Here is a 65,082-nt window from a genome sequence, read left to right as displayed (position 1 = left end):
TGCACTGAAGGATCTGGGAATTATAGTGGATCACAAATTGAATGAGTCAACAATGTGATGCAGCTGTGAAAAAGGCAAATATTCTTGGGTATATTAACAGGAGTGTTCTGTGTAAGACATGAGACATAATTGTCCTGCTCTTCTCGGCACTGATGAGGCCTGAGCTGGAGTACTTTATCCTGTTCCGGCAACAGACTTACAGAAAGATGTGGACAAACTGGAGAGAGTCCAGAACAACAAAAAATGATAAAAAGTTTAGAAAACCTGACTTCTGAGGAAAGGTCAAAAAAACTGGGCATGTTTAGTCATGAGAAAAGAAGATTCCGGGGAACCTGATAAGTCTTCATATATGTTAAAAGCTGTTTATAAAGAGGACAGTGAGCAACTGTACTTCATGTTCCATGAAGGTAAGATACAAAGTAATGGGCTTAACCTGCAGCAAGGGAGAGTTAAATTAGATATTAGGAAAACCTTCAGAGGGTTTGCTTACAGCGCTGCACTGGGTGCAGCTGACTACTGTAGTGCTTAGTGAAGATGCTACATATGCTGAGGGGAGAGTTTCTCCCCTGGGCATAGGTACTCCAACCTAGCTACTGCCTCTTGGGGAGATGATGGGAGAAGCCCTCGTGTCAACATCATGCTGTCTACACTGGGGGTTAGGTCGGGATAACTATGTCGCTCAGGGGTGTGGGTTTTCCACATGCCTGAGTGACATACTTATATTGATATAAGTTTGTAGTATAGATCAGGACTAATGCTAAGGATAATTAGGAACTGAAACAGGCTTCCAAAGGAGGTTTTGTAATCCCCATTGTTCGAGGTTTTTAATACCTGTCAGGGATGGTCTAGGCTGATTTGGTTCTGCCTCAGCATGACAAGGAGTTGGGGGAGGACTGGACTAGATGACTTCTCGAGGTCCCTTCCAGTGCTACCTGTCTATGTTTCTGTGAGTACCTATAGATCAAAGACATGCTTGATGGCAGCCATTAACATCTAATAGTATAACAATATACCCCCCTCCCAACCTAGAGTATTGGTATATGCAGCCCCTTTCTGAGGCGAAGTGAGACAGTATGTGAAAGCAAACTGTCATAATCAGTAACTGTTATAACATTATAATTTGTTTGCATTATGGTACTGCCTAGAGACCCCAATTAAGTTTGGGGGCCCCCCTCCTGCTAGTAAAACTCAGAGTAAGAAACAGCCATAGTAGTACAAGTATATTCTAAAATGATTATGTATTATATTGAATAGTTTTCTAAATACTACTGGCCCCAGTGATGGGGGCAGGAAAGTGTTTAAGGCGCTGCTAGGGGCTCAAGATCCCTGCCCCACCACACCTGCAAGCCAGGTCAGGCCTGCAGGAGGGACCTTAAGAAGGAGAAACTCTGCTTAGTTGGCAGCAGCCTTGCTTTCAGCCTTGTGGAATACAGTGTGGCTGGGAATAGGGACTGTGTGCACAACCATTGCCTGTCTTAGTCCCCTGGGGGAAAGAAGGCCAGACACTGAACTAATACTCTAGAACTCTTACCAGTAACTTGCCAGTGGGTGCTGAAATGTGCTGCGCCCTGCTGAGGGCCCACTGAGGGAAGGGAGTTCCACAAAGGGCTTGCGGTGGTTATTTTTGTTTGATCTTTGATAACCTCAGAAGGGTTAGAGTCCCATGGGGCCCAGCTGGAAGACTGAGTCTCCCACATCTGGAACTGTGCTGTTGGCCATTAGATGCTGAAGAGAGGGTGAGTACAGGGACTTGTTGCACCCCACAGGTAGGGTTGCCAACTCTGACTGAAGCTATTCCAGGAGATTTTCCCCCTTAACATGATGTAATGTCATTTTCTTAAAATATCCTATTAAAATCTCTCGGATTGCTTCCAACAGTCACTGGGAGGTCGATGCCAATTCCGGGAGACTCTAGGCCAATCCTGGAGAGTTGGCAACTCTACCACAGGGGCACTGTGGGAGCCCAAATCCATTACCCTCACAAAGTCAATACCAAAATCCGTGGCCACTATAATGTACTAAGGGCCCAACTCTCAGTTACTGTCTCTTATCTGCTTCACATTCCACTTCTGCAGCATTTGAGAACAGATATAACTCTGAGGAAAAAGTGACCAATTTCTTCTCTCCTCCACCATTTTCTCTTCTCCCCTCTATCAGGTCAGGTACGCTGAGGTCATTTTACTGTCCCAGCCAGTCAGACATGCCCCTGAGAAACAGCATTGCCTGGAGACGATGCTGTTGTTTAGCAGTGATGTTTAGAAAATATTGCTGGCTGGGATCCCAGCTGAACCTGAGCACCAGAAACAGAGTGCAGATCTGCAAAGAATGAGTACTCCTTTGAAAATCCTCCAGTTTGTTTGAGTGCCAAAATCAGGTGCTCTGCAGGGGATTTCAGCACCCTCCAGGAGGCTTTTTACAAATCCCTCTGTAAGGATATTACCCAGACCAATTAAAGCCTAGACTGTTAGTCAGCATTTTTGGTCATGAAACAAACATTTTCCTTTTATCTTTTTAGAATATTGTTTCCAGATGGCAGTTCCAATCAATTTCTTTAGAAATACAGCATAAACCTTCAGAAGTAAAATGTTTCATATTTCAAAGTACAAATCTACATCATCCTTAGTAATGACATACAGCATTTTCAGCTAATAGGTCCTCAGAACCATTCATAACTGTAAGGCATAGATAGGAGGTGGTAAATCAGTCAATTTCACCACAGTGTATGTGTGTGACACTTACGGAGATGAAGTGGATGATGTCTCTATGGAAACAATTTAGCTGCAGTGTATCCAAGAGGAACAAAAGGCCACACTATAATGTTCAAATACTGTGCTGTGTGAAGGAGATGGATCTGTTTTCCAGATGCAGTGTTCCTTTTTCATGATTTTAATAATTATATACTAATGCAAAATGGTAAAAATCTTTAACATTGAACTACTCAGATATAATGCCAATCCTCACATACTGAGAACCCCAATACAAAGCCAATATGTTGCACTCTAGCCCACATCCTCTCCAGATGTCCAAGATAAAAGATAGTGTCTTCCCACCTACCGTCACTACTGGAACTCGTCCAAAAATGGGGAATTTTGCAATTGTTGCAAAAAATTTGTCACTAGTTTTTGTCTGAAAAATTCTGACCAGCTCTAATTCCTCTAATTCCTGTAATTCCTAATACCTCTTCCTTGTTTAGCTTGATCCTCAGCCAGCCCCTGCTCCCCGCACCTCACTCGGTTATTTGTTCCCTGCAGCTACCATGACAGAAATGATGAAGTTGTAGAGCTGTGTCATCTGTGTATTGAATACATTATAGCCCATGTCTTCTCTCTAACCCTCCCAATGGCTTTCTATACACATTGAACAAAAGGGGTAACAGAATGGATCCCTCTGGACCCTTTATTGCTCTGTATAGAAAGGAGTTTGGGGTCCTGTAATGATGTGGGTTAATTAACACATGGCAGACGCTAAGGCAGATTCCCCACAAGGATATATTATTGGTCACAGTATATCCTAAGGCCTAGCTTACCCTCAAACCAGGGACCTGGAGGGAGGGAAGGGTTTCCAAAAGATGTAAATGGGAATTAAAAGTTATATCTGAATTTTCTGTCTGTCTCATCCATGTCCAGCAAGCAGGTTAAAATGTGTGGAGGAGGGGAGAGGGGGGAGCCAATAACAACATGACGCCAAATGAACAAAAAGAAAGTTGAAACCTTAGCTCATGTCACTATTTTTTGGGAATAATCAAACTGAATGTTTTGGGCTCCCTCTGCTGGTTCTGCAGCAGCACTTCCCTAAACAGCATTCCCAGGGATGTGCGGACATCACAGAGGAAGCTGTTCCACAACCTAAAGTGTTAAATATGAAAAGATATTATGTATATTAACCATGTAGTTTAACAAAAACAGCCATGTGTAGTTCAGCTTCATTGCTTCTCCCAGCATCCCAGGGTTTCTATGTGAGGAGAAGGGAATCAATATATGTAGCATTTACTAAAATGGAAAATGACAAAACTGGGAGGGAGTTTCCAAATTTTGAATGTTACAAGCAGTTCCATTTATAGAGCACCTTTTATTGCAAAGTGCTTTACAAACTCGTCAGGGATTATTTCATTCACTCTTAGGCAGACAACATTGGCATGCACTGTGCACTTCTGGGATGAAATATGACAGCTGTTAAGCAGGCTGTCATGATAATAGTAACATTATCACTAAGTAATTATAAATGGTTTCCCTTGTGCTGTTCATATGCATTTTGTTTTACAGAGTAAGAAACGTGCTCTGTCATAAAGAGTTTACATTGTAAAGTGGAATAGACAAACAAAGAGAAGATATAGGAAGGAAAGGGCCACAAGGAGGGATTTAGGTGAGAAGAAAGAGGAAGAAATCCTGAATGTTAAGAGGGACACGGAGTACAGAGTATGGCTTGTCAGTATGTGGGAGGCTGTTCCAACCATAGGCCACATGCACTGGAGGTTTAGCATGCATTCTCATGAATTAATTATAACAACGTCCCTGTAAAATAGGTAACTATTTATCATCCCAATTTTAGAGATGTGGAATCTAAGTCAGAGAGATTAAGTAACTTGCCTAAGACAACAAAACGGGTCTGGGTCAGAGCTTTGGTTTGAATGCAGATATCTTAACATTCAGTCCCATGTCTAATCCACTAGCCTGCTGGAGAAGGCTGCTGCTCATGCTATTTGAACTGCCCACAGTTTGGCCAAAGGCCACATTGACTGCCTAGTAGAAGAGTTGGCATAGATGCAGGCTTCCAGCTGGTCAGGAGCTTGAAGCAGTCTTAGCACAAGCAATAGCAGCTTGGGTGGCACTGTCTCCTAGAGCCATAAATCGGGCTGGGTTTCTTCCAAATACTCAGGTACAGATGGTGGTGGATTTCACAAGTCAATAAACAAACTGACATTCCTAGCTAGTGAACAGTGACCGGAGGAGCTAGCGAACAGGAGTGGCTAACAGGGGAGTTTTGCGAGGGAGTTCTCCAGGTGGAGGAGGAGCGATTACATGACCCTTGGGGCAAGTTTGTTGTCTGAATTCTTTGAGGGGGTCAACAAGCATGTGGACCAAGGGGATCCAGTGGATATAATGTACTTAGATTTTCAGAAAGCCTTTGACAGAAAGCTTCACCAAAGGCACTTACGCAAAGTAAGCTACCACTGGATAAGAGGGAAGGTGCTCTCATGGACTGGTAACTGGTTAAAAGATAGGAAACAAAGGGTAGATATAAATGGTCAGTTTTCAGAATGGAGAGAGGTAAATAGTGGTGTCCCCTAGGGGTCTGTTCTGGGACCAGTCCTATTCAACATATTCATAAATGATCTGGAAAAAGGGGTAAACAGTGAGGTGGCAAAATTTGCATATGATACAAAATTACTAAAGATAGTTAAGATCCAGGCAGACTGCGAAGAGCTACAAAAGGATCTCTCAAAACTGGGTGACTGGGCAACAAAATGGCAGATGAAATTTAATGTTGATAAATGCAAAGTAATGCACATTGAAAAGCATAATCCCAACTATACATATAAAATGATGGGGTCTAAATTAGCTGTTACCACTCAAGAAAGAGATCTTGGAGTCATTGTGGATAGTTCTCTCAAAACATCCACTCAATGTGCAGCAGCAGTCAAAAAAGTGAACAGCATGCTGGGAATAATTAAGAAAGGGATAGATAATGGGACAGAAAATATCATGTTGCCTCTATATAAATCCCTGGTACGCCCACATCTTGAATACTGTGTGCAGATGTGGTTGCCCATCTCAAAAAAGATATATTGGAATTGGAAAAGGTTCAGAAAAAGAAATGATTAGGGGTATGGAATGGCTTCCATATGAGGAGTGATTAATAAGACTGGGATTTTTCAGCATGGAAAAGAGACAGCTAAGGGGAGATATGATTCAAGTTTATAAAATTATGACTGGAGTAGAGAAAGTAGATAAGGAAGTGTTGTTTACTACTTCTCATAACACAAGAACTAGGGGTCACCAAATGAAATTAATAGGCAGCAGGTTTAAAACAAATAAAGGAAGTATTTCTTCACACAACACCCAGTCAAACTGTGGAACTCCTTGCCAGAGGATGTTGTGAAGGCCAAGACCTTAACAGGGTTAAAAAAAGAACTAGATAAATTCATGGAGGATAGGCCCATCAATTGCTATTAGCCAGGATGGGCAGGAATGGTGTCCCTAGCCTCTATTTGCCAGAAACTGGGAATGAGCAACAGGGTATGGATCACTTGATGATTACCGGTTTCAGAGTAGCAGCCGTGTTAGTCTGTATTCACAAAAAGAAAAGGAGTACTTGTGGCACCTTAGAGACTAACCAATTTATTTGAGCATAAGCTTTCGTGAGCTACAGCTCACTTCATCGGATGCATAAAGTGGAAAATGCAGTGAGGATGTTTTATACACACAGACCATGAAAAAATGGGTGTTTATCACTTCAAATGACTTTCTCTCCACCCACCCCACTCTCCTGCTGGTAATAGCTTATCTAAAGTGATCACTCTCCTTACAATGTGTATGATAATCAAGGTGGGCCATTTCCAGCACAGGGTTTAACAAGAACGTCTGAGGAACAGTGGGGGGAGGGAGGGGGAGGAAAAAACAAGGGGAAATAGGTTACCTTGCATAATGACTTAGCCACTCCTGGTCTCTATTCAAGCCTAAGTTAATTGTATCCAATTTGCAAATGAATTCCAATTCAGCAGTCTCTCGCTGGAGTCTGGTTTTGAAATTTTTCTGTTGTAATATCGCAACTTTCATGTCTGTAATCGCGTGATCAGAGAGATTGAAGTGTTCTCCGACTGGTTTATGAATGTTATAATTCTGGACATCTGATTTGTGTCCATTTATTCTTTTACGTAGAGACTGTCCAGTTTGCCCAATGTACATGGCCGAGGAGCATTGCTGGCACATGATGGCATATATCACATTGGTAGATGTGCAGGTGAACGAGCCTCTGATAGTGTGGCTGATGTTATTAGGCCCTGTGATGGTGTCCCCTGAATAGATATGTGGGCACAGTTGGCAACGGGCTTTGTTGCAAGGATAGGTTCCTGGGTTAGTGGTTCTGTTGTGTGCTATGTGGTTGCTGGTGAGTATTTGCTTCAGGTTGGGGGGCTGTCTGTGGGCAAGGACTGGCCTGTCTCCCAAGATTTGTGAGAGTGATGGGTCATCCTTCAGGATCCTTGATAATGTGTTGGAGAGGTTTTAGTTGGGGGCTGAAGGTGATGGCTAGTGGCGTTCTGTTATTTTCTTTGTTATTTTCTGTCCTGTAGTAGGTGACTTCTGGGTACTCTTCTGGCTTTGTCAGTCCGCTTCTTCACTTCAGCAGGTGGGTATTGTAGTTGTAAGAATGCTTGATAGAGATCTTGTAGGTGTTTGTCTCTGTCTGAGAGGTTGGAGCAAATGCGGTTGTATCGTAGAGCTTGGCTGTAAACAATGGACCGTGTGTGTGGTCTGGGTGAAAGCTGGAGGCATGTTGGTAGGAATAGCGGTCAGTAGGTTTCCGGTATAGGGTGGTGTTTATGTGACCATCGCTTATTAGCACCGTAGTGTCCAGGAAGTGTTCCTCAGACGTTCTTGTTAAACCCTGTGCTGGAAATGGCCCACCTTGATTATCATACACATTGTAAGGAGAGTGATCACTTTAGATAAGCTATTACCAGCAGGAGAGTGGGGTGGGTGGAGAGAAAACCTTTTGAAGTGATAAACACCCATTTTTTCATGGTCTGTGTGTATAAAACATCCTCACTGCATTTTCCACTTTATGCATCTGATGAAGTGAGCTGTAGCTCACGAAAGCTTATGCTCAAATAAATTGGTTAGTCTCTAAGGTGCCACAAGTACTCCTTTTCTTTTTGAAGATTACCTGTTCTGTTCATTCCCTCTGGGGCACCTGGCACTGGCCACTGTAGGAAGACAGACTATTGGGCTAGATGGATTTTTGGTCTGACCCAGTAGGGCCGTTCTTATGTTCTAGCCACTGGTTTACATTTTGAAGGCTGTCTGTAATGAAAAGGGCAAGACACTACTTTTTATATTAGCCTTGATATTTCTGCATCTCTGAAACTGGCAATGGCCATTAGCTTCTCAGCTCCGAAGGCTGCTTGGCATCAGAAGGTACAAGCTGAGAGTGGGGATTCATAAATGGAGAGGATTAAGAGAAGGCAACAAGTGTAATGAATAAGAGGAGAGGAGATCAGGAGTGAGGGCAAAATTATGCAGGGCCATGAAGCTCTGGATAAGTTACTTGAATTTGATGCAGTAAATGAAAGGAAGCCAAGGAAGAGATTTGTGGAGGTGATAACTTAATTAGTGACATGGGAAGAAGATGAATTGGCAGTGGCATACAGCAATTCTACAAAATAGTTTAGGACAGGAAGTGAAGATGAATTCAGAATCTCATTGAAATTGCAGAAGAAATTTAGGGAGGCAAAGTGCAATTAGCCGAGTTGGAATTTGACCAGAACACCAGTGTTAATAATCTACCCTTTCAAATAACACTCAGGAAATATCTATGATCACCGGCGTTTGGGACCTTGGCTTTTGCACCCCATCTATAAGAAGGCACCTCCAGTGGAACAGTTCCTCTTTAGCACTATGCAGGGGCTTTGGTTCAGTATTGATTCAGAGATGAGAGCCATCTCTGGAAACACAAATAACACTTGCTACAGGACCGTCCTTTGTGTTCTTTGATAGATTTCTAAACAAGTCCATATCCAGTTCAATACTGATTAGCACTGGGAGATCTAATAGGATCCCAGCACAAGGCAGAATGGCTGCATGTCATGGGAGTCGAAAATCTACGAACATTTCTTAAGGGCGTCCCTTAAAGTTCAGGCCAAAGTATACATTTTTGGAAAAAGATCTCACCCAGGTTAGAAGACATTAGTCAAGTTCTTGGCATCTTTCCATTCCAAAGAAATTATTGGTGCTGCATTTCAAGAAAGAACAATATTGCCAGAGCACAAGAATAATGGAAGCATTTCTGCTATAATTGTATTAAGGGAGCATCAGAAAAACAACAATCCCAAACTGTTTCAGAGTAACAGCCGTGTTAGTCTGTATTAGCAAAAAAAAAAAGGAGTCCTTGTGGCACATTAGAGACTAACCAATTTATTTGAGCATGAGCTTTCGTGAGCTACAGCTCACTTCATCAGATGCATACCGTGGAAACTGCAGCAGACTTTATATATACACAGAGAATATGAAACAATACCTCCTCCCACCCCACTGTCCTGCTGGTAATAGCTTATCTAAAGTGAGCATCAGGTTAGGCCATTTCCAGCACAAATCCAGGATTTCTCACCCTCCACCCCCCCACACAAATTCACTCTCCTGCTGGTGATAGCCCATCCAAAGTGACAACTCTTTACACAATGTGCATGATAATGAAGCTAGGCCATTTCCTGCACAAATCCATGTTCTCTCACTCCCTCACCCCCCTCCAAAAACCCACCCCCATACACACACAGACTCACTCTCCTGCTGGTAATAGCTCATCCAAACTGACCACTCTCCAAGTTTAAAACCAAGTTAAACCAGAACATCTGGGGGGGGGGGTAGGAAAAAACAAGAGGAAATAGGCTACCTTGCATAATGACTTAGCCACTCCCAGTCTCTATTTAAGCCTAAATTAATAGTATCCAATTTGCAAATGAATTCCAATTCAGCAGTTTCTCGCTGGAGTCTGGATTTGAAGTTTCTTTGTTTTAAGATAGCGACCTTCATGTCTGTGATTGCGTGACCAGAGAGATTGAAGTGTTCTCCGACTGGTTTATGAATGTTATAATTCTTGACATCTGATTTGTGTCCATTTATTCTTTTACGTAGAGACTGTCCAGTTTGACCAATGTACATGGCAGAGGGGCATTGCTGTGTTCTCTGTCCAAACAGTTCCAAACTGTGTTCTCTGTCGGATCATCACCACTTTAACTACATGGGCTCCTCCTACAAAGCAAAGTGGGAGTGAAACTGTGCTCCAAATCATCAATACTCTTTTATAAAGAGCTGTAGGATTAGGTTTGTGTGGGTTATAATGTTTAAAGAGGATGAACTAAAGGAAAACATAAGTAACCAAGACTATCCAAGTCTTTAGAGCAGGGTGGTATAGCCAAAAGTACTAACAAGATTAGTGCAAAGTTGTTAATGCACCTCGTTAGCTTGTTTGAATTAATCCTGCTAGTTTGAAAAATGTCAGTTCAAGTTCTCAGTAAAAACCTGAAATAGAATAAGAGAGAGGGAACCATAAGTAGAAGGAGAAAACTCTTTTCTTCTGTCTACAGATCACTTGTTCCCTTCCAAGGTACAAAGAGAAATCAGGTTTAGAGGAAACAATTCACAGGAGCATTGTCCTCACAGAAAATTTATAGGTATAGGGGGTACCTAGCTTGATGCACAACTTAGAAAATATCCACATATAAAGACTACAAAGGCCAACTTAGTTTAAAATAAAACCACTTCAAATCATACAATATTGTAAGTAATCTTGGAATTTATCTTAAATATATGTTCACATTTGAGTGCTTCTCCCATTATTATTAGTAATGGAAAAGAGATTCTCTCCATTATTATGAGTCATAAGGAAAGTGGAATGAAGAAGTTTTTATTATTTTTACAGATAGCATTAATTTTATAGGAACCTGTATGGTCTAGTTGGATAGGGCACCAGAGGAGGCATCAGAGGTCCTGGGTTCTATGCTTGGCTCTGCCACTATCTTGTTGTCCGACCTTGGGCGAGTCACTTAACTTCTCTGTGCCACAGGTTTCCCATCTGTAAAATTAGGCCAATGATATGTCCCCTTTTAGAACTACAGATGAATGGCACTATGTAACTGCTATATATTATTATTCTTATATTTTTAAAGCCAGTTACCTTTTTCGATATAAGGATGTATGATTTCTGATATGTTAAAGGATCTAGTTTTCCCTATTACTGTGGAAGACTGTCATTTCTTAAACACATTTGCATGCAATGCACTAGAGGGCCCTCAGGAGTTAGAAACGGCTGGAATGTACTTTTAGAAGGCATACTGTTCACAGGACTTTTCATTGCAGAATTTAAAATAGAAGGGTTTTTTATAACAAGGTTCATGTAAGTTTGTAGCAGTTCATATGCAAACAGCCTTCCTGTACAGCTAGTCCATTTGCAAAGAGCATTAAGCCTGCAATCAAATATCTAAAATGTGGAGCACACTTAAATCTGGGATGTGAGTTAGAGTACGTTAAGAAACGCTGCTTTTACTAAATTCTTGGTATTAGCATAAGAGATTTACCACGGCCAAGGATGAAGCTGAATAGGTAAGACTATTTCTATATCTTTGTAGTGCAATAAACTCTGCATTTATGTTTTTTCTTCCTTAAGAGGAGATGACAGTGCTTTTTATTTTATTTGAAGATTATAGTCAGTCAGATTATAGGAAATGCTATTTTATAGCTTCACAAGAGTATAGAATTAACAATATTTTATCTTTAATGTAGGATTATGAAGCATGTGAACTGTTACTGGGCCAGGGTGTAATCATTGTTTGATAGTGGAAATGTTCATATTTGAATTGGTACAGTTACTGGGCTGGCTAATGCACTATATTTTAAAACTAACATGAGGCAACAAAAGATGTGGTTTTACTTTGAGGACCTGCCTGTCATAAACACAAGGAGAGGAAAGTCTGGCTTTTCCAAGCTTTCCTCCTAGTGCTGGAGTTCAGTTACTCGGGACTGTAAATTGTAACTTGTGTTCCATGATGTTGGGGTTTTATTTATCTTTTCATTTTAATCTGAAATCTCTAATATGGCAAGTCTCTAGATCACTAACTTATCTTTAGAGCTACACAGTGAGAAAGAGAGATGCCACATTCTATATCCATGTGGATAATTGAATATTATTTGCAATTTTTTTCCTTTCACAGCTCACAGAGGAAACTCAGACATTTTGGATTGTGATTCCTTTAACTTTGTTTACACAGTTGACTCCATTCATTCTCTGAAACAAGTCACTTCCCCTGAGCTGGCTGATAAGAGTTTAGCAGCTTGCTGAGGTGGAGTGTCAGAGTCATTAGTATTAAACACATTCCTAGCCACACCACTGGCCCCTGTGCACCGCTCGCACTGGAAGCTATTTGGAAAAGAAGAAATAGAGATCTGTGAAGGGAAATCATGCATCATCCTCCTTGCTGGAAACCACTGAAGACTATAAGCTGCTTTCATCATGTGGATTCACCAGAGAAATGACCTTCTTAGATCAGCCAGGCCAAATCATAAACTGGTTTGTTTGCTTGCTGTGCACCCCACGGGTGCTGAGGCTCTGGAGTGGCAGGCGTCCCAGGACCAGGAGGAATCTGCTGCTGGGCATAGCCTGTGTGATATACCTGGGGTTTCTGGTCAGTCAAGTGGGTCACATTTTACCGCAGCACAGAGGGGGACGCCAGAAGGTCAGTTCCAGGAGTCTTCAAGATGCTGGTCAGACACCTTTTCTGGGGATCCCACTGGATGGCACTTTCTCCCCACCTGATCTCCAAGGGCCCCAGATGGGTGGCAATGGGACCTCAGTGCCACCCAACGTGGTGTACATCACACTGCGGTCCAAGCGCAGTAAACCCACCAACATCCGAGGCAGTGTGAAACCCAAGCTGAGGAAGAAGCATGCATTCCCTTTGCCCTATGGGCAGCGCTTTCCAGTAGGTGTCACTGGGCAGGAGGAGGCCTTGTCCCAGCAGCAGGGGCGGACTAGATACTCCATGGGACTAATGAGGGAAGTAGTAGTTCCAGAGACACCAAGGCACCAACTGAAGAAGCACTGGGATGGAGAGAGGGAAGCAGTGGGCAGGGGACACCGGAGACATGTTGGGGTTTCAGGAGGTATAAATGTGCAGCCCAAGGCTCGGGAGAGTAATATCAGGATATACAGTGAGAGGTCCCCCTCTTGGCTGAGCAAAGATGATATCCTAAGCATGTGTTTGCTGGCGGATTCCCGGATAGACAGTGTCCAAGAAGCACCCTCTCAGCATGGAGTCCTACTGGTGTTTGAGAGGAATCCCAGTGCCACAGGAGCAGCCTGCAGTCAAGGGTACTGTGGCCTCATCAAGAGACCCCTTGATATGAGTGAGGTGTTTGCCTTCCATTTAGACAGAATCCTGGGGCTGAACAAGACCTTGCCTTCTGTAAGCAGGAAATCGGAGTTCATCCAAGGTAACAAATTCACTTGATTTTTAGTTTCCATCTGGGGGACTCCAGTGTGTAGTATTTGAGCAACAGCAGGCTTTAATTTCAGATAGTCTGAGAACTAACTCTACAGAGCAAAGTTATAAGGAACTTAACCTGGAATATGTGTTTATGTAATTTCAGGGCTCCTCTGCAGTGTAATAGTTCTGTTCTGAAGTATGTAATACACCCAGAGTTTATCAATGCTTCTGGCTGCCTCATAGAATAATAGAGTTATTGAGAGCATACAGACAACTTCCTTTCCATAGAAGACTAATTTGAGTGAGGGGAGAAAAGGGGTGATCCTTTTTTACATATCATTTGTAGTGAATATGAAATTCTATAGACTGATCAAAATGAAACTGAAGAAGGGCACAGTCTGGAAGTCTCTCAGCACAGTGCTTTGTGCTTCAGAGGTTAGTTTTTACTCTTTCACCTCCCCTAGATTTCACTTTCACAAGATATTGCGGAAAACCAGCACTGGAATTCATTTGCCACGAGTAGCAGATAGGGGACACATTTCTGTTAGCCCAAGCACCTATTGTGGGAGGTCTTAGAGCTCCTTCTTGAACTCCTTTGGCAAAATCCCAAAAGCACAAATGCCTCTGGAAATTAAAACCGAAATTGTGCAGTCACTGAAGTCTGAGTGGTTTCTTCTGTTTGACAACTTAAAGCTCATGACACGCCTGTGTCTAGCTAAATAAATACACCTGCTATAGATGCTTCATTGTGGTTGTAGAATGTACAATGCAAATTGCTTTTAACAGAATAGGATATTTTTCTTCTCCTAAAATGAAATTAAAATTATATTTAATAGTTTCAGTGTAAGTTGATAAGTCTATCTGAAACATTACTGTCTCGTTAAATGTGTCTTCAGCCTAAATGCTATTTTTATATACACACTGATCATAAGCTGAAAGGGCTGTGTTATATTTTACTGAATCATTGCTATTTGTTTTTGCTGTTCATTTCTTAGTACTGAAGAAGATTATTTTATACAAAATATTTTATAAATCAGCCTGTATTTTATCAAAGAAAGGGTAAAGCGAAAATGTCCTTGCAAAAGTTGATGGCAGGAAAAGAACGTACTGATCTGTGATTTATCAACACTGTATAAACCTTCCCTTTGGCAGCCTTTACGACAATATGAATGAATCTCTAGGAATAACAGTTTGGTGGCTTTTGAATATTATTCATAGCAGCAGAGCATGGAAGATGCATTATGCATACTCTATTTTTAGGAACAGGATTTATTGCTATAGAGCTGTCATAAGGCATTAAGGCAGTTCAGCTTCAGGAATTCTGTATAATATGGCTGCACAGATGACAGACTGTAGCCCCTTTGGAAACTGCTATTAGGTTAAGTGTAGACTGAATTGCTTAATGTCTTCAGCCTGCAACATCTTTTGGATTGGCTGGGAGAGAGATTCTATTTTCTTCAGCCTCCTTTTCCCTGTAATTGGTTATGTTCCTAGAGCACGAAAAGTGTTGCTAAGTAATGAGGAGAAAAAAAGTCATTTTTCCTTTTGGGTCTTTTTTCATGTTTTCCAGCTAAAGGGCGAGTTCAGCTTCTGGAACAGCCACAGCACCTTACCTCTCTCCATTTCATTAATCTTGAAACTTGCTGGATTTCAAATGCCTGCCCTGGTTGCCATAGTTACTTGCTTGAGTGTATTTGACTTGGATTGTTAATTAACTACACAAATGTCAGCGGAGAACACCTCATTTGTTGTTCTCTTCTTGTTTAGGAAAGGAATGAAAAATTATTTTAGAAAACAGGATGAACAATTCATGAGCCTGCTCCTGTAGCCTCTACTCATTTGAGTAATCTGTATGTGGGCTGCCCAAATGATTTCAGTGGGACTGCTTGTGTGAGTCATGACTACTCATGAGAAAGAAAGCAATGTAGGACTGGACTCCTCAACAAGTTCTAAGCTGACATATCCTTTTAGCTTGCCTCAGTCATGATGTAATCAACGTAACAAGACATGCCTGATGTAGCATTAAAATCTTTTTAAAAATAGGCTCCACAAAACCGCCATTCATTTTGTCAAAAGCCTTTTCAAAGAGGTGCTTTGTAAACCCCCAAACAACTTTGGGTTTATTTTTTGTTTCCACAGCTCCTCCCCTGACAGGTGACGGAGAGGCTAGCAAAATACTGTACCAAAGCTCTCTGCTTGCCACTCCCCTAATCAAAAGTGAACCATTTGCCACAGGTTTAAATTATCCTGTGACATTTCTGCCTTGCCAGAATGGAAAGTTGGGTCACAATAACTGTTTCCTCAATATTCTTTTCCAGTGACTTATCAAAAATAACATGGGCATGGAGACTAAAGGTGGACAAAGTCTTCCACAATTTTGATTTGAAAACCAAGCAAAAATAATTCTATGCATATGCAAATATATATACCACTTTTTTCCCAGTGTTCAAGCAGTAGGTGTTAGCTGGAAGAACTCCTTTGGTACTGAGATATAAATGAGCAAAGCAAGGGCTGAAAAGAAGTGGGAAAATGGCATAAATGTGTGGTAAGGGCATTGGAGTAAATAGTGGATGATCCTCGTACATCCAAGCCTTCTGAAGTCCACATCCTAGCCCTGGAAATCTGTGCTTTAAAGGGTCTGGTAATGTCAGCGTGGAGGTGTGGAATTAGGGAGTATCTCATTTACAGGGCATGCTTCCATCCAAACCAAATTGATTTGCAAGCAAAATTCTGTATAGGATGTAATGCCTGCCCGTTGCAAGCTCCCACATGTCGGCCAGGATGGATCTGGATTTCACCAGGAATCCTTGGACTATACAGCCTGAAGGCTACATTTCTAGTCCCTCTGTGCAGCCTCAAAACACTGTCTCATATACAGGAATGACTTAAGCTTATGCTCAAATAAATTTGTTAGTCTCTAAGGTGCCACAAGTCCTCCTTTTCTTTTTGTGGATACAGACTAACATGGCTGCTACTCTGAAACCTGTCAGGAATGACTTAGATGCTGTAAAATGTAACTCAGAGAGTTTTTGGGACACTTTTTCCTCCCATTAATCTTTCAGTGGGAAAGACAAAATGTACAGGAGTTTGTCTTTTTAGCAAGTACCATTAATGATTCCTGCAGAGAGGTAGGAAGGGCCCTGGAGAAGGCCATATCACTTCCAGTGCATATCCCAGCTACTCAGTAGATCAGTAGCTATTCCACATGCTGCCCTGAGGTTTTCAGGTCATTCCTTGCCCATATCCTGTGCCCCCTTATCTCCAAAACAGGCAGGGATACCTACTAGTAGGGGAGTTGTTTGGTGTCAGGGCACAGTCCATCTTACTCAGCACTTTGGCCAAGCAAAATGGCTGCACAGCATGTCCATAGTGAGTTTCTTCACCTGTTGAGTAGCATTGTTTCTGCTCACTTCATCACAGGTTATGTGCAAATGGATGCTGGGAATTTGGCACAGGTGTGATAGAAAGTTCCATTGATTAGAGTTGTCATGTTTCTTTACTGACCTCTACACAATGAGAAAGATAGCCACAGATTTTCTCTTACACCCAACATACTTAGCATGCTCTTTCCATCACATCAAAAGTTATGAACATTCAGGCACACTCGTTATTAATTATTAATGTCAGGGCAATAAGAACTCAGTCTTACTTATGCATTTTAAATGATGTCTCTTTTGTGTGCCCTTTATCAGATTGAGTTGTGCTGTGAATTGCTTGCTGTCATATAGCTGGATCTGAGTGAGAGACTAGAGGTCATATTCTCACAACAGTGTGTTACATAAAAATCCAATACTTATACACCCCTCACAGATTCCTTAAAATCTGCATTCACACACACAAGATTTTCGTCCCTTCCAAGATTTCTCCGAAGTGTATAATGCTTATAGCTAAGATGTGGAAGAAAGAGGGGAAATACTTTAGTCAACACTTTTGAGATCTGTTTAAGTGGCTTACACCATTTCCTTACTGTTCAGAGGGCTACCTTACATGGAGAAGGCTTTGCCAGGTTGGTCTATTGGTCCCTAGTGGAGACAGAGCTTGTACCAGCAAAAGGAGGTGTGTGTGTGTGTGTGTGGGTTGCCATTATAGTTAGACCACCTTCCCCAATGATATAAGCTAAACTAGCAAAAGACTCTTTTGCTGATATAAGCCACGTTGAGGTGTGTCCCTCTCCCCACCAACTTTCATTCTGTTTTTTTCTAATTAACAAACTTTGGGCATGCCACTTACATCAGTCTGTGCTTCCATTACTACTTCCTTTCCTCATGTGGGCTTGAGAGGATACACGTTAATTATATGCATGAGAGAGATTCATGTACTACAGTGATGTGGAGCATAGATGTCTCTGGAGAGGATTGCAAGGAGCAGCAGCATCATTGAAAGCAAGAAAGGGGTTCTAACTCACCTCTCTGCAGCAGCATCTCTAGGAAAGGTTGGGAGCAGAGGCCCAGCAGCAGTGGGAGATAATGGGCTTGATCCTGGAGGGTTCCGAGACATCTCAGCTCCTACCATAATCAACTGAATTTGCACTCAACAGCATGTAGCGTCAGGCCTAGAACTACCTTTTGTTGTTATTCAAATTGGGCCAGAGCCTTGCTTGGTGTAAGTTGGCAGGCTTTAATGGGGCTATGCCAATTTATACCATCTGAGGATGAAGCCCCTTATCTGTTTTTACTCACTGCCTTCACATTTTCCCTGCAGCAGCCAGCAATCTCGGTTACTGCTCTCTACTCCAGCTACAAAGACATGCTCCAATAATTCCATTTGTGTTATAAAGTTGAAGTGTTTTGTTGTGGTTCATCTTTGTTTCCTGTGAATCACAAACATTTCCTGTGTTTAACCTTTTTAAAAATCTGAATGGAAATTGGCATGATATTGTCATAACGTTAAAATAATAAATAACAGTGAGGTGTTGGTTGTTATGCTGAACATTTTGGGTGCGTGGGGAGGTGGTTTGCTTTGTTTGGAGAGCATTGATATATCTGCTTTGGGGAAAACCCATAAATAATCACATGAACTTTGATTATTGATATAAGGAAACAAGATCAAATTGAGGTCCCATCAATATATAATATATTTAACTCTGATATAGAGCTTTTTTTCTGGGGGTTTCAAAGTGTTTTACAAAGGAAGGTAAGTGTCACTATCCCTATTGCATATACATTTATTGCAAATAAAGAAAGCATCACTGAGAGGTCATTTGGCTAAGGTCAAGAGGTAAGTCAGTGACAGAGTCAGAAGTGGAACCCAGAATGAGAGAGTTCTGGGAGACTAGATTGCATATGGAAGATTTGGACCAAGCTTTTCAAATGTAAGTTCCTGAAAGTTATGCTCCTAAATCCTTATTTAGGCAACAAAATAAGTGTCCTACTTTTTAAAACTGCTGATCACCCATTGACTTCTGGGGAAAAAGAACAGAAAGAAGCTGAATATGATAGGGGAGGATAGTGTAATTATCAGTGATGGTAGTGAAAGGAAAGAGATGGGAGGGCATAAGAGGAAAGATCTGTTCGGGTTTGGAGATGCCTAGTTTAAGAAAACAGGCAAACAGGAGGACAGTTCCAGAGGTGGTTCGAGCTGTACACTGGATTCATTTGAGTGTGATCACCTTGTGTGTGTAAGTACCAGGATTTGGCGAAGTTAGAAATATATCTGGTCTTTGTGGTACAGCCCGTTCTTCTGCTTTCCGAAGCAGATTTCCGAAACAAGTTGAGCACGTTTTTATTCAGTCTAGGATGGCTCAAGGTCATTCTATCCTGGGAGAATTCAGTAGTATGAAAAGTGCACTGACCTTGTTGGCAGATGACCCTTTGCTAATAATGGGCAAACATCAGTTGTCCTTGCTGATATGTTGTCCTTGCTGATTATTTTAGGGCAAGTCAGCATCTTCTGACTTTTACTGACTCAATTGAGGATCTTGACAGGACTGGATAGACTCATTCTTAAGTAGTTTTATTCTTTGCTCTCAGAGAGATGCTGAGAGCACTGTTGGACTCATTGTTCTGGGAGTACTCTCATGTGGGGTGCTACAACTTTCTTTTGCCACCTCTCCGGTTCAATATGTACATGAAGGAAATAGTGAGATGATTTGCTCTGCAACCTAACACATGTCAGGGTGGTAGCAATGTGATCATTTGGATGTAGCATAAAATTTGACCACTTTGCCTGCACTTTCTTGCTTACTGCTCAGGACTAACATAAAAAATTCCAAACCTTTGATCATATTCCAGTAACTGTCATCTAATAACTTGTCATATAAATTTTTCCTTCTTTGCATACAAACATGTAAATTCTTGGCCCCCCTCCCTGCCCCACCTCAAAAAAATTACTCTGCTTTGAAGTGCAACACCGGTATTCAGCCCTGGTTCAGTGACAGGTTTAAGCATCAGGCAGGACATCAGAGTTAGCAACAAGAACTTTTGTACCATTGGAAAGAAAATTATCCCATTTTTTCCAATAGGATACACACCACTTACTTATAGCCCTGCTGCTGTATGTTCTGAGATATATGACTCAAATATGGTGACATTATTATATAGCAAATGGCAGTTTGGGGTAATTTTTAGAGGTGTCTAAAATTGGTATGTGGTGTATTGAGGACTGTGTTGGAATTCCAAGCTACCACTTTAAGAGCAGAGATGAGGGTTTCCCAGTCCTACTTGTGGGGTTGGGTGCTCTGTAACAATGCATCCTATCCAGTCAATCTGGAAAGAGCCACCTTAAAAACAAGATCGCCTCACTGGTTTAGGGATGAGCTTGTTTTCTCTCTCTCTTGTGTGTTATCACTCTGAATTCTAAGAATTAAAGTAGTGTTATCTTAAACCTTCCAGCAAAACTATTGATTTTTTCATCTAGCTTCTCTATGTGTATGCATGATGATTATAATTTCCCTCTCTCTCTCTCTCTCTCTCTGAGCCCTGTACAGATGGATTCATCATATCTAAGGCACCTGGTTTTACATCTGGAGGGATAAGACAAATATTATTTATATACATTTTAAAAACTGACTAAAATATTTCTAAAATGGATTTTCTGTAAAATATATATTGTATATGAAGAATATATGACACTGTGGGGTTGAATAAAGGTCTTATCAGCACTACTTTGGGATGAACTGTATGACTCATTGGCAAGGACATATTGCTCATGAATGATAAAGCCAAAGTCATGCCACATCCTCATATGGTCTATCTATAACCTTTCTATTTACAGCTGTGAAATCTTATATCTGTAGGACTAAAACTCTAAAGATGACAAAATAAATCCACTTTTTGGTTGGACTCCAGGATTTGCCTTATATATTTGCCTTAGAAAGGGAGAAACAGTGGGCTAGATCCTCACCTGGTGAAAATCAACATTGCTTCATTAATTTACCCCAGCTGTGGATCGGATGTTAAATTTTTAAAACTGATTTAATAGATAGCCTCCAAAGGTAGAGAGACTTTTAAGCAGACAGCAAACAGAGAGCAGTTCTTCTCAGACATTGAAGAGAACTATAATGTCTAGGGTTTTTCCTTTTCTGTGGTGGCTGTTTTCAGATGTGGAATATGACCACATAAACCAAAGGATGTGAAATTATTGGGGCTTGGTAGCTTTTTCCTGCCACATCTGAAATGTCTTCTTTAAAAACAAATGCTGGAATTAGTGATGCAAGAGACAATGTCTAAAGAATTATCAAGTTCTTTTAGTTTCCAATATAAGAGAATTATTCATATATGGTAATGATTCTATTTTGCCTCTTCTCAGGTGGTCTGCCATGTCCTATTATTCTCTGGGATTCCTCATTGGCTCCGACAAATAATAGGACCCATTCTTCAGTGAGGCTAAACTGGGGGGCCTATCAGCAGCTATTGAAACAGAAGTGCTGGCAGAATGGCAAAGTGCCCAAAGCTGAGTGGGGCTGTACTGAGATCCATCACCATGAGTGGTCCAAGATGGCACTCTTTGATTTTCTTCTGCAGGTAAGGGAGCAATGTAAAATGTTTACTGTACACAAAGAATACCAACCTTTGCAAGATTTATTTTAGCACCAGTCTGGTTAAGGATAAATAATTTCCACAGATATGTCCAATGATAAAATTCACTCTGGGTTGCAATTTCGCGGAAGGGGAGTGTTTAAAAAGGTGGTTTCAGTTTTTGTCTTTAATGAGAAAGGTATGTGTTTGTGTTCCTTTGGTTTGTTTCTGGTACACTGTACAACCCCAAAAGATAAAAGACAATAGTTCAGATTCTGCACTGCCTTGCACTTTGTGTATTCATTTACACTTGTGGAAAGTGAGTGAAAACTGCTGCCATTCTGGTAGCATTTTACACGTACTTTGTACAGGTGTAAATGAATATACAAAGGTGTGAGGCACAGGAGAGTCAGGACCTCTATTATTAAGTCATGGGGACAGATCCTTAGTTGATGTGACTCATTTTCATTCCACTTAATAGAACTTACCTGCTGAGGATCTGGCCGTAAGTTATTTTGCAGTGTCAGTCTCACATGCTCTTGAAAAAGGCAGAGAATTACCTGCAGTGACACCAGTTTCTTCATTTCCCCTTCTCCAGCAAAAGGCTGCTGTTACTCAGCCATAGATGTGAGGATCTCATTGGTCTTATGTCTTCCTGTTAATGTTTTAAAAAGAATAAATGATATTCCTTCTTCAGCCAAGAGGACATCAAGTGGTATAACATGAGCCCCCAGTGTGAAGGTGTGGCCAAAATGGCTAATGCGATCTTTGCATGTATAAACAGGGGCATATTGAGTAGAGTAAAGATATTTTACCTCTGTATTTGGCACTGGTGCAACCACTGCTGGAATACTATGTCTGTTTCAGGTGTCAACAAGTCAAGAAGGATGTTGAAAACTTGTAGAGCGCTTAGAGAAAAGCAACAAGAATTATTTAAAAAATTGAAAACATACCTTATATTGACAGACTCAAGGAGCTCAATATTTTTAGTTTATCAACAAGAAGGTTGAAAAATTAGGGACGATTTGATCCTGACTTATAAATACCTCCTATGCACAAAACTGAAATTTGATAATAGAGGGCTCTTCATTGTAGCAAGCAAATATAACAAGATACAATAGCTGGAAGTTGAAGCAAGACAAATTTAGACTAGTAATAAGACACATTTTTAATAGTGAGTGTGAATAACCACTGGAACAATTTACCAAGGATTGCGGTGGATTCTCCATCAATGGAAATTTTTAAACCAAGATCAGATATCCTTTTCTAAAAGAGATGCTCTAGTTCAAGCAGGAATTAATTTAGGGAAGTTCTGTGGCCAGTGTTATACAGGAGGTCAGACTAGAAGATCACAGTCATCCCTTCTGGCTTTATAATCTATGTAGTGTGTATGTACTTTTCACACACCCCTAGGAGTTCACAATCAAGTGCGCAAATACAAAATGGGAAACAGGCTATGAAGCAGTACTGTAGGAAAGGATCTGGAGGTTATAGTGGATCACAAACTAAATATGAATCAACAATGTAACATTGTTCTAAAAGAGTGAACTTCATTCTTGGATGTATTAGTAGGAGTGTTGTAAGCAAGACAAGACAAACAATTTTTCCACTGTACTCAGGACTGATTAGGCCTTAACTGGAGCCTTACGTCCAGTTGTGGGCCCCACACTTCATGAAAGTTGTGGACAAATTGGAGGAAGTCCAAAGGACAGCAACAAAAATGATCAAATGTCTAGAAAACATGACCTACGAGGAAAGACTGAAAAAAATTGGGTTTGTTTAGTCTGGAGAAGAGAAGACTGGGATGGCAGGGAACATGGTAAGTCTTCAAGTACATCAAAATTTGTTATAAAAAGGAGAATGATAAATTGTTCTCCTTATCCACTGAGGACAGGACAAGAAGTAATGGGCTGATGTTGCAGCGAGGGAGACTTAGGTTAGACATTAGGAAAAACTTCTTAATTGGAAGGGTAGTTAAGGACTGAAACAAATTACTTAGGGAGACTGAGGAATCGCTGTCATTGGAGGTTTTTAAGAACATGTTAGACAAACATCTGTCAGGGCTGGTCTAGATTATACTGAGTCCTGCCTCAGTGTAGGGGACTGGTCTAGATAAATATTGAGGTCCCTTCTAGTACTACATTTCTATGATTCTTTAATTGTCCCCATTATTTTGCTAAGTAAGATATTGCTATGAGCTAGACCCAGTCCTTATTACATGGTAACCTGAAAAGCAAACTTGAGTAATTTCTACTGGCATCAAAAGTGTTTATTGCTCCTACTCATTTTCCTTGCAGTGAGCTACTTGTGGAGTAAGGGACTTAATCCCATGAGTTAGTTTGATTACCACAAACTCCTTTGAAATCAGTGGAAAGACTCCCATTGACTTAATGGGCTTTGGATCAAATGTTCAGTCTCAAAGATTTCAAGCCTATTTTAACAAGTGACTGAATAGTTTCATAATCAGAAATACAAGTACTCCCTAGCAGCTCAATCCCTTTCATTAATCATTTGTTTCCTCTCAGAAGTGATTTGAAGTTAAAATAGAAGACTGGGGTAGGTTTCAAACACCTAGCACCAAATCCTGCTCTTAGCAAAGAAGGCAGTAGCTAAGAGTAGACATGAACCAAATTTACAAACCTGATTGCCAACTCTTCACACACAGCTCAAAGGTAAACTGGAGATAAGGCACCTGATAACAAAAACTTAAGCATTACGTAAGCCATGGCTTGTCAATGGAGATCAGGCAAATTACATTACATGACCATGGACTGTACAATCATAACCTTAGTCCTTAACACAGACAGGCGCACACACAAAAGGGATAGATCATAGGAACACTTCACAGATCAATTCGTGCCTTTACCTAGTCCATTCACAGCAGTCCATGTCTTGACTTAGTCCATTTACTTCATCTTTGTAGCAGGGCTACTATTTCCTCCCCTTAAGCCTGGTCCCTCTGTCTACAAGATATGTTTTTTTCTGCCATGTAACTTGATGGATCAAAAGGGGCTGGCAGTTTGTTCCATACTGACTGAAGTCTGGATGATAGTAGATTTTCCCAGTGTGAGAAGTCCCCTTAAAACCTTGATTGGTGAATGAAGATTTGAGCTTGTGTGAAGAAACAGGACAGCCACTGGCAGTTATAACAGGTATAGTCTGAAAAATGAGATTGCCCCACTTAAATTAGGATTTAGGGCAACATCCTAACCCCACAAAAGACTAAACTTCTGATCCATACTAGTACACCAGTGCAAAAGAGTACCAAAGGTATGTGTATCCTTAACCACCACAACCGTTTGGAAAAGATTTTCTTACATATATACTGTAGGGATCAATCCTTGCATTAGACAACCTAATAAGTGTTTTCCATCTCTGATTTCCACGGTTCTTTTTACGCTATGCACAATAGGCTGCTCTCCATAATTCTTCTGTCCTGAGTATGCAACCCATGAAATCCAATGAACAGGTGTAACTAAGGGAATAATTTGGCCAACTATATTTTAAATTCATACTTTGACCAAATATAATCTTATGGACTAGACTATAATTGACCACTGAACAGGTGTGCAAGGAGTGGGAGGGCTCAAGGAGACTTACCCCTGCTTATGTTTCCCCATTTTAGGGTTCAGTCATAATCTTAGCCCTTGCAACCAGTTGAGCGCAATGAGAATTAGGGGTAGCAGCACTAGACACCTCAAGACTATACTTTCCCACCTCTTCCTCACATTGGCCAACAGAAGTGCTTGGATGTGGAGGGAACTTCATGATACACCCTCTTATAAGGTGGCACATCATTCATTTTCTCCTACATAACATGGAGATGTGGGTACACTGTTTCTCCAGGAGGTCCTGTTAGTATAGTGTATGTCTGCACTTCCCCCACCAGGCACCTGCATCTAGAAGCTACAATAACCCCTGTTTATATGCAGCATTTCTTCCCCCATACAATTCAACATTCTAGAAAGTCATGTTTTTTAAAATGTAGAAATCATTGCATTTGCTTAGACACCATCTATCTCTGTCCTTCACAAGTTTTTGTTTTTGACGAGGACGAATGGATGTTTCACTTTTTGAGTTATATTTATGCAACACTGCTTGTGGTAATTATAGAATGGGAATTTTCTGCCTAAAATAGGTTGTCATTTGTGTAATGACTCCATCCTCAGTCCTATTATGAGTGAGTAATGCTTGTAATCTGATATAAAGTCATATGTGGATTATATTGATCCTAAACATAGCAATAACCCTATAGGAATAGCACAGTGTGTGTCAGAGCATTTTAAATGGCTTTTGATTTGTTAATCTAAAAGTGCTAATGTGTTCACATTTAATGGTGTAAAAGATAGAATTTTTCCTGTGCTGATGCACAGAAGTATTGATTAATTTTTAATTTTAGTATCTTCTAGAGTAAAGACTGCAATTTAGCAATGAACATTATCTTATCTCTGCTGTTATCCAGAAATAAATGTTAACTACTAGATGAGATGCAGCAGGCTTGAGCCATTCATGAAATAAAAAGGAAGCAAATCATTTTTACAAGGCAGGCTACAAATCTGGGATATTCTACACTTCCAACAAATGCCCTGCCAATTGTCAGAAGTATATGCCAAGCAGCTGAATATGTATTTGAGAAATTTGCTCATTCTGCATGATTCATACTTTCTCAGGATGTACTTGAACATACAACTATCTTTAGAGACATTTCAACAGGAGAGCACGGATACCTGAAAAATCCAATAAACAGGGACAGATGAACAAGGGAAGCTGAGGTGACATGACCAACATAATGGGTTGTATTCATCACTAGTAAAAGTGATCAATGTTCTAGTAAAAGTGATCAAAGTGATCAACATCCATTGCATGTAAATGGACCCAGAAGCCTTCAGTTGACTAGTGATTCTCTAGCTGCTTTTCAAGTATTGCATTTGCGTATTAACCTCTGAGCTATTCCAGTACTAGTAAGCAGATTGGTTTGCCTGAATAACTTGCAAACATGTTGATACTCACTTGTTTTCTACTTGTGCAAGAGATGGTGACTGGCTACCCTTTATCCACTTTGAGGTTTTCCTGATCCTAGCCATTGCCAGCTAGCTTGCCCTTGATCCCTCTAAAGTTGGAAATCTTCTTACTTTGATTATAGAAAAAAGTATCTTAACTAAGAGCCTGATACCTCTTATTCACCTGAGTACATCATATAAATTACACAAATAGTCACATGCCCTGAAGAGTATGGCATATCTGTGTAAGGACTTCCTGAGTTGAGTCCTAGTAAAGTAACTAGTAGCACAAGTGGTACTAAAAATCAAAGGAGTAATTTTCTGTTTGTGGGAAGATTTTGTGTAATACCGTAAGTTTGAGTTTGAACTGAGATGAAAGATGCAGAGAAATTGGAGGGAATCAGAGAACAATGGACAGTAGTTGAAGGGATTAATGAGGAAAGATTAAAATAAGTCAATATGTGTAGCCCAGTTAAATGATGACTGGAGAGGTATGAGGTATGGTAACAGGTTACAAGTAGCTGAAATATGTAAATGTCAAGAAAGCAGGGGTATTGTGCAGGGTGGTCCTGGTAGATATATGAAGGATTGATGGGATGACACTGATCAAAGAGAAAAATAGTCTGCATATCAAGAAAAGTGTGCAAGGAGTGCACTCTGCTAGACCATGGAATAGTTTTTTTCAAGTAAAATGTCTACCACGTGAGTCATTTAAAACTAGATAAATATATTAGATACACAAAATATAAAAATACATCAACCACACTCAAACGTTAAAGTTGCAAAGTCAAGCACTCAAAAGTGAGGACATGCCAGATTTAGAGTTGTCTGAATCTTAATTCAGACCCCTTGTGCATATGAATTTTGGTACAATCGGTAATTACATAAATACAAAGTAAATGGACACTCTTTAACCTGTACCTCAGTTCCCCCTCTGTAAAATCAGGATAATAATATCACCTCACCTCACTGGCATGTTATGAATATAAATTCATGTTTTGTAAAGCACCATGTCCATGAGGAAATTGATAATTCTGTACTCACAACAGGGTTTGACTAATGTACAGTAAATCAGGCCTACGGCCACAACTCAAACAATGAAGATAAAACGAAATATCGAATAGCTACTCATTTAATTGGTTGCCATCTGTCCTGTTCACAGAATGAGACAGTGGTCTTGTGGAAAAAATAGTATGTAGAAGAAGCCTGTATCATAATGCATTCGCGAAACAAGGATGACTTACGGCTGCACAGGCAACCGTCATTCTGGCATTTCTTAACTGTTGAGTACTTCACTTTACCTATAACACGCTATATGATGCAATCCTCTCCTTAGTGTACTTAAGTCTGTATCAGTTCTGTTATATTCCAGCTCAGAGATTTAAAAAGGATGCTGCTTTCTGAAAAATCTTGGGTTTGATTTTGGCATTGTGTTACTCAGGTTTGACACTGGTGTCGCTCCATTGATTATTTTAAGATAGAGTTACACTGGTGCAAGACTGGAATAACAGAGGAGTGAATCAGGACCTATGGGTACAACATGGAGACTAGGAAATGGGTTTTAATAATAGATGAATTGTGGATGATCAATACTGAGCTCTTCCCTTTCCCCGCCATTGACGTTAATTAAGCTTGCTCTGTATTCATGACGCTGGAGCGCTGTTTAGTAAGGAATGATAGCTTTTTCCAAACTCCGACAAGTCTAAGTAATAGGTGGCCTGGATGCACAACAGGAGTTAGGAGTGGTGATGCTGAGCATCACAGTGCATAACTTTGATTTTCTAGATGCCTATATGTGATTCACAAAACCCAAATTTGTTACCTAAGCTCCTATACAATGAATGGGGAGAGATAGGAGCCTTTATGTGATTCATAAAAACCATGGCATTAGGTAGGGAGACACCTAAGCTAGCCAATGGGATATGCTGACAAGAGAGGTGTGTGGTAAGCATCCCCTCCCCCATGAGATAGGTGCCTAAGTCCAAGCTGCAGAGAGTCACCTATTGCTGCTAGCATTTCACAGCTGGGGACCCACTGTGGAATTAGGTGCCTATGTCATTTTTGCAAGAAGCCAGCAGGGTGGGGAAAGGAGGCCAACATTCCTTCCCTCATAATGCTTAGCTCAGCGCTTAGGGTACTCATCTGGGATGTGGAAGGCCTCTGATTCAAATCCCCCTTCCCCCCACCTGTGGATGTGCCACCTCACAGGTGAGCGCTCTGACCACCAGCTGTGGGATATTCTGATGTGAGGCTCTCTTTGTCTCTTCTGTGATGCTGTCGCATTCTAGATTAAATAATTAAAGAGTCATTTGGGACAGAGAGGGAGAGACAAACATCAGTGACTCTAGCTTGGAGGTTAGAGCGCTCACCCGGGATGTGGGGAATCTAGTCCTCCTGCTCCAATGACTCTTTATTCAGCCACAGTGGAACAGCTTCAACAGAGAGACTTACTGAGCACCTCAGCATAGCCCAGTGGTTAGACCACTCACTTAACAGGTAGCAGATCCCTGTTCAAATTCCTTCTCTCCTTCATGTGGCTGGCAGACTCTGATTGGTGGTCTCCCACATCTCAGGTGGGAATCATAACCAGGGCTAAAAGTTATGAGGGAGATCTTGCTTCTCCCTCCTTCCCCCATCTGTATTGTGTGAATTTGCCTAAGTGTGCTCAGTCACCTTCATGTGACTCAGCTGATTGAACATCTGGCTTCTCCAGGTTTGTCAATTGCTCTGGGGCTAAGGTGGCAGATAGGCAACTAGATGCCTAAAAAATCAGCAGTGTGCATGCTCAGAGGCAGAAATGTAAGCTTCTGAGGACCTTCTATTTCAAAAGCTTAGGTGCTGAGTTTAGGTGCCTACAAGGTTCAGTGGGCATTTTGGTCACTACAGTGGAACCTAAGACCTAGTTGGGCACCTGGTTCCTTTTCTGCATCCAGGCCAGTATATCTAAGAGTCAAACTTTGCATCCTGTTGCGTTTCACTTTGGTCATCTGTTATATTCATTTCCAGGTCTACAATCGACTGGACAGAAATTGCTGTGGGTTCAAACCTCGCAAGGAGGATTCCTGTGTTCAGGAAGGACTGAAGCAGAAATGTGAAGATCAAGACTCTGTTGACTTGACACACATTATTCAGAGAAGGCATGACCCTAGGCACTTGGTCTTTATAGATAATAAAGGTTTCTTTGACAGAAGCGAAGACAATCTGGATTTCAAAATATTACAAGGAATCAAAGAGTAAGTTTTAGGAAATCCCTACAAATTTGCACAGGGTTCAGTAGGCTTTTCCTAGCTCTTCATTTAGGATCAGAGTCTCTCCTCTCTGTCTCTTCAACACACAGCCTGAGTGAAAGGGCTGTGCACTGAGGATGTCCCCAGGGGTTAGGAGGTTGTGAATGGGACGAGGACGCTTTCTTTTCTTTCCCCACTCACAAAGAAGACATTGTTGCAGTAGCCTCAGTGTCTCTTCTATGTCTCCTCCATATGGAAATTTGACTAAACTAAGGTATGGATATAAATACTTTTGTGTCCAGGCAGATATTATTATTACTTGGAGCATCACACGTATGCTAGGTGCTTTATAGAACAGATACAGCAAGATCCTTGCCACCAAAGGCATGACTGACAAAAGGGGGTGAAGGAGAAAGGAGGATGGGGGCGTGAGATCAATAAGCCTATAGAGACTAGGAAAATCTGCACCAGTCTAACTTCACTGGTGTCAATACATAGTGGAAACCTCTAATGTAGACACTCTGCAGAAGAGTAAGTTACTGCAGTAAGCCCCCAACACAGAAACACCACATGCTGTCAGTTACTGGAATAAACTGCATCAGTGCAAGCCCCATTTATATAGATTGGAGGTATTTGCATCTGAAGTTCACACTGCTTTCAAAGAAAACAAAACAAAAAGAGGAAAAAAAAAACATTATAAACAAGGGCCCTAAAATGCCATGATTATTTACTTAGGGCAAGTGTTTATTGTGGTGGAATTATGTTTCTTCTTCACTTTAAAGCAATATAAATAAAAGGTATCTTTGACTGACTTCTGTGGGTATTTCAAAAGAAGTTAATCTTGAAGGGGAATCTGATTGAAAAGCGGATGTACAGTGGCTATTAGCATTTTTGACAATAGTTAATGATTTTTTGCTGAGCTGCTCTTGGGCCAGTTAATATTTCGCAAATATGTCCAGTGTACAGTTATAACTGCTATTGATATATGAAATTTCAAACAATCTAGACATTTTTTTAAAAAGCCTGGGGATTTTAGGATAGTTTTGAATAATGTGGGCCTGATTCATTGGCACATTTGGGTGGTTGAAAACTGCCTTAACTGGACATTGGAGGGTCTGAATAGGGGTCTCATTAGATGATGTAGAGTTTCCATAGCAGCTCTTACATCCCCCTTTCCTGGCCGCCAGAATGTGGAGTGTGGCCAGGATATCTCTGTGCCTGATTGATCCCTAGCAGCCCAGGTAGCTCCAGAATCAGGGAGTGCACCCATCTTTAAACACCCTATCCTGAGCTGTTCAGCCAGTCAGCTAGAATGGAGAATCAGTGACAGTATCAGTGATTATGACCCCAACTCACCAAAGTGCTGAGGTGTCTAACTTTAAGCATGTCAGTAGAAATAAATGGGACTGTGTACATACAGCTAAGCCTGCACTGAAATACCTTGATGAATCCATGGAATTGGTTGTTAAACCACAACATAAATATTGTAGTTCAGAGTGATGCCAAGGCTTATAAACTCCTATATGCTTTTTCAGGTTCCCTGAATCTGCAATTTCAGTGCTGAAAAGCCAGCGCTTGCGAGAGAAGCTTCTTCAGTCTCTGTTCCTTGACAAAGTATATTGGGAGAGCCAAGGAGGTCGCCGAGGAATTGAAAAACTTATTGATGTGGTAGAAAGGCGTGCCAAAATTCTTCTTACCTATATAAATGCACATGGAGCCAAAGTATTACCCATGAATGAATGAAAGTCTTTTTTCCCTAACTCTAAGAGTTACAGTTATATAAGGCAAGAACTTATGGCAAAATTTCTTTTTCTTTTAAAATTCTTTTAATTTCCAAAACATAACAGTAAACTGGTAAGCCTGGTTTTTTTTAGACATTTGAAAAAAATGTTATATAGTATAAAAGTGCCAGTTCTCTAACTTTCTCTAAAATCTTTCTTAAATGCATTTATTGCTGTGTTCTTCTAACAAAGATGTCTAAGCATGTAATAAACAATGCAATAATTTAATACAAATATTGGATTCTCAATCTTCTAAACTTTCTTTTATTCTCTCAGTTAAGGACAGATCTGTTTCCACTGGATTCTTTTACCAGGTATTTCATAATTAAGAGTGGGATTTTTCAAACACACTCAGCCTTGGACAACTGCTCTTCTCGAAGTCAATGGAAGTTTTAGCATTGATTTAAATGGGAGCAGACCTTAAGCCAATGCTAAGCACTTTTGATTGAAAGTCCCAGTCTCAAAGTATAACCACACCTCTAATAGAGAATATTAATTCAGGGAGTTGCAGTCTTTCTTTTTTGTTTCTTTAGAACACACAAACTTCCAGTGTCTCCTATGGTTTGTATTTTTTTTATTGCATATGTGATATTGTGAGATCTAGGGACCAAATTCAGCTCTTTGGCAAGCGGGTATAACTTCCATTGAAGACAATGGAAGTTTGGCACTGTTGACACTTAAAACAGGTCAAAGAAAGAATCTAAGTTTTGCCTGGAAACAAGATTCCCAGGACACTTTGCAGTTAAGATAACTTTAAGGAGTGAAATTTTACTAGGCAGTAACCGTTAGCATATTTTGAAATTGCTGCAACAGATATTTTAGTAACATTGAACACAAAAGTGTGGAAGAGGTATAACAAATATCATTACCCTAACAAAGGAAATAAATAATAACTAACCATAAGGAGTTGAGGTAGTTGGAAAGTTATAAGGGAACAGGGAACTTAGAAAATAACCTAAGATAAGAAGAATGTACCAAAAGGAATAAATAAGGGTTGGAATGATAAACAATAGAGTAATAAGGATATAATTACCCTAAGAAATCAAGAGAAAGTAAGATCATCTGGAGATTGAACACAGGCTATCAGAGAAATACAGGGAAGGTCTTCTGCAGTAGTTGGTAACTATGTCTTTACTAACTGTTAAATCAGTAAATCCAATCAAAGATGACTTATTGGAGGTTTGTTAATAATTAAACGAATCCAGATTTGAAAGAACCCCTCTCATTAAACATATAGACATATAAAAATATAATCACAGTTAAAATTGTTATCAATTACTGGGGTAATCAATTAATTAATAATTTATCAATAACCAATTATCAATAGCCTGCTTATGCCAGCACTTGGGAAGGACAAATACTTCCTCCCCAATGATTTATTTGGACCAAATCTGACTTTTTTTGGTCCCCAGATTGTCCATATTGGTCTGCAGATTGTTTATGTGCCATTTTTTGAGCGTAATAAATATTTTCCATTTAAATTGTTTGGTACTTATGGTTCACATGCTAGGTTTCTATTCCCTGTTGGACTGAATCCAACTCCAAGAATCAGATTTCCAGTGCAGCTAATGGTGATTATAAATTCAATATTAACTTTGTGTATAGTCTGCTATATTAGAGTACGTATTTTTGTTTCTGCAAATGTTCCTGGCAATAAACTCATTTTCTAGAATTCTGACAGAAAGCAAACACAGAAGGGGAATGAATGTTAAAATTAGAACAGAAAATGTTGTTTCTAGTACTCTCTTAGCTCTAAATGTAGCCTTTGGTGTTCCATTAAGAATGTTTACTGTTCTTCAAGAAGATACTTTGTCATTAGAGATGGGACGAATCATAAAACATCAATGGAGCATATCCTCAGCTGGTTTAAATTGATGTAGCTGTGTTGACTTCAAAAAGCTATGACAATTCACACCAGCTGAAGATCTGTCAGAAGTATTTCTGAATAAAGGGGTATTGGGAAAGTGAGACATTGTCCACCATTCATTTTGAATAAGACTTTTCATAGGTCTTAATGTGCTTCCAGGGATAAAACATAAATCAGTGTTGAATACCATAATCCTATAGCTGCCTCCTAGTACTCAACAGACATTCAAGAAAGCTTTTTTTCTTTGGAAGTGTATGAAGGTATTGGAGCATGTTACATGTTTCTATACGTACCCATCTCTGACAATGTATGTACAATAGTATTTTTCCATTGTGAGTAATTTAAATACTGTTGTATGGGTTTTTTTCATTAAAAAAAGTTTTAAACGAGTTGAATTCCATCACTTTCCGCTGACGCTACTCTCATTTAACACAGTGTAAATCAGAAGTAATGTCAGTGGAGTTCTGCTGGCATGAGAGGAAAATCAGGCCCTCAATTATGCATTAACTTATGGACCAGATGAACCAAAGCCCAGGGAAAGGTAGTGATCAAGGAGGAGAAATAAACGGAATTCAGAGAGAATTTTGATTTTTTTAATGGACTCATAGGTGCTGGAAGAAGGGGCGCCGCGGGTGCTGCTGCAACCAGGGGTGCTGAAAAAATGTGTATAGTGGGGAAGCTGAGAGCCAGTGAACGAGACTGCAAACCCTGTATAGAATGGAAACAATTTCAAGACAAGGGATGCAGCAGCGCCCCCAGCACCCCAAATTCCAGCACCTATGGCCACACCACATACAGGGTTTACAGTTTGGTTCAATGGTTCTCAGCACCCCCACTATACAAATTTTCCAGCATCCCTGAATGAACTCATTGTGTTTTTTTGCTATTGCTTTCTGTATGGTTCTGTTTCCCTGGATACTATCCCATGCTTGTGTGTGCATGTGTGTGACACATTTTGTATATTTTGCCAAATGCAGTGTCAATACCCTAAGCAGCTTCCTCAGGGTGTAAGGTTTCTGTCAGGCCAATGACACTGCCAGTGCTAACTTCTCCAAACTGGGTGAGGGAGGATAGAGAGCGAGTGGAACCATGGCTAGCCACACAGCGGAATAGACATTACTCTTTCCAAGGGTGAACAACAGCACTCTTTGAGATGCAGGGATTCAAATAGTGTGTCTACTTCAGCAACCGCTCTTTCTGGTGTTTGTGTAGGGTGGTGCACCTGCACATTGTTCCCCAACATCACTGTGCCTTAATGTTTCTATATATAGTCCTTCCTTCAGCTTAAGGGCCTCATCTTGTACCCCATATTGAAGTGCATACCCCTCACTCATGCAGATGCTCCCATTGACTTTAAGGAGTACTGATATAAGAATGGGACATAAGATCAGGCCTCAAATTATTACTAATACTGGTGATGATAAATACAAACCCTGGGAAGCAACTGTCATATTTGGTATTATTTAGCCTGTCATTGTTTAATATGGTGCTAAATACAGTATTGTTAATCATCCAAAGAATAATGATTGATACAGGGCATAAGAATAAGGAATAGCTGAAGTAAGGATAACTTTGAGCTTTTAATTTACAAAAGGTGAAGGATTTCTCAGTAAACAAAAGAATTCCGTACATTTCAAGTGCACTTATATAACTGCTTATGCAGTGGTTTCAGCCAAACAAACATTCTGCATAGTTTATTTGCTGCTAATATGCTCAGACAGAAGAAATCTGCTCTCACCTCAACAGCTCGGATAAAGCTTATAGTTAGATTAATTTACTTCATTTTTAAAACAACAACCTGACAATGAAATGACACTCCTGTCTGAAAATCAGAATAAAATGAATCTATTAAAAATAAGCCTTGCTGTGCCTGTGTTAGGGATCCACAGTCAGGAAAGAAACTGTGGACGCTTGCTTCATTTGTTCATTCCTACATCATCTGTGCTGGCCTTCCTTCCATTTATGGATATATGGGACCAGACACAGCTTCATGTTCCACATTAGTTGGAAGGGTGTAGCCAATGGCAGGAATCCAAGGTCTGTGGGTGGAGGAAGACGTTTGTGTCATTCTTGAATCTGTCTGAAAACTAGAACCACATAAAATGGAATTAAAAAAAACAAAACTAAGAAGACTATCATAGATTTAATAGTATTGAAAGACAGAGTATAAAACAAGTAGCATGGCCACAGATGCCTTGAATCTCCTCAGCAGTGTGTCAGCACGTTTAATAATCTTGAATCTTTTCAGAAGTACAGAAGATGAGAATTTTTGCTTATCATAGTGGAAGCAATATTCCTCCTTCTTTTTCATATTATCTAAAATACAGGATATTGCTCAAACTGTCCATAAACTACATGATTTCAAAACAGTGTGTATATATGCATATATAGAGAGACAAATTTTTGGGGACAAATTTCCAGTTGGCCTGTAACTCTGTACCTGTATCACTTGATGATAACCTGTCTGTTCATTCCCTTTGGGGCACCTGGCATTGGCCACTGTCGGAAGACAGGATACTGGGTTTGATGGACCTTTGGTCTGACCCAGTATGGCTGTTCTTAGTTAACAGTAGCATATTAGTTCTGAGATGGTTGCTTAGTACTGTAAAACTTTATATTTAGTGTTACATCCAGCACTGAATCTCTTTTCTCTTTGAATATTTTAAAAATGACATTGTGGTGTCTTTTTTTAATTAACACTAAAAAAAAATTGTCATAGGCAATGATTCATTTAGGCAATTATTTCTGGAGTGTGTGTGTGTGTCCTTGTATGTCCTGGACTATAAAGAATACAATGAGTATGTTCACTGGGATTTTTAGTTGGGATCCCTGTGATTTGCAATAGTACCAAGATCTGAAGTAATTATGACTCTACAGTATAGTATTGATGGGATGGTATTTTTAAAAAGAGTTATAGCCTTGAAGATGCTTCTTTCAAGAAACAATCCACATGAGATTATGAAGCTTTTCCTGTGGAAACATTTTCTAGCCATTTACTCATAAGACTTATAATTCTTTCTTACTAAATGGGGTTGACTAGCAATGAAGCCTGTGAGTACTGTGGTGTTACTGTAGCCTAGTCTTACTCAAGCATCTTTGTTTGAATAATTTTTAAAATTTGAAAAGAAAAACCCACATCCATGTGTGGTGATGTTCTGATGATGGAAAGGGATAATTTGTAGTAGTGAATTTTTAACAGAGTGAACAGGCTTGGGAACAAAGGGCTGAAATCCCTGTCTCATAGCAGCTAAGCAGATAAAGTAGCCCAAGAGTTTTTATTTTTAAAGTCTCTGGAGTGTACATTTCTTCAGAAGCCAAAAATATACTAATAGGCAGCACTATGATCTGTATAGTTTTACAATTCGTATTTTTGTATTTGCAGCCCCATGCTCTGGGTGTCTTAAGGCTCTGACTTCCAGATGCTGGGACTGGATGACAGGGGTGGATCATTAGATAATTGCCCTGTTCTGTTCATTCCCTCTGAAGCATCTGGAAGAGAGGATACTGGGCTAGACGGACTGTTGGTCTGGCCCAGTATGGTCATTCTTGTTCTGAAGTTCTTATAATTAATTATAATTTTGCATTTGATTGTCTTAACATTTTTCTATATTTTAGATCAAATTGTCCCCTCACCTATACTTTAAGGAGTATATACTGCTATAAATTGACTGAATTAATTACATTGTCAATAAGAACAGGATTTTAACTGATTGGGGTTACTTCAGATTTACAGTAGCATACTCAAGAGCAGAGGGCCAGATTGTGAAGCTAATTCTGTGCATGGAGGGGAACCTCCACTTCTGATGTCAAACCTTTCATGCAGATGGGTCCAGTCAATTGCCTCCACAGCACCATCCCATCCCTTCCGAGGATACATTGATGGCTTGCTCTGTATGGGAAAGGGGATGGGGACTGGGTTGTGTGTGAGCAGAGATGGGGAACACAAATCATGTCATCTGGCACTGCAGAGATTAGATTGAAAAGGTAATATACCCTGGAACCCCAGGGATTCTTCTATGACCAGGAACCTGCTTTAAAGGACTGGGGCTGGAGAAGTCTTGGCAGCATGACTCCAATGGAGTAGGCAGGGGAGCTGCCTGGGATATGAGCTGGAGCAGAGGACAGGGCCTCCAGTCAGGTAACACTCAACTCTGGCTGATACTCTGGGCTCCAGACAGGTCTCCTGGGAGCTGCAAGGTTTCTGAGCAGGCTCCAGAGTCAGTTCCACCCCCAAATCTTATTGAAGAATTTGGATGATTCATCTTAGAATTTGGACATTTAAGATCAGTAATTAAAATGAAATACATAATGGCTTGACATCTGCATCTCTTGCCATATGTTATGATACAACTGCAGAGTGAGACAAGTACTCAGTGAGATGAAGGAAGCTGTAATTTTTCAAGATGTGCCAACATTTTCTTTAACTACAGGAATATGAGAAATTATTTCTGTTCTTCCAAAGATGGGTAAGATTCAATTTTGTGGAGCAGTTTGGACTCCATGCCCGCTTGAAAGAGTCCAGAAGACAAGCTGTTTCCAACTTATCATTTCAGGTTTATAGAGAGCTTCATAACAATTTTGCAAAGTACTTCCTAAGAATTCTATTTTTTGGAACAAGATGTGATTGATCATATATTGTACCAATCATATTTTCATTGAAAATCTCAATGAAATTTTGTACAATAAAAATGTAGATATCCTCTTCCTTCCTAATGTATGTGTATAGCATAGATCAACCATGTGGGTGTCTCCCGGGGAATGATTAAAACAGTGTCATTAGTCCTCTTAGAGATGTTTCTGTGAAGTTTAGTTCATTCTTCTCTTCCTTGGTGATCGCTGTATGTAATACTAATAGGAATAGACACTTTACATGAACACTATAATTTAATGCACAGAGAATGACTGGTCAGCTGGGAGCAACTTGAACTGAAGATCTTTCAAGCAATAATATCCTGTTCACTGCATCTAATGAACTAAAACTGATCTTGAAATCGGTGAATCTAACTTTCTCTAAAAATTGTTTGTCTCAGATTTCAGGACCTTTTCCTTGTTAGCCCTTTGCACTGTACTTGTCATTTAATTATGTAGGCTTGGCATCCTCTGCTAAGGAATGTTATCTCTGCTTCCTTCCACAAAAACATAAGCCTGGCAGTCCCTGGAGGGCTGCTAAGCAGAATAAGCATGCTTTATCAGGGATATTCTTCAGCTTGTCATGTGAAACACTTCAAGATTTGGATGGAATTTATTAACAAACTGTTACAGAAAATGGTACCAATGTGAGAGGCAGTTTTATGAAGTGTGAGAACTATGCCTGACAGATGGTAAAAGCTCGTGCTCCAATAAGCCTTTTTGGTTTGGGAATTTCAAAAAACAACAGGTCATACTTCTCAATTCTCTACAATACACGACATATCAGAGATAAAAATGGACAGCATTTCCTGCCTCCAGTCTCTCCAGAAAAGGAAATGCACACTCCTATCGCTAAAAATGTTAGAGGGCTAAAGAACACTAGCAAGGTAGCTGTAGTGCAATTGTGGTAAACTTAAACTCAGGAAACTGCTGATACCCAAACAGCAAGTACTTTTTTATTATAAAAGCATTGTGCTCAGGGAAGATAAAAGAATTAACTATTTGAAACACAACAAGCTCTCGTTCTGAAAACCTTGGGGTCTCTCTGACATCTCCTCATAAATGTCTAGCCATGAGCTCAAGCCCAAAGTGGGTAAAAACAGAGGTCTTAACCTTCCCCCTCAAACCTACCCTCCTACTTCTTTTCTCAGTCACTGTGGCCAACGCCACCATCCTGCTTGTCACTCAGGACTGTATCCCGGGCATTATCTATAATTCAGATCTTTCTCTAAGTCCCCACCTCCAGGCTCTATCTAAATCTTGCCAATTCTTTCTCAAAATTCTGTCTCTAAGACACAACCTTTCCTATCTATCTACTCAACTAAAACACTCACTCAGGCCCTTATCTTGTGGCACGATTTTCTGCAACATCCTTCTCTCTGGCCTTTACACATACAGTCTTGCCCTGTTCATATGCATTGAGAATGCTGTTGCAATGATCATTTTCCTAGCCTGTCACTGATCCATGTCATCCCTCTGTTTGCAGCCATCCACTGGCTCTGCCTTGATTGTGTCAAAGGTAAGCTACTTGGTTTACTTTCAAGGCCTTTCATGCCTACCCCCACCCTATCTATCATCTCTCATTCATCAAGTCCATCAGTCAACCAGCCCACAAATTACCATTAGCTAAATCCTGATTGATCAGTTGTATAGAAAGACCAAGAAGAGACTGGGCAGAGAGACTGAACTACCCTTTCACTCCTAGTGAGTGTTCCATTAAGAGACCTTTCCTGGACAATTGTAAGCTTGCATGTTGTTGCCTGTGCTATGAAAAAAAACCTTCCGTTCTGGAGCTGTCAGTCCAGCAGCTATCAAAGGACTGAATTTGTTATAAAAGGGAGAAAAAGAGAATGTTGAAGATAAGTCTTATTATATGCAAACTTAGAGTTTAAAAAATATAATATGAAATGCTGTATTTCAATAAAATACATTTTTCTCTGACTCTCCCAACCCGCCTTGGCCCTCCACAAAGCAGAGATAAGGGAGACATGGGGGTTTCAGCAGATTCATGGCAGTCGTAGCTGCTGAACAGTCACTCTGCAGTCTGGGCATGATGCTACTTCTCTCCGTTCCTCCTTTGCAGTGATCACTAGCACTAGCCCAGTGCTTGAGTTGTGTGCCGACTCACAGGATTTGGGCCTTACTGCTTAGTGCTTTGGGACATCTGCAGCTGGAAATGGGATGAAAAGCCACCAAAATCTATGCTTCTAGCTGTAATTGGATGCATAAATGGCTATATCAGCATCAACTAAGCTGATAAGGTAATTCATGCGACAGAAGTGTTGATATATTCTGAGCGCTACAAAAGGTCAAAGAACAAAAGAGGTTAAAGCCCCACTAAAATCACAGCCTTCCTCTTCATTTTGCTTTGTTCCCTAGTATGTCTAAACTTGAACTTGAAATGCTAGTTTGCAAGTAGATATAATGCTCAAATACAGCTTTTGTCATCTTGTTAGTGTTTGTGTTCTGAAGCAAGAGATCTGAAAGGCAAAGAACAACAGATTAAAGCTCATGCAGTGTCAACTCCATACTGGGAAACAATTCTTACCTTCCATCATGATGTGAGTGATAATCTGCATGGCCATGGAGAGCTGACACATTTTTTTTATGTTACATTGTTGCCTCAGTGCTAAGATTTCTTTGATTTTCTGCTGTCAGCTTTACCACCCATTGGTGATATCCTTCAGCTTTCACAATGGTTGCTTTGCCTAGTAAGAAAATAAAACTTACATCTGTTTCAGTGCTTTTTGGCACCCCACCTTCCACTCATAATTTAGGTCCATATTTTCAGCATAAATGCTCCATGTCTCTGTAATTATAGTCAGGAAAAATAAATCCATTTACTTCCTGTGGATGGGTAAAATTCCGCCAAAGTCTGACTAAAAGAGCCTTGTGTGGTGGAACTAGGAAGTGTTGGATTAGGAGGAATAACAGAATCCCACCCTCGACCCTAAAGGCAGGGAATGGAGAACATATATAGCTTGGTTGTGGCTAGTGGTTAAACCCGGCGGTTGAGTGGATGATGTAAGTCATGATACTGAAAAGTGAAGAATATTATGGCACTAGGGGATGGCAGGATCCCTTAGCTGTTGCTTTTCCAAGCTTTTTAACATGGGATTCCTTCTTGAGGTATGGCATTTTTGCAAAGTATGTGTAATTTTCTTGGGGTTTTAACGGGACTCCATTGAATTACTCTTTCAGCCAGTCAGTTCTTTTAATTAAGTTTCTTGTTTAGGAGTCACCAAAGTGAAATATGCTTTCCATTTTCATATACAGAATTGAATCTGTGATATTCACTCATAAGTATAGCAGATGAAGTCAATGCCATAGTTATATATTTATTTAATAACAGGATGAGTGGTTACAAAAAAAGAGTCCCTCTGAATAAACTCTGTTAGAATCTGCTGAACTGAAACATCACAGGTTTAAGTATGACACTTGCACCCTCACAATGTGATTGCAGCCTGGAAAAGTCCTGGTTACTGGAAGACTTTAATTGGAGTGCATGGGAAAAGAGAATCTATGCTTTCCCATAAGGCCAGCTCCAGGCTCCTGCTGCCTGCACTCCATCCCTGAAGCGTGGACTTTACTGGCATTGGAACCAGAATGTGTTTGTCATGGTGTGGCATCACAATTCAGATTTGATCTGCTAAACCTTGGCCCTGATCCTGACCATAAGTGGCAAAATTCCTGTTGACATAAATAGGAGTCTTTCTGTCTCAGTCTAACTCTCTTGATGTTCATCCATCCGTTGAAAATATTCAAAAGAAAATTTTTTTTATTCAGAATTTTTGTGGGGGAAAGCTCTAAGACTAACTCTTTTGTCTGTACATAAAAGCAATGGCTAAAATTCAGTGGGAGTGAGTGTGTCTTTTTCTTAGTTATGTTATTACAGAGAACCACACTTTCAGAGAACAATTAAGATGTCCTTAAAAACAACATCGGTTCCTAATAGTGCCTATATTTGGTAGTTTAAGGATTAAGGTAGCGTGTGAAATAATGCAATAGCAAGTTTGGTTTCTTTCAGGATACAAATCTGTATAACTTTCATGTTTTGCACTGATGGAGTTGACTTTACATCTTTCCACTGGGGAGGGAGCCAAGAATTCCTCCAACCCCACAGAAATAGCAGATCTATGTAGATCTTGTAGGATATGCAAAGGCAAAGGGCTGTCTGCCCAGAGCTTCAATGCCACTGTACTAGTTCTTCACAGCTCCATCCTGTCCCTTGTTCAGGGCTCCTTCACCAGCTGTTGCCCCTCAATCCACCTCAGGAAAAGATGGATTGTGGGGCTCTGTATTGCCAAATTCAATAAGTTACTGCTGAATGGATAAGCATTTTTGCATCTGCCAAACCTGATTTTTGCTGAATTTCTGCCCTAACGAGAAAAAGTCAAATCTTACAAGAGAGTCTGCTCCCACAGACAGATTTCGAAATCAGTTTTGAAGACTCAGGATGTACAAACAAGATTTAGAGAAGCTTCCAACCTTTTAGATGTCGAACTGAATCTCTGGGAGAATAAGTCTCTGAATCAGGAGTGCTGTCTTTTCTGCTTGTTGATATAGTGCCTAAGTGTAATCGACGCTGCTCTTTGACTGGTGTTTTTGGATGCTACGGTAGTACAAATAATAGTAGTGGAATAAGGACAAGTAAAGAAAAAATGTGTGTTATGAGATGACAGAGAATAAAGGAGTAAACTAAGAAGGAAAGGAGAAATTAGGAAAATCGGAAGAGAAGAATTCAGTCCATAAGCATCTCCAAGCTTGAGCAACCTGTAACATGAAGGTAAGATTAAGATAATTTAAGCATGTTAATAAAGTTACTGTGGTACCTCCCTAAAAATAAAGGTACTGTGCTCCTCCCTAAAAGCTGAGAATACATACATTCTCCTCCTCTGGGCAGAGGCAGGGGAGTTCTCTTGGCCCAGGGTGTGGTTTGATTAAAAGACTGTTTGAATCTTTCACATATTCCTGCCTAAAACTAATGGCTCTGGTTATCATTACCACTGAGGTTTCTTTACATTGCTCTGGCAGAGCAGAGTAAAGGGGCCTTAAAGCTGGTGTAAATATAAATGGTGTCAATAGAGCATAAATGACCCTGAGGACCGAAAGTCTTCCGGGCACATTTCATGAGCACAATATATTCCATATATGTGCTGAAATAAGCAATGTCTTCTCTGAAGCATAGTTGATAATAGGGAACTGTTAGATCAGATGTGGTGTTATACATCTCTCAGCTAATTCTAAAAGCAAAATCCATCCCTGAGAGAGGTCATGTATACACTGAGGGACTTGGAGAGCATAAACAAATGAGTGGAGTACAGTCATCATCCATATATGTAGTTTTCCATCTGCAGTTGATGTTACATTGGTAATACTCTTTATTTAACAAGTAACCCAAGTATTATTCCACAGATGTTACTAATATAATTTCGAATTATTTTTCATTTCATTTAACTGTTTCAAAACACCCTGTGTGGAAGGATGTAACAGAATGGAAATTGCATATACAATCTGCAAGAAGGGACTGCATCACTCTCTCAGAGGTGGTTCGCCTCTCCGTGTAGTGAAAAGCATGTAGTGCTATGAATTTTTGACAGAGGAATACTACCTCTAGTCTGTGGGATTTCACAGCTGGCTTGTCACTTTGCTGAAAGGCATATGCCATATGCTACCAACTGCTACAAACCAAAAGACAAGTGCATATGGCTCAGGTATATGGTCACCATTAAAATCTTTATAAATTTACATCTATGTCTGGAAAAAGTGATACGTATCCCAGAGGGAATTTGGCTCTGTATGTTTTCCTTCCTGCTCAAACATATGTTGCCTAAACTGTTTGGATGCTCCCATTTCAGGCAAAGCTTATTCCTCATTCAGGGCCTGTTCCAAAGCCCACTGAGGTCAATGGAAAGACTCCAAATGAATTCACTGGGCTTTGGATCAGGCTTCTAGTACTGATCACAATTATTTAGTTAATAATTACAGTCAGGTAAAATGATAAAAATGGGACTATAGGAATCTCATTGCAGATAAGTAGCCAGAATAAGGCACATAGAGAGATTTAAAATAATATGTGCAGCAAAACAAGCCTACATATAATAATAGTATATATATGAAAGAGAGAACTAGATTTTGAAGAAGGAAGCACAGAGACATTCCCACAGCTGAACTTCTCATACAATATACCAAAATTTAGCAACTTTTATCAGTTTACTTTTTGTAAACAGAGAGCAGAAATGAGCCCCACATGCTTACTGAAGTAGACAAGGACCATCAGCAGGGCAGTACACCTCTAGTGCTGAATTACGGTTAATAATAAAATATGTCAATTATTTTGGCTTGACACAATGAAAAGCAAATATCCCACAGTGGGGAGAAATGACCACTAACCCTAACTTACTGTTTCCTTGTAAAGTCTCTTTTGGGGACTGTGGTATGGAGTCTACATGTATTGTTTTCCTGGAGACATGGCAGTTTTATATGCAATGTCAAATGACATAAGTTTGAAAAGAACAACAAAGAGAAAGGTCAAGTCATTAATATAAGCATTAGGAACATTACCATTTTAGGGTTGCATTATTTTAACTGCATGACACACTGAAATGAGTGTGTTCAGACTCCCTTTCAGCTCCAATATTGTGACACTTGTTCTGTCACATGGCTGAGAAAAATACACTCCAGCAGCATTGTTGCTATAGCAAGGAGACCTGCTAAAATTTTATTTATAACTTATTATACCAGCTCACTGCACTTAGGACCTTATCCAAAGCCCTTGAAATCAATGGAAAAACTCCCGTTGACTACAACAGGCTTTGGATCAGACTTATAACAAGCTTCAAAGATTTATTGACACCACATTTGAACTAGACAGCTTTAATTTATTTATGGAAGGACTTGAAGTTCATATTTCAAGTGAAGTGGAACACTAATAAATATTCAACAAAGCAAGTTAATCTTCAATCTGACCATTTTTGATAAATAGTGAGCTAAATTCTGGGCTCAGTTACACCTACACAATCTCATTGTCTTCAGTGGGTTGGATTGTGTAAGTGAAGGCCTAAATTGGCCCAAAATGTTTAAAAGAGAAACATGTGCAAGACTGTTGGCTCTTGGCAACAAAAAGTTCCCTTTCATCTCCTGCTTTTCTGAGGGTTTTCTTCTCTTGTTATATCTCTTTGGGCACCTGCTTCCCAGAGTGTTTTTTTTTTTACTGAAGCTAAAAGGGTGGAAAAACGTCTGTATTAGTAGAAGGTGATGCCCAGGCTTCTGCCCAAAGGTCAGAGCTGTGCACATTTTGTTTGTCTGATAGGTTTGCTAAGTCATACACAAGATCTAGCCTCTTTCCTGGGACAGCTTTCAGAGTAGCAGCCATGTTAGTCTGTATCTGCAAAAAGAAAAGGAGTACTTGTGGCACCTTAGAGACTAACAAAGTTATTTGAGCATAAGCTTTCGTGAGCTACAGCTCACTTCAGCAGATGCATGCAGTGGAAAATACAGTGGGTGTTATACCAATAAAATAAAAACCAGTAGGATCTTATTAAAGGGGAAAAGGCAAAATACCACATTTATGTGAATACAGAAAGAATCATAGTAAGCAGTTAGTTATAGCTATAACATTCCATTCGATTTCATATTTATTCACACATTCATTCATACACACACACACACACACACAGGTTCTGGAAGGTTGTTATCATAGTTACCAGCCTTAGAGTTGCTCATGCCAAGCCACTGGCCAGGTGGCCTGGACCTGAGGAGGGAGCAGGGCCTTGTCAGATGCACATCTGATGCTCCTGGAAATTGGTTTGCAGAATCAGACCTCAAAGTTCTCACTTTCTAGAGTCCATTTCTATAGGAATTTCTTCCTATGTCAGTCTATGGGAATTGCTTTATCATGCTGTCGCTGAATCAATCAGCCAGATGGCACATTCCTGATGGCTCCATGCTGCCAGATGTTATCTTACTCTTTGGTTCTCCCATCCTTGAGGCTGTTGGGTGGATTCCAGTCTGCCCATTGGGAGCCCTCTGGTTATTTCCACTTGACGCCTTCTTCAGTTGATGGACACTAGATTTTTAGGCTGGCACCGCCCTGACCATTCATTTATTATCCACACCAAGCATCCATCCACATACATCCTCTATCTCTATTTTAATCACAGTTGTTAGCAAAGCGAGATAAATACAATAACAGGGTGGGTAGTCTGTGTGTCCTGTTTCTGTTGTTACAGAGTATTGCTTTGAATCTCTCTCTGTGTGAGTAGTTATTGTTACAAAGAATTGCTTTGAGAACAGACTCTGTCTTAGAATGTACTAACACAATTAGCAGCTTGCAAGGAGGAGGCTGCGAGGGAAACCTTTTGTAATGATAATCAAGGTGAGCCATTTCCAGCAGTTGACAAGAATGTGTGAGGAACAGTGTGTGTGTGGGGGGAAATAAACAGGGGGAAATAGTTTTACTTTGTGTAATGACACATTCACTCCCAGTCTTTATTCAAGCCTGAGTTAATTGTATCCAGTTTGCAAATTATTTCCAATTCAGCAGTCTCTCCTTGAGTCTGTTTTTGAAGTTTTTTTGTTGAAGAATTGCCACTTTTAGGTCTGTAATCGAGTGACCAGAGAGATTGAAGTGTTCTCCGACTGGTTTTTGAATGTTATAATTCTTGACATCTGATTTGTGTCCATTTATTCTTTTACATAGAGACTGTCCGGTTTGGCCAATGTACATAGCAGAGGGGCATTGCTGGCACATGATGGCATATGTCACATTGGTAGATGTGCAGGTGAACGAGCCTCTGATAGTGTGGCTGATGTGATTAGGCCCTATGATGGTGTCCCCTGAATAGATATGTGGACACAGTTGGCAACGGGCTTTGTTGTAAGGATAGGTTCCTGGGTTAGTGTTTTTGTTGTGTGGTGTGTGGTTGCTGGTGCATATTTGCTTCAGGTTAGGGGGCTGTCTGTAATCAAGGACTGGCCTGTCTCCCAAGATCTGTGAGAGTGATGGGTCGTCCCTCAGGATAGGTTGTAGATCCTTGATGATGCGTTGGAGAGGTTTTAGTTGGGGGCTGAAGGTAACGGCTAGTGGCGCTCTGTTATTTTCTTTGTTGGGCCTGTTCTGTAGTAGGTGACTTCTGGGTACTCTTGTACATTGGCCAAACTGGACAGACTCCAGCAAGAGACTGCTGAATTGGAATTAATTTGCAAACTGGATACAATTAACTTAGGCTTGAATAAAGACTTGGAGTGGATGTGTCATTACACAAAGTAAAACAATTTCCCCATATTTCTCCCCCCGGTACCCCCTGCCCCTCTAATGTTCCTCAGATGTTCTTGTCAACTGCTGGAAATGGCCCACCTTGATTATCACTACAAAAGGTTTCCCCCTCCCACGGCTCTCCTGCTGGTAATAGCTCAACTTACCTGATCACTGTTGTTACAGTGTGTATGGTAACACCCATTGTTTCATGTTCTCTGTGTATATAAAATCTCCCCACTGTATTTTCCACTACATGCATTCGATGAAGTGAGCTGTAGCTCACGAAAGCTTATGCTCAAATAAATTTGTTAGTCTCTAAGGTGCCACAAGTACTCCTTTTCTTTTTTCCTGGGACAGTTTCTTGAGGTTTTGACACAATCATAAACTGTAAATTTTTATGCAATTTCTCAAGCACCACTGGGGCTTCACAGAATAAAGGAGTATTAATTAAATTAGAGGATCTGCACAAGTTTAGACATGAGACAGGTCTGAAACAAAACCTCCAATCTGATCATTCCAAAATTTTAATGTACCTAGATTTGCATCTGAATTTTGCAGATGGTCCCCATCTTCAAAATTGACCAAACTCATATCACTGATATGAAACCTCCCCTCCCCAAACTTTGAGGTTTTCAAATTCAGATTTGGATTTGAATCTGGACTTTAACTGGGATCTATATCCAATTATCACATGGTTGTTTCATTACATTTACTTTTTGCTTTACCTAAGACCTCTCAACCTGCAAAAGCCTAAATGTGAGGCACAGGGTGTGCAAATAATCCCAAACCACAAAAAAAAGTATTTATGGATGGAATTTTAAATGCTGCAGGACTGGGAGAAGGATAAGTCAGTGGATTGTTCCCTGCTCCACTACATGCTTCCAGTGTGACCTTGGACAACTCACATAGTCTCACTGTGCCTCAGTTCATCATTTGTGAAATGGGGTTAATAGCACTTCCCTCCCTCACAAGGGTTGTCATGAGGATAAATACATTAAAAGTCGTGTGGTGCTCAGATACTAGGGCAATGGGGGACATTTCAGTAGCTTTCTGCCTTCAGTCTGCCTGTTTCATGATTCGTTATTCCTGATGTGAATAAGTTTCCGCAAGTGAGGGGATACATTTGTGTGGTTCTTTGATAACTTTGAGACTAAACTGAGTGATATGCTTAGACATGAAGAACATTTGACAATATGCTTTAAAGTTGGTTGCTAAAAAGTGCAATCAAGTTTGCTCCAGAAGAGGCAGGTAAAATCCAAGTAGTGATAGGCACCATAGAAAACTGAAGACCGGTATGTAGCTCTCACATTAACTTAGAGAGGTGTTTTTTAATTTGACCCCTCAGTAATTAGTGTGAGTCCTTTCTTGGCTAAGGTTAAATACTTTAAAGTGGAGAACAGCAATCAACTACAGTAGTAAATATATATTCACTCTCAACTATTATGCAAATTGGGATGAAATCTAATACTGCCAAACATGAGTGTGACAAAATACTTTGAGGAGTGCATTAATGATCTGGATGATGGGATGGATTGCACCGTCAGCAAGTTCGCGGATGACACTAAGCTGTGAGGAGAGGTAGATATGCTGGAGGGTAGGGTTAGGGTCCAGAGTGACCTAGACAAATTGGAGGATTGGGCCAAAAGAAATCTGATGAGGTTCAACAAGGACAAGTGCATAGTCCTGCAGTTATGATGGAAGAATCCCATGCACCGCTACAGGCTGGGAACCGACTGGCTAAATGGCAGTTCTGCAGAAAAGGACCAGGGGATTACAGTGGACGAGAAGCTGGATATGAGTCAACAGTGTGCTCTTGTTGCCAAGAAGGCTAACGGCATATAGTAGGACCATTGCCAGCAGATTGAAGGAAGTGATTATTCCCCTCTATTCGGCATTGGTGAGGCCGCATCTGGAGTACTGCATCCAGTCTTGGGCCCCCCACTACAGAAAGGATGTGGACAAATTGGAGAGAATCCAGCAGAGGGCAACGGAAATTATTAGAGGGCTGCGGCACATGACTTATGAGGAGAGGGTGAGGCAACTGGGCTTATTTAGTCTGCAGAAGAGACGAGTGACGGGGGATTTAATAGCAGCCTCCAACTACCTGAAGTGGGGTTCCAAAGAGGATGGAGCTCGGCTGTACTCAGTGGTGGCAGATGACAGAACAAGGAGCAATGGTCTCAAGTTGCAGTGGTGGAGGTCTAGGTTGGATATTAGGAAAAGCTATTTCACTAGGAGGGTGGTGAAGCACTGGAATGGGTTACCTAGGGAGGTGGTAGAATCTCCATCCCTAGAGGTATTTAAGGCCCAGCTTGACAAAGCCCTGGCTGGGATTATTTAGTTGGGGTGGACCTCTGAGGTCTCTTTCAACCCTAATCGTCTATGATTCTAAGATTCTATAAGTGATCAGATTCCTAAAATACATCCAGACCAACCACTAGAAAATACTGGCCAAATTCATCCCTGCAGTGTATATATATATATATATATATATACTGCTGTTTTTTGCTCCCACTAAAGTCAAGGAAAATTTTGTCACTGATTTCAATGAAACAAAGATCAGGCCTTAACTGAAATTAAATAATGCATCAGAATTGTTTGATTTCTTAGTAGAAGGGGAATTATTTTGTTAAGGAAAACCTTAGTGCAACCCTTATTCCTAGCAAAAAAGAAGTGTAACTAAAAGTCATTCTGCTAAACACATCCATTCTACTTCTCTTGTTGATTTCATGGAGTGATGCAGCTTCTGTTTCACAGGAAATTAAAATACTTTTGTGATGCAGTGATCCAAGCCCAGCATCCGCAAAAAGTCTGTCTAAATTGTTCCTCTTGGTAGTTCTACTGACATAACATGAAATACTGTTAGGAAAACCTGTGTATATGTGGGGGACTGTTCTGCAATTTTTGCACACTGAAAACTCCCATAGACCTCCATAGAAATTCTGAATGTGCAATAAATGCAAGATCTAGGGTAAGTAATAGAACAAGTTTACGGTGCACATCTGTGTCGTTTGGCTTCCTAAACAATTTTAAATCAGTCTTAGTCTTGCATTTTTAGAACTAAATTAAATTAAATCATGCAAAGCTTAGCCGATGAACTTTTCTTTTTGTTTAAAAAAAAAGAAGCAATTTTTATGGAGTGAGACAAAATTACACCAGAATCTCTTACAGAAAAAGAGACTTCTTTGTGCAAACCCAGCTGTTTGGAGCTGTGCCAATGCATGTCCTGTAGGAATGAACCTATTTGTCTAAATAACTGTAAGACTTCATTTTCCATTTCTCAAGCTTGCTTAGGATTACAGAGCTCTTGTAATGGTGTATGGTGAGTCAAATCAGCAACTGCAAAATGAATCCAATAAAGAACCTCCTTGCAATCTTTGTTTTTGCTTTATCAGAACTGATCAGCAAAGATTCTATTCAACAAACATTATAGGCTGTCACCCACAATCAACTAAGATTGGGAGATCTTGTAAAAGCAGTGAGAAAACTGTCCATGCCATTGAGCAATTTTGTATAAATACAGTAGACGTATAGTTCTATTATCAGTTATGCTGCATAACAAAAAATATCTTCAGTATTAATTAAACAAAAGCCTTGTAGAGAAGGATAAGGATGCTCACACTATCTTTATTATCATCATACCACAGAGGGGACATAGTAATAATAATAATGAAGGACAGGATTTACTAGTTGTACTTTTTATATAGAGGAGGAAGGCCTTATATGCTTTTTGGAGTCCGACAACTAACTAGGGTAAAGCAGAACATCTATATAATACAAACTCCCATTGTTTTTTGTTGTTGTTTTTTTTATGGATCAGCTGTAGCCATTCCATGGTTAATTTTGAAAATAATGTCAGATATAAGCAAATTTCAACCACTCTAAATGATCCAAAAAGACACTAATCCCGCAAATATTTTATATGCTATGTGTCACCATAAGATAGAGTTTTTCTGGGAAGTTTGGGAAAAATCAGAGAGGAAGATATGGTGTTTCAAAATTTTCCTCGTTGTTTAGGTTTTTAAAGTATTCCTGCCATGTTAAGCTCATCGGGCACCAAATTCGCTGTTTGTTTTGGCTTGCTGAGAAGTGTCTTTTAATTTTAGTTGGGAATACAAGGATATAGAGAGCTAGTTGTATGTATACAGGGCAAAGTTTAAAATATAGATAATATAAATGTGTTCATATAGATAAAATATTTATAATACAGTACCACCCTACTCCTGATTCCAGGTTTTCCTCCAGTCCAGGGGGCTGCTGAGCTGAGCCAATGGGGTTTGTGTGTATTTTAGATGTGTGGGGAGTGCAGATGGGGAGATTTGAGACTGGGGTGAATTACTGAAGGACTAAAAGTGAGAATCCTTTGGGGGGAAGGGTGTTTTGGGGAAATAGAACAGTGGGATGGGAGCTGCGGGGATTTGGACTGGGGATAGATGTCTGGGGAGTATATGGATATGTACTCCCCCATCTCAGAATGGAGGGATTTGAGGAGATTGCAAGAGGGAATTCATGGAAAGGGACAATAAACTGGTGAGTCAAGAAGAGAAAGATGAAGGGGGTGCAGGAGGCATGTGAAATGGGGACAAAGATCCAGGTTGGGAGTTGAACTGGATGATAAAGAGCAATGATGGATTTTGTAGAAATGGGGAACTGAATGGATGCCCCAGCTGTTTTGTTCAAGGCTTTTCATTACATAGGGTTTTTTTAAATATGTAGAATTTTTGTCAAAGAGTGGATTTTTTGTTTTTTGGGGGTTTTTTTTGCAGTGGAGAGGCGTTCGCTGGACTTCACTGTAATGCATCAATTCTTTTTTTAGTGGAGATATTTTAGTGTGAGTTTAAAAGTGTCTCTCAGTAGCTAAGTGAGACCTGTGACAGACAGAACGGAGCAAGACATGAACTGGTCTGCTTGCAAAGCTGAAAATTCATATTACATGCTGTCATCAAGGCCGTTTGGAACAGCTAGCATCCCTCCCCTACATTTTTTGCCCACAAAATTCTACAGAAGCTATGTGCAGGCATTGAGATTTCAGAGGAGTTGCACTGCGGTAAAATTGGAGGAATCCAATGATAAATCAAACCCCCATCTACAGAGTTGGTGCTTCATGGAAATTTGAAAATCATTGTACAAGATATGCAGAAAATTATAAAGCTATGTTCCCTCCTTCCAGCAAAACACCACTTTTAGTGCTGTAATAACCCATCACACTAAGTACAAGGAAAAATGTGTATATAAATGATCTTATATTATGTAAATCAAATTGTCATTTCACCACCTGTAAATAAAATATATAAATACATTCACTTATAGGGCTGGCTGAAAAAAAATCATTTTGCAAAATATTTAGCAAGTTCAAAATTTATTTTTGTTCTTCACTGGTATGAAAAGAAGAACGTCCTCTTTTTTTGAGAGAGAGGTGCTCTCCCTTGGTATGTGGGGGACCTACATTCAAATCCTTCCTGTGTTTCTTTCTCTCTCAATGATTTTGACCAGAAATTCCACCTTGAACCTGAGAAACCTTCCCAAAGAAAGCTTCACTGACACCAAAATGTTTCTGGGAAATGTTTCAGTTTTGACAAACTGGAATTTTCTGATGAAAAAACATTTTGTCCAAAAATTCCCAACCAGCTCTACTCACTTCTAATAATGTATTATTAAAAAGATTAACAGGGCAGAAAGAAAATGTATCTAGGTTTGTTTTGGCAATTTATGTAATGGTATGTACAATATTTTCAGTAAGTAAGGGACAAGGGTAAAGCGTGGAATCCCCTTAATTCCTAATTGGCTTTAATTTTGGTGATGGTGTTGATGGAAAATATACTTTACCATGATAACCTAAAGGTTCCCAAGTGTTTTGTTTGGGTATTTCTTGTGTGTGTGTCTCTCTCCCTTTCTCTTTCTCTCCCCTTCTCCCTCCAGTAGGGTAGTCATGCTTTCAAAGATCTTTCCACAGAGGTGCTTCTTTGGTGCAGACCTTAGCATATCATCAGGAGGTGTGGGGACAGGGTGTGCAGGGAGGTGCTGCTGTTGTCTTCCCTCTCAGTTCCCTGGTGCTGGGTAGGGTTGTCAGGAAAGACTAGGGTGATGGGGACGCACTGAGTGCTGGTTGGCTGAAGCCTAATGAGAGGGAGTTACTTAGGGTATGATGAGCCAGAGAGAGAGACTCTGGCTGGGGATCAGGGTTTAGTTTATAGTTCAGGTGGTGAAATGCTATTGCTTCGCTATATAAGCAAGTTGTTTTAATGACCATGAATCATCCGTTGGCTTCCCTTAGCAAAATAAACAAACATGTATTATGAATAATGCTAATATCTCTATTATTATGAAAAGTAGCCTGTATCTCAGAGCCTATGTATAAGAAGTTGTCAAGCCAAGCTGTTAAACCAAACCATTTGTTAACTAAAGGGATGGGAGGATTGTGGGAGTGGGCAAAGCTAGACTTAAGTTTTGAAGGAGTCAGTTTAAACTGCTAAGGCCTAAACTACTGACAGATTTACTTGTAACTTCCAAAAAAGAATTTGGTGATGATAAACATTATGTGTACATAATAAAAGGGATTTAATCATTAGAATAGCAAACCACAATATCCTTAACAATGAAACTATTTACCAGTTCCTACATAATACAGTAAATTTCAACAGAGCTGACTCTTTCTAGTTTAATATTTTTGTAAGAGAGAATCTATGGGGTGAAATTCAGACTCCACTGAAGTCAAGAGTCGTTTTTCTATAGACCTCAGTGGGGCCAGGATTTCACCCATGTTGTATAATATAGAGGTGTACTTATAATTGTAATACATTCAATACAAAAGAAAAAATAATTGTTAATTCTATTCAACAGTGCAGTATATTGAAAAAGTGATTAATAAATGGATTCAGTATCCTACTGTATTAGCAAGGATTAGACCATCTAGTGGTAAATCTTCACACTATGTGATAGAATGAACCTGGTGATATTTTTTCCTCTAAGGATAAGTTAGAAATGTTTTTCCAGTGGAAAAGCGAGCTAACCTTTTCGGTAGTATGTAATTTCCTTGGTACAGCCACACAATTCTGTATACTATGAAGAGAGCACAAGTGCCAATTTGCGCTTTTCTTTTAAGTATAACCATACAAATGGAAGAAGTTAAAACAGAAAACGCCCACAAGGGCACACAGAGTCCATTCTGTGATGTGTGTGTGCTGTGTATTAAAAGTTGGATGGAATGGAAAAAGAGAAGTTAAGCAATCCACGTGGTTAATCAATATTAATTCTTTAGAAAAAGGTCCTATATATTCTTGCAAGAAAATTCGTTTGCTAGAGTACTCACAGATAGAGACGGCTGACGTGGTGCAAACACAATTCATTTTAAAAAAGGGAAAAACACTGTGTCAATTTTCAGTATTCCCTCTGGATTTACACCAGTGTAACTGAGGACACAATTTGTGTTTTATTAGTCCAAACTATACAAGTGGTTGCTTTCCGGACAAATAAAACATCCGGGATATGCCTGTTAAACTTGATCGCCGGAAGTGCAATTATGTCAAAAACAAACAGTAAAATTTAGATTTGCAGGGTAACAAGTCTGATAAATCATCATTAAAATATCATTTCTATAGAGCACTGTGGTCCGGGAAGAATTTGGCAATAACACAATTGCAACGTTGTTTGAAACTGGGGAGTATTTTTTAAATTAATTTATTCTGACGATGGCTTGATACATCTTACACTTAATATGTGTGTAGGAGGATTTGAAAATGCAGTCCACATCAGCCATATGGCGTAGTCTTGACTAGAATCAGACAAGTAATTAAAAAATAGTCTTTGGATATGTTATTCAGAATATATAAGGGCATTTACCAAATCAATTATTGTTGCATTCTTTTGACAGATAATTTATGCAGCTCTACAGCTGGATGAAAAAAGCAAACCAAACCAAACAAAAAAAGCTACAGATGATAAATAATGAATAAAATATAGATTTGTAGCATTTGACACATATTAATATATATTTGACACATGTTAATGAGCTAGAACTTGCCTTGACTCTTGAGGAAGGCCATGTGTTTTGGCAAGCAACTACAGTACTATATCTTCTGAGAATAAAAGTAACCTTTACCTAATGATGGTATTGATTTCGTGTTTTCATATGTACTATGCCAAATTCATGGGCCATATCCCCTATATATTTTCATCTTTATTAGTGTAGGTGACAGTGTTAGTATTCAGTATAAGTGTCTAATCCTTTTTTTTTTTAATAACATTAAGTTGTTTGCCTCAATTTCATGGCTGTGAGTTCCCAGGTTAACTATATGCTGTGTAATTGCCAAGTCCCCCCACACTTTAAAATCAAGTTATTCATGTGTTCAAGTTTTTCACTTGCTTAAATATTTTCAGGATCAGGCCCTATAAAGCATTACTTTTAACCATTTTTAATTGTGTTGTCTTTTAACTTAATTTAGCATTTCCTTATTCTTGTATTATGTGAAAGGGTAAATAGCAACTGACTTTCACGACACCACACGTTATTTCAGATATGCCTCTTCTATAATGTCCCTTTGTGTTCTTCACCCTAAACTAAAGTTCTAATGCCTTCAATTCCTCTTTCTATGAAGTCCATTCTTGTTGCCCTTCCTGGACTTTTTCTGTTGCTTCTAATTGTTTTGTGGGTCGGATGACCATACCAGCCAGGCTGCCCATATTAGGAGAGGAGAGAGTCTGGGAGCCTTGTGGAGGAGCTGCAGATGGCTGGAAGTGTGCAGCGTTGCGAGTGTATTGTCACAGAGCTCTCCAGTCCATGTGTGGGTATCACACCCTATACCTGTTGTGAACCACTGCTGGGACTACGCATTAAAGATGATGCAATTAGAACTGTGTTTCATCAGAAGCTGAGTCTTTTGAGATGTGAGTCCTCTCTTTTCACTTGCTTTCACCCAGGAGAGGAAGATATGGCCCACTGATTTTAAATGGAAGTTAAAGGCAGCAGGACATCCCGACATCATGGGGTACAATGCAGGGAGGAGAGGAACAAGTGGTAAGGAAGTAGGTGTGCAAGTATGTGTAGCCTTGTCTGTACCCATCCAATGCACAGGCCACATGGCTGAGCTGCCAAGGCGAGGGAAGTATTAATATTGTGCACCAAACAAAGTCTGGCACGGAGTACTTCTCCCTTACAGCAAGCAGGAAACGTGAGACCAAACTGTGAACAGTCTGGCCCTGGGCACAACTCCATGCTGCTACTTAACTGGGGACGGTGGTAGCTCCACAATTAAGGCCTTAGGTAGTAATAAAATAGAAGTACTATACGATATAGCAAAAATCAAGAACGTAAAGTATAACTGCATCAGACAGCTGTTATGAGGTATGTGACATAGCTACATGCATGCAGCTTCAAATTATGGCAGATGAACAGAAACAAAACAATATATCAATCAATCCTCTACTAACTTGGTTTTTCCTGCACAGTTTTTCTGTCTTTTTATACAGCATGAAACAAACCACAATAATAACCAAGAAAGAAGAGGACAGAAATGTTGATGTCCGGAAGGTACAGCTGGGCTATGGCGGGAGGTATCATTTTGATGCTGCTAATGCTATTTCCCAGCTAAGTTCCCCATACAACTACAGCTGTGAGCAGGTGGCAGTGATCAACCCTTCTCTGGCTAAGTGCATGTGTACAGCGTGGGGACTGGCCTCTCATAGGATCTGCTGTGTTTTTTCATGCTCAGATGAAAACCTAGTTTTATGATGGCAGACAAACAAAAAAAGAACTTCACAATAAGACAGTAAAGTGTTTTATTCCAAAGCCGTTGGTGTTTTGCTTTCATTTCATTTACACAATGTACTGTATGACTGAATAAATCTTTAGAAAAGAGGCCAGAGGAGGTAACTTCATTTTTCTCCTGTGTAAGGGGTTGAGGGGAAGGGTGAAGATGTTTTATAGTAACTGGGGAGGAGGGGGGGAAGTACAAGTCTTTTTCTTGTTCCTACCACTTTTTTCCCATGGAGAATTGATTTGATTCTTCTCCAAACATTATTTCCTGTACTTACAGAGATAAAATGTTTGTTCCTTATTTCTAATGCATAGAAACACTGTAATGGCTTGCTCACAAGGATGGAAAATGTAAGGAAATTAAGACTAATTAATTCCTCTCTAATCAGAATTTGTTCGTACTGGCTACCCTGGTACAATATATATACCACACTGGAAAATCCCATTGCACCTAGACAAGTTGGGGAAAAAAGCTTTCCTAAAAAGAAGCCTAATTTTGAGCAACCTGGGAATAAATTAAATTAAAAAATGGACTATAGAGAAGTTAATTTACTAAAGAGTTTTGGGAGACTAGTTTATACTGTACTCAGCTCACAGGGATTTATTAGCATACTGATGGCTCCCTCTCACTGGCACAAATTCACTGTTGGTTAAGCAGGTGCTATATTCCTTTGAAGTCCATGAAGTTATAGCTATCAGCATCAGCAGCATCAGTGATTATGGCATTTTGAGAGGGGAGTATGCCAATATTAATAATTTAATTGCTATAATTAACTGTATTTATTGGGATTTGATTAAAATGTGGCATCCAAATGACAATTTAAGATGTCTCAGCAGAAAACTTAAAATGTTATCTGGGCAAATTTTGTCAGCATTCACTTTATTCACTACATTCTTGATGCCATAGCTACTGCATGTATAAAAAACAACCCAGGAAATCTAAGATCTTGTCTACATGGGAATGATTTACCAGTTATATCAAGTTTCAGAGTAGCAGCCGTGTTAGTCTGTATTCGCAAAAAGAAAAGAGTACTTGTGGCACCTTAGAGACTAACCAATTTATTTGAGCATGAGCTTTCGTGAGCTACAGCTCACTTCATCAGATGTATACCGTGGAAACTGCAGCAGACTTTATATATACACAGAGAATATGAAACAATACCTCCTCCCACCCCACTGTCCTGCTGGTAATAGCTTATCTAAAGTAATCGTCAGGTTAGGCCATTTCCAGCACAAATCCAGGTTCTCACCCTCCACCCCCCCACACAAATTCACTCTCCTGCTGGTGATAGCCCATCCAAAGTGACAACTCTTTACACAATGTGCATGATAATGAAGTTAGGCCATTTCCTGCACAAATCCAGGTTCTCTCACTCCCTCACCCCCCTCCAAAAACCACCCCCATACACACACAGACTCACTCTCCTGCTGGTAATAGCTCGTCCAAACTGACCACTCTCCAAGTTTAAATCCAAGTTAAACCAGAACATCTGGGGGGAGGGGGGGGTAGGAAAAAACAAGAGGAAATAGGCTACCTTGCATAATGACTTAGCCACTCCCAGTCTCTATTTAAGCCTAAATTAATAGTATCCAATTTGCAAATGAATTCCAATTCAGCAGTTTCTCGCTGGAGTCTGGATTTGAAGTTTTTTTGTTTTAAGATAGCGACCTTCATGTCTGTGATTGCGTGACCAGAGAGATTGAAGTGTTCTCCGACTGGTTTATGAATGTTATAATTCTTGACATCTGATTTGTGTCCATTTATTCTTTTACGTAGAGACTGTCCAGTTTGACCAATGTACATGGCAGAGGGGCATTGCTGGCACATGATGGCATAAATCACATTGGTGGATGTGCAGGTGAACGAGCCTCTGATAGTGTGGCTGATGTTATTAGGCCCTGTGATGGTGTCCCCTGAATAGATATGTGGGCACAATTGGCAACGGGCTTTGTTGCAAGGATAAGTTCCTGGGTTAGTGGTTCTGTTGTGTGGTATGTGGTTGTTGGTGAGTATTTGCTTCAGGTTGCGAGGCTGTCTGTAGGCAAGGACTGGCCTGTCTCCCAAGATTTGTGAGAGTGTTGGGTCATCCTTTAGGATAGGTTGTAGATCCTTAATAATGCGTCGGAGGGGTTTTAGTTGGGGGCTGAAGGTGACGGCTAGTGGCGTTCTGTTATTTTCTTTGTTAGGCCTGTCACACACCCCTGGAACCCCGACCTGGGATATTCTATCTACTACCCAAGATCCATAAACCTGGAACTCCTGGGCGCCCCATCATTTCAGGCATTGGCACCCTGACAGCAGGATTGTCTGGCTATGTAGACTCCCTCCTCAGACCCTACGCTACCAGCACTCCCAGCTACCTTCGAGACACCACTGACTTCCTGAGGAAACTTCAATCCATCGGTGAACTTCCTGATAACACCATCCTGGCCACTATGGATGTAGAAGCCCTCTACACCAACATTCCACACAAAGATGGACTACAAGCCGTCAGGAACACTATCCCCGATAATGTCACGGCTAACCTGGTGGCTGAACTTTGTGACTTTGTCCTTACCCATAACTATTTCACATTTGGGGACAATGTATACCTTCAGATCAGCGGCACTGCTATGGGTACCCGCATGGCCCCACAATATGCCAACATTTTTATGGCTGATTTAGAACAACGCTTCCTCAGCTCTCATCCCCTAAAGCCCCTACTCTACTTGCGCTATATTGATGACATCTTCATCATCTGGACCCATGGAAAAGAAGCCCTTGAGGAATTCCACCATGATTTCAACAATTTCCATCCCACCATCAACCTCAGCCTGGTCCAGTTTATATCCATTTGTTCTTGTGTCCACATTGGTACTGAGTTTAAATAATTCCTCCCCCTCTCTGGTATTTATGCCTCTGATATATTTATAGAGAGCAATCATATCTCCCCTCAGCCTTCTTTTAGTTAGGCTAAACAAGCCAAGCTCCCTGAGTCTCCTTTCATAAGACAAGTTTCCCATTCCTCGGATCATCCTAGTAGCCCTTCTCTGTACCTGTTCCAGTTTGAATTCATCCTTCTTAAACATGGGAGACCAGAACTGCACACAGTACTCCAGGTGAGGTCTCACCAGTGCCTTATATAACGGTACTAAAACCTCCTTATCCCTACTGGAAATACCTCTCCTGATGCATCCCAAGACGACATTAGCTTTTTTCACAGCCATATCACATTGGCAGCTCATAGTCATCCTATGATCAACCAATACTCCAAGGTCCTTTTCCTCCTCCGTTACTTCTAGTTGATGCGTCCCTAGCTTATAACTAAAATTCTTGTTATTAATCCCTAAATGCATGACCTTACACTTCTCACTATTAAATTTCATCCTATTCCTATTACTCCAGTTTACAAGGTCATCCAGATCCTCCTGTAGGGTATCCCTGTCCTTCTCTAAATTAGCAATACCTCCCAGCTTTGTATCATCTGCAAACTTTAGTAACACTCCCACTTTTTGTGCCCAGGTCAGTAATAAAAAGATTAAATAAGATTGGTCCCAAAACCGATCCCTGAGGAACTCCACTGGTAACCTCCCTCCAACTTGACAGTTCACCTTTCAGTAGGACCCGTTGTAGTCTCCCCTTTAACCAATTCCCTATCCACCTTTCAATATTCCTATTGATGCCCATCTTATCCAATTTAACTAATAATTCCCCATGTGGCACCGTATCAAACGCCTTACTAAAATCTAAGTAAATTAGATCCACTGCGTTTCCTTTATCTAAAAAAATCTGTTACTTTCTCAAAGAAGGAGATCAGGTTGGTTTGGCACGATCTACCTTTTGTAAAACCATGTTGTATTTTGTCCCATTTACCATTGACTTCAATGTCCTTAACTACCTTCTCCTTCAAAATTTTTTTCCAAGACCTTGCATACTACAGATGTCAAACTAACAGGCCTATAATTACTTGGATCACTTTTTTTCCCTTTCTTAAAAATAGGAACTATGTTAGCAATCCTCCAATCATACGGTACAACCCCTGAGTTTACAGATTCATTAAAAATTCTTGCTAATGGGCTTGCAATTTCTTGTGCCAATTCTTTTAATATTCTTGGATGAAGATTATCTGGGCCCCCCGATTTAGTCCCATTAAGCTGTTTGAGTTTCGCTTCTACCTCAGATATGGTGATGTCTACCTCCATATCCTCATTCCCATTTATCATGCTACCATTATCCCTAAGATCCTCTTTAGTCTTATTAAAGACTGAGGCAAAGTATTTGTTTAGATATTGGGCCATGCCTAGATTATCCTTGACCTCCACTCCATCCTCAGTTTTTAGCGGTCCCACTTCTTCCTTTGTTTTCTTCCTATTTATATGACTATAGAACCTTTTACTATTGGTTTTAATTCCCTTTGTAAGGTCCAACTCTACTTGACTTTTAGCCTGTCTCACTTTATCCCTACATATTCTGACCTCAATAAGGTAGCTTGCCTTACTGATCCCTCCCTTCTTCCACTCCCTATATGCTTTCTGCTTTTTCTTAATTACCTCTCTAAGATGCTTGCTCATCCAGCTTGGTCTACAACTCCTGCCTATGAATTTTTTCCCCTTTCTTGGGATGCAGGCTTCCGATAGCTTCTGCAGCTTTAATTTAAAATAATCCCAGGCCTCCTCTACCTTTAAACCCATAAATTCTTCAGTCCAATCCACTTCCCTAACTAATTTCCTTAATTTTTGAAAGTCAGCCCTTTTGAAATCAAAAACCTTAGTTGCAGATTTATTTTTGTTAATCCTTCCATTCAGTTTGAACTGAATTAGCTCATGATCACTTGAGCCAAGATTATCCCCTACAACCATTTCCTCTATGAGGTCCTCATTACTCACCAAGACCAAATCTAAAATAGCATCCCCTCTAGTCGGTTCAGCAACTACTTGCTGAAGGAATCCATCAGCTATCGCATCTAGGAAAATCTGAGCCCTATTATTATTACTAGCACTCGTCCTCCAGTCTATATCTGGGAAGTTAAAGTCTCCCATGATCACACAGTTTCCATTAGTATTTACTTTATTAAAAACATTAAAAAGGGCTCTATCCATATCCAAATTAGATCCCGGCGGTCTATAGCACACCCCAAGCACTATCCCAGGGGAGGCTCTAATTGTTTTCTTCCCCAATTTAATTTTTGCCCAGACAGACTCAGTCATATCCATTTCATCGCTTCTTATTTCTTTACATTCTATCTCATCATTGATATACAGTGCTACTCCACCACCTTTACCTTTATTTCAGTCTTTCCTAAACAGCACATACCCTTCAATACCTGTAGCCCAGTCATGACTACTATTCCACCAGGTCTCTGTTATACCTATAATATCTGGTTTCACTTCCTGCACCAGTAACTCTAGTTCCTCCATTTTGTTACCTAGGCTCCTTGCATTAGTGTACAAACATCTTAATTTTTGCTGTTTAGCCTCACTCACATTCTGTACCCTATTAGGCACGGTTATTTTACTACCAGTATAACCTATTAGACTTGTATCTACACTGCCCTTCCTCCTACCTACAGCTGTATCTTACTTCATTTTCTTTCCACTCTATGCTTAATTCTGGCGTGGAGATTACCTGGACATCTCCCAACCATCTCCCCCAAATTCCTAGTTTAAAGCTCTCTTAATCAGTTGTGCCAGCCTCCATCCTAGAAGTCTATTTCCTTCCCTACTCAGATGAAGTCCATCCCGAGAGAACTGTCCTCTATCCATGAATGCCTCCCAATGGCCATACATCCCAAAGCCCTCCTTATAGCACCACTGCCTAAGCCATCTATTGATAGTCATAATCTTGTCACACCTTTGTTGCCCTTCTCTAGGAACAGGCAGAATCCCACTAAAGATCACCTGAGCCTCAATTTCCTTAAGCGTCCTCCCCAGCCTAGCATAGTCTCCCTTAATACTTTCCAGCGAGAATCTAGCCGTATCATTTGTTCCCACATGAAGGATAATTAGGGGATTCTTTCCCGCTCCCTTTAGAATCCTTTTCAACCTCAGGTCTACATCCCGTATCTTAGCACCCGGAAGACAGCACACCCTCCTATTTTCTGGATCAGCTCTGGTTACAGGCCTATCTATTCTTCTCAGTAAAGAGTCCCCAATCACATAGACCTGCCTTTTCCTAGTGACTGTGCTATTCTCCAGTCTATCCCCTGTTCCCTCTGGCTGCAAGTTCTTTCCATTCCCATTCTCCCTTGTAATCCTTTTTAACCCATCCTGTATCCTCCTGGGGCTCATATTTGGTGTAATCTCCATTAACTCTTCCCCTTTTCCTATAGGACTAACCTCTCTTCTCTTCTTCCTTGCCCTGTCACCTTCAGTGACTACCTGCTGAGCCCCTTCCTCATTTTCCAACTCTGCAAACCTATTCTTAAGCTCTATTTCTCCTTCACTAGCCCGTCTTTTCCTCTGCCTAGTTCTTTTAGTCACATGCTTCCACTGACCACTTTCCTCACCCAGTCTCCCCTCAGAATTCCCTAGTCCTGCTTCCATCTGCAAGTCTGAGCTTTTCCCTTCAGATACCTCATGTCTTTGCTCCATAATCTGCTCAAACCCCTTCCTAAACTCTACCAGACTTTCCACCTGCATCTCCAAACCTCGGATCTTTTCCTCCATCAGCTCTATCAGACGGCACTTCATGCAGACAAAACTGTTACCAGGTGCCCCCTTCAGGATCATGTACATACCACAGCTTCCACATCCAGTCATCTTCATTGTGTCTTCTGCTACATGGGTCACTCCCACTGCCACCTCTGTATCTGTCATATCCTTCCCACCTAAATCCTGTTAATCTGGGAAACACAAACCACACCAAAACACCACCCACAGCAAAACCAAACCCAACACAAGCACCGCAAGACAAACTCCCCTTTCAAACTCCCACTCAAACTCCCCTGTTTACAGCTCTGTTTGCTGGCTCCTGTGCCGCTGCAGCTGTCTGTGCCGCTGCAGCTGTCTGACTGGCTGCTCCCTTTATAGGACCCCTAGTCAGTGAAGCCCCGCCCCCTAATCAGGGCTCAGCTTCTCTCCCAGCACAAAGCCCCTACAAACCTCTACACATACAAATACTACCAATACAAAACCAAGCACACACAAATACCTTCTCCTCCAACAGAACTCCCACTCAAACTCCCCTGTTTACAGCTCTGTTTGCTGGCTCCTGTGCCGCTGCCTGACTGGCTGCTCCCTTTATAGGACCCCTAGTCAGTGAAGCCCCGCCCCCTAATCAGGGCTCAGCTTCTCTCCCAGCACAAAGCCCCTACAAACCTCTACACATACAAATACTACCAATACAAAACCAAGCACACACAAATACCTTCTCCTCCAACAGAACTCCCACTCAAACTCCCCTGTTTACAGCTCTGTTTGCTGGCTCCTGTGCCGCTGCCTGACTGGCTGCTCCCTTTATAGGACCCCTAGTCAGTGAAGCCCCGCCCCCTAATCAGGGCTCAGCTTCTCTCCCAGCACAAAGCCCCTACAAACCTCTACACATACAAATACTACCAATACAAAACCAAGCACACACAAATACCTTCTCCTCCAACAGAACTCCCACTCAAACTCCCCTGTTTACAGCTCTGTTTGCTGGCTCCTGTGCCGCTGCAGCTGTCTGTGCCGCTGCCTGACTGGCTGCTCCCTTTATAGGACCCCTAGTCAGTGAAGCCCCGCCCCCTAATCAGGGCTCAGCTTCTCTCCCAGCACAAAGCCCCTACAAACCTCTACACATACAAATACTACCAATACAAAACCAAGCACACACAAATACCTTCTCCTCCAACAGAACTCCCACTCAAACTCCCCTGTTTACAGCTCTGTTTGCTGGCTCCTGTGCCGCTGCAGCTGTCTGTGCCGCTGCCTGACTGGCTGCTCCCTTTATAGGACCCCTAGTCAGTGAAGCCCCGCCCCCTAATCAGGGCTCAGCTTCTCTCCCAGCACAAAGCCCCTACAAACCTCTACACATACAAATACTACCAATACAAAACCAAGCACACACAAATACCTTCTCCTCCAACAGAACTCCCACTCAAACTCCCCTGTTTACAGCTCTGTTTGCTGGCTCCTGTGCCGCTGCCTGACTGGCTGCTCCCTTTATAGGACCCCTAGTCAGTGAAGCCCCGCCCCCTAATCAGGGCTCAGCTTCTCTCCCAGCACAAAGCCCCTACAAACCTCTACACATACAAATACTACCAATACAAAACCAAGCACACACAAATACCTTCTCCTCCAACAGAACTCCCACTCAAACTCCCCTGTTTACAGCTCTGTTTGCTGGCTCCTGTGCCGCTGCCTGACTGGCTGCTCCCTTTATAGGACCCCTAGTCAGTGAAGCCCCGCCCCCTAATCAGGGCTCAGCTTCTCTCCCAGCACAAAGCCCCTACAAACCTCTAC

The 65,082-nt window shown here is 40.6% G+C and overlaps 1 protein-coding gene across 2 annotated transcripts; it reads left to right on the top strand.

The window, feature by feature from the left end:
• The first annotated feature begins 12,241 nt into the window (after positions 1-12,241).
• Positions 12,242-31,120, top strand: GASK1B (golgi associated kinase 1B). Of its 2 annotated transcripts, XM_077814483.1 has the most exons (5): positions 12,242-12,695; positions 12,774-13,202; positions 20,942-21,156; positions 29,157-29,383; positions 30,913-31,120. In XM_077814483.1, the coding sequence occupies exons 1-5, from the start codon at positions 12,242-12,244 to the stop codon at positions 31,118-31,120; spliced, it is 1,533 nt and encodes a 510-aa protein (XP_077670609.1). The 2 variants fall into 2 exon arrangements, with proteins under 2 accessions (XP_077670609.1, XP_077670608.1); XM_077814482.1 differs by having other exon boundaries at positions 12,242-13,202.
• The last annotated feature ends 33,962 nt before the right edge of the window (positions 31,121-65,082 follow it).

Source organism: Eretmochelys imbricata, chromosome 4, assembly GCF_965152235.1.
Source record: "Eretmochelys imbricata isolate rEreImb1 chromosome 4, rEreImb1.hap1, whole genome shotgun sequence".
In the NCBI taxonomy this organism is placed as follows: domain Eukaryota; kingdom Metazoa; phylum Chordata; order Testudines; family Cheloniidae; genus Eretmochelys; species Eretmochelys imbricata.
The sequence above is the reverse complement of the archived record's forward strand: the minus strand, read 5'-3'. Positions and strand labels throughout refer to the sequence as shown.

Coding starts and splice junctions, on each gene's coding strand:
- GASK1B (XM_077814482.1), top strand. CDS start 12,242: ATGACCTTCTTAGATCAGCCAGGCCAAATCATAAACTGGTTTGTTTGC. Junction 21,157..29,156: donor TCTTTGATTTTCTTCTGCAG/GTAAGGGAGCAA, acceptor ATTCATTTCCAG/GTCTACAATCGACTGGACAG. Junction 29,384..30,912: donor ATATTACAAGGAATCAAAGA/GTAAGTTTTAGG, acceptor ATGCTTTTTCAG/GTTCCCTGAATCTGCAATTT.